Raw genomic sequence first — 70,000 nt, 5'->3', positions numbered from 1 at the left:
TGGGGCTGGGGGTGGAGCTGCTGGAGGTCGGGGACGAGGCCTGCGGGGGCGAGTGAGGCTGCAGGGCGAACACCGAGGTGAGGAAGGCGGCGGACACCAGGGTGGGAGAGGTCACGTAGGCCGGCGGGCTGGTCGGCGAGCGCAGCACCCTGGTGGCGAGGACCCGGGCCCGGGGAGAGAAGGGGGCGGAGCCAGGGGAGGGCGCCAGGGAGGCGTGGAGCTCGGCGGCCAGCTCGTTGAGCCGGGGGACGGGGGACTCGGTGGGGGACGGACTCCTGACGGGGGACAGGCTCTGGGCGGCGAAGAACTCCTTGGGCCGGACGTAGTTGAAGCTCTGGGACGAGGGCGCCAGGTTCATCAGGGAGGCGTGGCTTGCCCTCAGCATGGGGGAAGGGGAGGAGCTCTGAAGGGACTGGGCAGCCTTGCTCAGAGACGCGGGGATGGAGCTGAGGGAGGCCGCGGGGGCCGGGCTGAGGTGAGGGCCGGGGGGGGGGCTGAACGAGGCCGTGCTGAGGTGAGGGGCAGGGGGGGAGCTGAACAGGGGGGGCAGGCTGGCCCCGGGGCAGGGAGAAGGGGGCCAGGCTCAGGTGGGAGGCATGGATAGTGTTCAGGTGGGAGGCGTGGATGGTGTTCAGGTACCTCACTTGACCACAGCAAAGCAATAAAATGGCCTCTAAGTGCTGCAGCTCCCTAGCCCTCTGATGGCAGCCCTCCATCGGGGTTTACACACACACACACACACGCACACGCACACGCACACGCACACGCACACGCACACACACACACACACACACACACACACACACACACACACACACACACACCCTTCTCTACTAATAACTGTTACCTGTTAATCTGTTAAGCTTGTAACAGAAGCCCTCATTTAAGCATGGTTTAGATATTTGCAAGTAATGTGGGCTTCCGTAAATTGTGTCTCACAGTGTACAGTGACACATGAAATAATATCATATTCATATTTGAGAACTGCACTATTTTTATTTTGTTTTCCAATATCTGATATAATAAAATAATATGACTTATTATGTTATATTACCCACCTTGTTAACCCACATACACCCACTAGTGCTACTATAAGCATATTTATATATTTTAATTATTTTCATATCTTAAGACACAGCATAGGTCTGTGCTGTAGCCTATATTACAAAGATTATTAAAGATCAACAAAGGTATTATGTTTACCGTTGTAAATTATAATTTACTGTGGTGTACCAACCAGTGTGTGTGTGAACGTGTGTGTGTGTGTTTGTTTGTGTGTGTGTGTGTGTGTGTGTGTGTGTGTGTGTGTGTGTGTGTGTGTGTGCGCGTGTGTGTGTGTGCGCGCGTGTGCGTGCATGTGTATGTGTGCGCACGCGTGTACAGTAAATGTCAAGGCCAATGTCTGCCCCGTCTGTGAGTGTGTTCAGATGCTGGATGTGAGATCTGGAGCAGCCATTTTGGTGGCTTTTCAGAGAACTCCACTAATAGAACGGCCGAGGGAATGGTTCCATTTTAGCTTCACCTCACATATTATTTAGAGAGTCATGTCCGTACCATATTTGTTAAGCCTACATTTCCACATCATCTTTTGAAAAACACTATTCACTATGGAGTATTAGTTCCAGGAAACATTGGAGGTTTTTTTTGTTATTTGTCCAGCGCTGATGCTAGCGGCTGATGTGCTGATGGACAGTAATAACATAGTTATGTTATCATTAAGGACAGGTTATTATTCCACACAAAGTGTCGGTGAGATGTTTTTTTTTATGGGCACAGATGATTGTTTATGTCACGATGTCGTCCTTTTCAGACATTATAATTAGGGGGAAAAAAAGCAGAATTACCGGATATTTCTCTGTCTGTCCCTGTCTCGTCTCAGCAAATGAGCATCTAGATGTTCAGCTGGGGGTGTAAAAGGCCTTGGGGAAAGGCGTCTGATTGGCTAGGGTGGTGGGGGGGGTTTAATGGGCACTGTCCTACCCCCCTCCTGCCACCCCCCCCCTCTCCTGGGTGGAACCTGTTTCTGCCAGGTGTCCTACAGACTGAGCTGAGCGTTGCGCCGGCCTGCAATTAAATCAACACTTCCCCAAAGCCACATCATCATTACCCCTCCACACCGTCAGTTGAAGGGCGTCTGTCTGTCCTGTGCCCCCCCCCCCCTCGTCTCTCTCTCTCTGTCTGACTGTGCCTAAAACAAATGGTCTCTCTCTCATTTTGCCTGTGTTAAATGAACAAACAAGAGGACCTCGGAGCCTTTGATGTATTCAAACATCAACTGCCACAGATCCAACTCAATACGATTATCTCCCTTAACTGACACAAAAATACATTACATTAAGTATCATATTTCAGATATACTGTAATGAACACTTCTGTTTACCTGTAACCGTGAAGGTGCACCTCCCGGCCCCGGCCTCGTTGATGACGTCGCAGGTGTACACCCCCCAGCCCTCGCGGTTGAGGCTGCGGACGGTGTACTCCGTCTCGTCCCGCTGTTCCAGGAAGTGGCCGGCGTGGAGCAGCCGGTTGCCCAGACGCCACTCGAAGCGGAGCACGCGGGACGGGTGGGCCCGGAGCACCCGGCACGTCATGGCCACGGGGCGGCTCAGACCCTGGCGCAACTCCAGGGACACGGGCTCCACCGACGGGGGGTCTGGAGGGAGGGAGAGAGAGAGAGAGAGAGAGGGAGAGAGAGGGAGAGAAATAAAGAGAGGGAGAGAGAGAGAGAGAGAGAGAGAGAGGAAGAGAAATAAAGAGAGGGAGAGAGAGAGAGAGAGAGGGAGGGAGAGAGAGAAATAAAGAGAGAGAGGGAGGGAGAGAGAGAAATAAAGAGAGAGAGGGAGGGAGAGAGAGAAATAAAGATAAATAAAGAGAGAAAGGGATGGAGAGAGACAGAAAGAAAGAGAGTGAGAAATAAAGAGAGAGAGGGAGAGAGAGAGAGAGAGAGAGGGAGGGACAGATAAAGAGAGAGAGAGAGAGGGAGGGAGGGACAGATAAAGAGAGAGAGAGAGAGGGAGGGAGGGAGAGAGATTTAGACTGTGCAAGGTCTGAGCGGGTGTCAGTTTACCAGTTAGAAAAAGAACGTCCTCAGCGATGCAATGTTGCAACACACAGCAAAACACAATAGAGACTGACTGCTCTTCAGATGACAGACAGCGGTGATGAAGGGTTGTGGATAGCGGCAACAATGTTACAAACATCAAACGCATAATAGCGGTCGAGCCGAGGGAGAGTGCAGTCTGGTCTGTTTGAATAGGCCGTCTCATTGAGTTTAAGTGTACTGTACATGTATGTGATTGGTGTGTTGCTCAGTAGCAGCCAGCTGCTGTCAGTTGATGGCCCTCCCCTGCGAATGAGCTTCACAACATTTTCAAGGGTGAAAATCTGTATAGGTGTTTGGACATTTACCATGTCCATACAAGCCATTTTCAGTAAGGGATCCAGTCATGCGAAAAGCTTAATTGCTCTTGAGAAGTAGACAGGCATGCCTGTCTGATTGCCGGCCCTCTTGGACCCCTCCCCGGGGGCAGGTATGACTCATTCATTTTATCCCCTAACAATAAATCTGCTCTTAATGAATGGTTTCAAAAAGGCTCGATTGCTAATCTCAGATTCATTTTTAGTGGCCTCAGAAATGAGGGAACCTCTGTGGGGAACTGTGTGGGTAAATGTGGCTTCAGGGGACAGAGATCACAGAGCCCAATAAAAGCACAGAGCTGTTCCTAAAGGAGCATTACCCAATGTCAGAGCTCCGGCTCAATGTTGGGATCCTAAAATAAAAGTGTTGTGCCACCGGGTCACGACTGCAATTTCTCTCTCTCTCTCTCTTCTCTCTCTACGAGTCCTTTATGTCACGTCATCAGAACAATCATGTTGAAAGTGAAAGTGAAGTATGCCCTAACTAACAGAGTCCACTACAAAGTGATATTTCCTGTGGTGATGTGTGTGTAGTCTCCTTTCCTGAGGCTTGGTCAGTTCATCCTGTGGTGAGTTGAGCCTTTGAGGAATTAACTTCTGAAAGCCAAATAATTTTAATTACTGTGCCAGCTTGTTAAAAAAAAGTAAGGGGTGCATACAAACTGATAAATACCCAAAAACTGATAGATGATCCAAAGCTTTAGTGTTTTCAGTTTTTCTCAGTGACATTTTTGGACAAATGTACTACGAAAACAGGTTCATGTCTTAAAGGGATCATTTGGAATTTTGGACATCGAGACTCATTTATAACTTTTTTATAACATTTTTTATGTTTTTTTTTAGACTCATTTATAACATTTATTATGTTGTTTGTTGATTGATTGAGACCATTTTCAGCTGCGTCCATGCTGTCCTTCGTTAGGGCATACACATCTTGCTAATGCTAGCGCAACACAATGATACAGGCTAGTGTCCACTACCAAACTACAGTACCAAACACTTCACTGTCAGCTGTGGATGTCGTAGTATTTAGTACACACACACACGTACACACATCAGTCCACATCCGGCTTAGGCCTGGACCTGATGCTCTTAGCCTTTCTTGGTCTTAAAATTTAATTTAATGTAATTCATTGCTCTATAAATGTTCTTAGCCATTAGACAAATATATTCCATATTCAGATTGCCTGTTTTAAATATCTGTGTGGTTTTTATGGCTCTGTGTGCTACTAACCCTGTTCTGCCTTCCCTCTCCCTAGTGCCTCTCTCTCTCCCTCCTATCTTCTAACCAGGTCCAGTGGATGCCCCACTGTCACCAGCAAACCTCCCGGAGTCCGATAGATACCCCCATGTCTGCTGTGGATGTCGTAGCATTTAGTTAACACACACACACACGTACACACAGACATACACCAGCCCACTTCCGGCTTTAGGCCTGGGCCATAGCAAACACACACCAGTATCTGCCATGTCTCTCCTATGATGCTTTTTTAGCCTCTCTTACTCTGAAATGTAATTTAATGTAATGTATTGCTTTATAAATGTTCTTAGCCGGTAGACAAACATGTTCCAGGAGCTTGCTCGATCGCCTTGTTGAGAGGGGTCAGGGAAGAATTTTTACAGCTCACTTACAGTATCTGGCCCCCGGGGGATTACTGTTTTTTTCTTCCCTCTGGAATATGTAGAGAGTGGGTCGTATGCCCACCTCCCTTGTTCTCTGTAAAGCGCATTGTGTTGCCTCTGGGTACAGATGTGAGAACATAAGAATGTAACTTGACCCGCGGTATTCTAACAGGCGCTTTACATCATTCCGCACCACCGCTCACCTGCCCATAGGGGCGCAGTAATACCACTCATTGACCCATTGCTGTAGCTCATCTCGCACATTAGATGAGCCTACTGTTCTCAAACTCCTTGTTCTCTGTCTGGTTGTAATTTAATTATTACGAACAAAGCCTATCTATTTATAGTTTCTATCTCTGTAACTGTCGCCGGGTCTATATCTGTTAACTGTCGGGACAAGTAGAAGTTTAATACATTAGGCTGAGTGTTCTCATATGGAACATGGCATCAGGACGAGTAAGATGGCTAACGGAGATGACCAGAGATGTGTTTGAAATGGTTCACTCACTCCCTATTCCCTATTACCATGGATGTATTGAGTGCGACTCATAGTGAACTACATGGGGAATGATTTAACAGTTTTGGGACACATGGAATGTAACTGCGTAAGATATTCATGACTCAAACAAGCAGACGCGCCGATCACTGATGGCAGCAGGTTGAAATATCAGGTAGTATTCAGGTTCCATGTTTAGTTGAATGATAAATCCCATATAAATGGTTGGAATTCTAATGATTTGCAAGTGTGATTTTGTCAACTTTAGTGCTGTCTGCTAATAGCAGCCTGTGAAGCTGCACGATAAGACCGTGATGGCAAGTTAGCTCACGACAGCAGCTTCCATAACGGTAGCTGTCGGTGGCTAAAAAGCAGATAGCTAACTTTACAACGTTAAATGTTTACCATCGAGGACCGTACGAGTTAAATAACATTCAAAGCTCTCTCCATATTTAAGTAAACCTTGTTTTATTCCTTTAACATCGACAGCAGTTTCAGTGCACCCACCCACCCACCTCGAAAAAAAAATCATGTCGAAATGTACAAAAAAAAAGAAGATGACCGGTATGCAAACTAAAGGCAATGTAGACGATATGCAATTTCCCGGGGGAGGGGGGAATATTTGTAATATACATAACTGAGTCCATGACTATTGCATTGATTGTGCATTCTGCTCTCAAAACCCTGGACAGATGGACAGACCAGGGGCTGGAGCTGTGGTGACAGCAGTGAGGGAGGGGGTCAGACCCCAGAACAGGCCTGGGGGTGCGGGTAGTTAAGAGGGTTGAGAGAGGGGTAGGTTTGAGGATGGAGGGGGACGGGTTGGGGGGTGGGGGTAGTTGAGAGGGTTAGATTATTTATATTTGTAATATACATATATATTACAAATATTCCCCCCTCCCCCGGGAAATTGCATATCGTCTACATTGCCTTTAGTTTGCATACCGGTCATCTTTCTTCTTTTTTTTTGTACATTTCGACATGATTTTTTTTTCGAGGTGGGTGGGTGGGTGCACTGAAACTGCTGTCGATGTTAAAGGAATAAAACAAGGTTTACTTAAATATGGAGAGAGCTTTGAATGTTATTTAACTCGTACGGTCCTCGATGGTAAACATTTAACGTTGTAAAGTTAGCTATCTGCTTTTTAGCCACCGACAGCTACCGTTATGGAAGCTGCTGTCGTGAGCTAACTTGCCATCACGGTCTTATCGTGCAGCTTCACAGGCTGCTATTAGCAGACAGCACTAAAGTTGACAAAATCACACTTGCAAATCATTAGAATTCCAACCATTTATATGGGATTTATCATTCAACTAAACATGGAACCTGAATACTACCTGATATTTCAACCTGCTGCCATCAGTGATCGGCGCGTCTGCTTGTTTGAGTCATGAATATCTTACGCAGTTACATTCCATGTGTCCCAAAACTGTTAAATCATTCCCCATGTAGTTCACTATGAGTCGCACTCAATACATCCATGGTAATAGGGAATAGGGAGTGAGTGAACCATTTCAAACACATCTCTGGTCAGCTCCGTTAGCCATCTTACTCGTCCTGATGCCATGTTCCATATGAGAACACTCAGCCTAATGTATTAAACTTCTACTTGTCCCGACAGTTAACAGATATAGACCCGGCGACAGTTACAGAGATAGAAACTATAAATAGATAGGCTTTGTTCGTAATAATTAAATTACAGGTGGGTTTGAAGGTTCCCTAGACATTCAGAAAGAGAGGGCTTCTTATTTCCCAACACCTGTTGAGGCTGTAGTGAGTGAGCAGCGTTTTAGAAGGACGCAGTGAGTCGAGTGTTTCAAGAACGCCATTGTTAACCCCCCCCCCCCCCTGCCTCCTCCCCATCCCCATCAGACAGGCCTGCAACTGGTCGGTAGGTTACCCAACAATCACGGAGGGAGAACACATCCTCAACTTGCCCCCTCCCCAGTGTCAAACTGACCAATCAGTCGAGGGGGGCGACTCAATAACAGAACCGTGATGAAAGCCTCCTCTTGAAGCAGCTTTCCCAAACAAGGCACTCCAAATCAAAATTAAAACATTTAAATAAAACTTCTCCAAGCTCTATGAGAGCAGCTATAAACCAGTAGGAGTCTCGCCAGCTGCATAAACCAGGCTTGTAACAAACTTTTTTTTTTTTAATGAAAAAAAATAAAATAAATAATGCTGGTAAGACCGCCCAAACAGCAAATGTTCCCTGTTAGGAAACAATGAATTGAAAAGAAATAAAATAATTTATAAATTCCCTCCAAAGGAAAAAGGAAAGTTAGTTCTCTGCCAGCCCGTCTGAACCGTGGCGTGTGCATGGCAGGGTAGAGCAGCAGCGTGATTCAGCCCAGCCCGTCTGAACCGTGGCGTGTGCATGGCAGGGTAGAGCAGCAGCGTGATTCAGCCCAGCCTGGCCCTTCCTCCCAGTCCCTCTGCCTCTCTCTCCCTCAGAGGCTCTCCTTGCTGGAGCTTGTGCTTGACGAGGTGTCCGTGTCGATGGCCCTGAGGCGGAGGTCCACGCCGCTGGCCTCCGGGGGCTTGGGGACCTCGGCCAGGCGCATCCACGGGTGGTCGAAGATCTGGTCCAGGGTGGGCCGGTCCGGCGGCCGCAGGGACAGACACCCCTTGATCAGCTGCTGGCACTCTGAGGGACAGGACAGCAGAACGGTCAGTAAGGAACCGGTATTTTCTGGTACCGGTATGGACAAACGGTGCAGCTATTGTTATTTAACGCATTTGTTTCATAAATCCATGGAGACACATTTGTTTCAGAAATCAGCCAACAGCTGGCATCCGTCCCCTAATCATGACCAGGCTAAAGATGCAGGTAACACTTATTATTATAAATAAGTCTGTTAAGTGTTTCCCGCATTATTGCCTTGGAGGGGCCCCACCAAAGAGACGTCCTGAAGCATGACCCCCCCCTCCCAAAAAAAAAAAAAACCTACAACAAATAATGCCAACAATCGCAGACTTTTTAGATCAACTTTAGCCTATTTAAATTACTCAATCACACAGCACAATGCACTCTGATGACTTGCACTGAATGGATCAGCCAGGTTGCATAACCCTGACTTTTTGATTATCCGATTGATTTTGCTAGGCTACTATAAGCTATACATACAAGCCTAAACAATTATGAAATCAGCCCACACATTATTAAAATCATTATCAGACACACTCATACCTGCTTGGCATGCAGTTAAAAAGAGAAACAGCATTGGCCTGGCCAATGTGTAAAAGGTAGCCATAACCAGCAATGGCTGGACAAGTATCACACAGATCACTATATTAGTGACAGTCCACTATGTAAATGAATGAACTATGTAAATGAACTATCAATAACAATAACGGTATCGATAAAATCTAAACAATACTCATCACTAACGGTCAGTGTCTCTGGGGTAGGTAGGCAGGAGTATCTTACAGGGTGAGACAGCCCAAAAAAGACACTCTTGTTTAGGAGTCTGAATAGCTAGGAAGAGAGCAAAATCAGAGATCTACTACATGGACACATTGGTCACTAGAATCCATCATTTACAGCCATGTTCTGCTAGGCAGCACTGATGGAAAGCCTCTGTATTGTGACTTGGCTCTGCCTATAGAGGGCGCCATTTACCACTACGGCTCCTGTAGTAGGGGGCCAGGTGTGTGTGCGTGTTTGTGTGTGTGTGTGTGTGTGTGGGGGGGGGGGGGGGGTTACCCACCAGCAGACACCCTCCTCCTGAAGTAGAGCCTCCCTCTCAGGATCTCCTCGTCCTGCTCGAAGGGGATGTCTCCGCAGACCATGTCGTACAGGAGCACGCCTAGCGACCACACCGTTGCCGAGCGACCGTGGTATCTATGGAAGCGGATCCACTCGGGGGGGCTGTATACGCGGGTACCTACAGGAACAGGAAGGAGAGATGGGGGATGAGTGAGGGGGCTCCAGATCTGTCATAACATCTGCATTGGGCCCTGGTAGTAAGGTTATATCTGTACAGCATAACACTGTCCAACTCCTACAATAATATTGTGCATACTGTATATTTGGTCATATTTAACAATGTTGAGCAAAATGTTACAATTTGTAAGAAAACGTCAGTGAAATCACATGTTCACATCTTACATGATACGTTTTCCACACCACTAAAGCCGTCTTTCTCCTAATAAAGCCTTTTTTCTCCACCTTTTTCCAGCACAGAGATGTGACGCGGCCGCCCCTCCCCTGAGCTGAGCGACTTGGATACCAAACACAAAACTCGAATGCGCAATGTGAGCCATCACGTGAACCCAGGGCTCGGGTTTCACAACAAGCAGATGTTACGTGGCAGCTGACCTAACACTCATAAAACCCTTTTAAGCTACGTTTATGACCCACTGTTGTGCAAACTGCGGCAAACATAAAGAAAAACAAAACCCGACGTTTTACATCACGCTGCATTTGGAATCGAATAAGTTACCCAAGCGATAGGGTATGATTGCATAAATTAAGCCGAGTCGTCAACGTGGGGTCTCTGCAATAATTGCGTGATGACATTATATAAGCAAAACAGGAAACTTCCCTTTAGGAAAACATCCGTATTTGCGATCAGAACTACGCACTAGCGCCACGGCTCCGGGAAAACCCTCTACGATCATCTAAAACAAACTACTGCGTCACAGGCTTGTGACGCCCCCGCCAACACGGCTCCGAGCCAAGCCGAGCAGAAAGGACGAATCACACACAGTCCGCACTCCCAATCCGTCAACATTACATAAAACACTTAAGACTATGTCTAGGTCAAATCCAGTGGAATAATACACACGATACATCTACAATACCCCGAATACACAAACCATAGGTGACCGATGTAAAACGCATATATGGGGGAGCGCCCACGGTACGTACCGTCGAAATCAGTGTAGACCGTGTCCTTGAGAATCGCCCCCGAGCCAAAGTCAATAAGCTTGAGCTCCCCGGTGCGCAGGTGTACGAGCAGATTCTCGTCCTTGATGTCCCTGTGCAGCACCCCGCTGCTGTAGCAGTGTCGCACGGCCTCCAGGACCTGGCGGAAAAAGCCCCGGGCCGTGTCCTCGTCCAGGGAGCCCTTCCATGTGATGAAGTCGAACAGATCCTTGACGAGCTCTGGTCTCTCCATGACGATCAGCCAGCCGTCCGGTCTCTCGTACCAGTCTAGCAGCTTGATCACCCCTCGGAACGACGAGCTCACTTTCTTCAATAAGAGGATTTCCAAAGGCACAACGGAACCGTTCTGTGGGGAAAAAAACAGATCACGAATTAGTTTAATTAGCTCATTTAAACACGTTTCTAGTAAAGAAAAGAATCTCGTGGTAAAAAAAAAAAAAAAAAAAGAGTAGTCGTCATTAGGCTACTACTTACAATAGTACCCCACTCGGTCACTCTTTCCTTGGCCACATGTTTTACTGCGACCTGCAATTGGAAGGAAAAAAAAAAATACATAAGAAATCACACCATATAGTAGCAACATGGTAGATTAAAAGGCCGCGGTGATAGCGCCGTGTCGTGATGGCGCCATGTGCCAACTGGCCAGAATCAAAACATTACAGATCCCCATTCTCACCGGCGCTCCATCAGAGACCCTGCTCCCGGCGTACACGGTCCCGAACCCGCCGCTGCCCAGCACGGAGCGCACCTGGTACACCTTCTCAAACGGCTCCTTCTCCAGTTTTACTGTAGAAATGACGGAAGACATGAGTTCAGGTCTGCAGAGTTCAACACGGTAACGTTACACGATGCTGCTCACTAGTCAGAAGGGCAGCGGGTTCACTGTGCTAGAAACCTCCTTCAAAGTTTAAAATGTTCAGGACCTTTAGGTGAGTAAACTAACCATTCAGATTTTTGAAATTCCTTATAGTTTTTATGTAATTTAAGTTTGTTTGGGACCCTTTTTAACATTGAAGTGGATGTGTGGAATGGTATCGATAAAATCTAAACAATACTCATCACTAACGGTCAGTGTCTCTGGGGTAGGTAGGCAGGAGTATCTTACAGGGTGAGACAGCCCAAAAAAGACACTCTTGTTTAGGAGTCTGAATAGCTAGGAAGAGAGCAAAATCAGAGATCTACTACATGGACACATTGGTCACTAGAATCCATCATTTACAGCCATGTTCTGCTAGGCAGCACTGATGGAAAGCCTCTGTATTGTGACTTGGCTCTGCCTATAGAGGGCGCCATTTACCACTACGGCTCCTGTAGTAGGGGGCCAGGTGTGTGTGCGTGTTTGTGTGTGTGTGTGTGTGTGTGGGGGGGGGGGGGGTTACCCACCAGCAGACACCCTCCTCCTGAAGTAGAGCCTCCCTCTCAGGATCTCCTCGTCCTGCTCGAAGGGGATGTCTCCGCAGACCATGTCGTACAGGAGCACGCCTAGCGACCACACCGTTGCCGAGCGACCGTGGTATCTATGGAAGCGGATCCACTCGGGGGGGCTGTATACGCGGGTACCTACAGGAACAGGAAGGAGAGATGGGGGATGAGTGAGGGGGCTCCAGATCTGTCATAACATCTGCATTGGGCCCTGGTAGTAAGGTTATATCTGTACAGCATAACACTGTCCAACTCCTACAATAATATTGTGCATACTGTATATTTGGTCATATTTAACAATGTTGAGCAAAATGTTACAATTTGTAAGAAAACGTCAGTGAAATCACATGTTCACATCTTACATGATACGTTTTCCACACCACTAAAGCCGTCTTTCTCCTAATAAAGCCTTTTTTCTCCACCTTTTTCCAGCACAGAGATGTGACGCGGCCGCCCCTCCCCTGAGCTGAGCGACTTGGATACCAAACACAAAACTCGAATGCGCAATGTGAGCCATCACGTGAACCCAGGGCTCGGGTTTCACAACAAGCAGATGTTACGTGGCAGCTGACCTAACACTCATAAAACCCTTTTAAGCTACGTTTATGACCCACTGTTGTGCAAACTGCGGCAAACATAAAGAAAAACAAAACCCGACGTTTTACATCACGCTGCATTTGGAATCGAATAAGTTACCCAAGCGATAGGGTATGATTGCATAAATTAAGCCGAGTCGTCAACGTGGGGTCTCTGCAATAATTGCGTGATGACATTATATAAGCAAAACAGGAAACTTCCCTTTAGGAAAACATCCGTATTTGCGATCAGAACTACGCACTAGCGCCACGGCTCCGGGAAAACCCTCTACGATCATCTAAAACAAACTACTGCGTCACAGGCTTGTGACGCCCCCGCCAACACGGCTCCGAGCCAAGCCGAGCAGAAAGGACGAATCACACACAGTCCGCACTCCCAATCCGTCAACATTACATAAAACACTTAAGACTATGTCTAGGTCAAATCCAGTGGAATAATACACACGATACATCTACAATACCCCGAATACACAAACCATAGGTGACCGATGTAAAACGCATATATGGGGGAGCGCCCACGGTACGTACCGTCGAAATCAGTGTAGACCGTGTCCTTGAGAATCGCCCCCGAGCCAAAGTCAATAAGCTTGAGCTCCCCGGTGCGCAGGTCTACGAGCAGATTCTCGTCCTTGATGTCCCTGTGCAGCACCCCGCTGCTGTAGCAGTGTCGCACGGCCTCCAGGACCTGGCGGAAAAAGCCCCGGGCCGTGTCCTCGTCCAGGGAGCCCTTCCATGTGATGAAGTCGAACAGATCCTTGACGAGCTCTGGTCTCTCCATGACGATCAGCCAGCCGTCCGGTCTCTCGTACCAGTCTAGCAGCTTGATCACCCCTCGGAACGACGAGCTCACTTTCTTCAATAAGAGGATTTCCAAAGGCACAACGGAACCGTTCTGTGGGGAAAAAAACAGATCACGAATTAGTTTAATTAGCTCATTTAAACACGTTTCTAGTAAAGAAAAGAATCTCGTGGTAAAAAAAAAAAAAAAAAAGAGTAGTCGTCATTAGGCTACTACTTACAATAGTACCCCACTCGGTCACTCTTTCCTTGGCCACATGTTTTACTGCGACCTGCAATTGGAAGGAAAAAAAAAAATACATAAGAAATCACACCATATAGTAGCAACATGGTAGATTAAAAGGCCGCGGTGATAGCGCCGTGTCGTGATGGCGCCATGTGCCAACTGGCCAGAATCAAAACATTACAGATCCCCATTCTCACCGGCGCTCCATCAGAGACCCTGCTCCCGGCGTACACGGTCCCGAACCCGCCGCTGCCCAGCACGGAGCGCACCTGGTACACCTTCTCAAACGGCTCCTTCTCCAGTTTTACTGTAGAAATGACGGAAGACATGAGTTCAGGTCTGCAGAGTTCAACACGGTAACGTTACACGATGCTGCTCACTAGTCAGAAGGGCAGCGGGTTCACTGTGTATGGGGTGTGATTAGTGCCAGCACACCATACTGAAACGCTTGACTTGCGCCTACTTAAGAAGACGCGATGACATCAAACGTCTAAACGCACATGTATAATTTCCATTGACAAACAATGGAGAGACAGACGTCTCATAGCTGTAACGTACCTGTCACGCAGACGCTGTGCACATGTTGTTTACACGAATTGCGCATCGTGTGCGTGACGGCAACACTACAGGTTAGATGCGCCTCACATATGCGACACCAACACTACACATGACAGTTTGGTAAAATCATAGATGTACGTACGTACGTACGTCTTGTAATGTGTGCAGAAATTGCATAGCGACGTGTCAAACGTGCCAGTGCCTTGCTAGCGCAGCAGACGTGTTAGCGGCCGCACGTGTAAGGTCAGTCCCTTTAAATCATAGCTGGTTCTAATCTCGTCCTTGCCCATTGCGAATGCATTCTCAATAAATGGAATTCGCACATGTTAAGCAACTTGTTTTTAATAAAGCCTAATATCTGAATGACTCTTTCTTCGCAATTTAAAACAAATGTTCAGATACACGTGTTTCTTGTCAATAGAGGGCGCTGCAGCACCGTCAGCACCAGTTCGAACAGCCACAACCTATTTGAAAATGTAGCGATAGTGGAGATAAAACGACACATATCTAGGAAAAGTTATGCAAGGAGGGTCCTGGAATTTGATTGAGTGCAAATAAATATTAATTTTTATTCAATATGGACAAATGAGCCCCGCTCGCAGCTTCTAGTGCCCGCTGACTTAACACGAGCGTGCAAACGTTACATGCATGTGCGCAAAAGTGGCACGGCAGTATTTACACGTGACCCTCTGAGAATGCGAGCGACTCGTAACGCGTGCGTATATGCACGCCTATTAATCAGCTCGCCAAAGTACCTTTATACACGCAATGCAGGCGACGAAAGCACTGAGTGTTTGTTACGCTGGCACGAATCACACCCCATACACTGTGTGGGCTCGGCGGCGCTGCGGTCATGCTAAGCTAGCAGTAGCTAGCCCAGCTGAAAATGCACCGCCAGCTCAGCATAAATGCCTTTCTGGTCTAACGTTAGAAAGCTGCAAGCTATTTATACCAAGTAACCAATAAGAAACAGTGTATATCGGATACGATCAACTGTAGCATTAGCCAGCTTGCAGCGCAATCTACCATGCTCCGTTTACCTGGTTGGAGCTGTATTTTCACCGGTAAATGGTCCATGCTTGAGGGATTGCAAATGTGTGAAAATGAGCCGAATTTTGACAGCAACATATTCACACAGAGAACGCTTTCATTCCCTTGTCTTGTCGAAAACAGCAGATTCAAATCTCGGATCTCTGTTGACATCCCAAAGAGCGTTCTCCGTCTGAGCTTTGGCGCTGTCTCCCCCGACTTCTAGAACGCCAATATTTTGACGCGTGGTGGGATGGTGATATATCCCTCCGCCGCCGACAGCACCCGAAGCTTTCACCGAATTAGCGAGTACAAACCGCAAGCATATCCTATCAGTTCGATGCCTATGAAATTATTTAGATGCTCCGCTCAGCCAAACCAATCCGTTTCAGACTAGAATTCTTAGTAATACGCCTATGTATACACGCGCTATTTTCTCATAGTACTAGACGCGCAGGAATCCCTTGTCTGGAGTCTTTGCAGTGTGTTCACTATCGACCTGGAGCACCCCAGCCAATCAGATGGCGTATATAAATACAGTGCATTCTATTTGGGCCAATCGAGGGACGCTGATTATCATAGAGGGGGGCGATTTGAGCGCACGTGGCGGGAATGGCTAGAGACATTATTACATTACATTACAGTCATTTAGCAGACGCTTTTATCCAAAGCGACTAACAATAATTGCATTTAACGTAGGAAGAGCCAATGTACTACTACTTGCCAGAACTCACAAGTGCATCTTCTTTCTAAAACAAGTGACTAAGAGCATAATCTAGTGCTGAACGCAAAGTGCAAGAATCACAATCTAAAGTACAGTGCAATAAAATACAATAAGTGCTTAGGTGGGAGGATTGTTGTAGTACTTCTTGAAGAGATGAGTTTTGAGCCTGCGACGAAAGATGGGCAGCGACTCTGCTGTCCTGACATCAGTGGGCAGCTCATTCCACCACTGCGGGGCCAGGACAGAGAAGAGCCGTGACCGTGTCGATCGACCGCAGGAGCCTCGGAGTGATGGGGCAACCAGTCGCCCTGAGGTAGCAGAGCGTAGCGGTCGGGAGGGGGTGTAGGGTTTGACCATGGCCTGGAGGTAGGAGGGGGCTGTTCCTTTCATTGCCCTGTAGGTTAGCGCCAGAGTTTTAAACTGGATGCGAGCCATTACAGGGAGCCAGTGTAGGGAACGGAGGAGGGAAGTTATATGGGAGAATTTGGGGTGGTCTAACACCAGGCGAGCAGCAGCTTTCTGGACAAGTTCCAGAGGTTTAATGGCTGACGCCGGTGCCCCCGCGAGGAGGGAGAGACAAACGGTCTTCACTGGTGAAGGCAGGTGGGTAGCCCGGTGCGGACTACACTGTCCACAACTGGCTGTGATCCGAGGGGGCGGAGTCTCGCCACCACGCCACGGACACCACAACTCAGCCCTTGAGTGGGCTAGAAACGCATGATCTTCACGGGTGGGTGCATGGACACTGCCCGGAGGTCATTGCATTGCCCCCAGCCAGCTCTGACCCAAGGGGGTGGAGTCTTTCCACCACGCCACTATCCACGCCATGGACTACAGAACTCTGCCCATGTGGGCTAGAAACACATGGTCTTCACAGGTGGGTGCATGGAGATTGCCCAGAGGTCAATGCACTGCTCCGGACCAGCTCTGACCCAAGGGTGCGGAGTCTCGCCACCATACCACTACCACGCCACGGACCTCACAACACAGACTCTGAGGCAGCTAGAGACACACAGTCTTCACTGGTGAAGGCAGGTGGGTAGCCCGGCGCGGCTCATTTTTTAAAGCTCATCCTTCAAGCTAAAGGCTCAGTTCAAGGCTTAAACTACTCAGGTTGAAAAGTTTAAAAGTATTTAAGTTCTTAGCTTCTTTAGGTAATGCAGTTCCAATTCTGCCAGTTTCACATTTCAGCTAAGCTTCCAGGTTTTCCAGCCTACAAGCTTTTTAGAGTACTCAAATACTGAGTAGATCACACATCACCACTCTGTTTGTAACTTCACATCCACCGTCAGGTTCTCAGGATTCCTACGGTGTCAATAGCTAAGCTGTAGCCTTTATACTTTTTGAGAGAGAGCTGTCTGAAGCCGGCATGCCTTTACATTGAAGTGAATGATATGTGTTAAGGCCGTTTCAGACGAGGAGCGATATCCGCGCATTGTAATTCCTTTTCAATGAGAGAGGCGAGCGGACAATTTTGGAGCCGCGGACAATCTGGGGCGGAGCGGCAAGCGGGCGCGACCCCGTGAAATTGTTGCGCGCGTGCTCGTTTCGTGCACACGCCTGCCCGCGACAAGAGCTGAATTGACTGGGCCGTAGAGCTGAATTGACTGGGCCGTAGAGCTGAATTGACTGGGCCGTAGAGCTGAATTGACTGGGCCGTAGAGCTGAATTGACTGGGCCGTAGAGCTGAATTGACTGGGCCGTAGAGCTGAATTGACTGGGCCGTAGAGCTGAATTGACTGGGCCGTAGTCATCTTTCCCCGCTGCGCGCAGGACGCGTGCGTGCCCCGCTGATCCGAGCGAGAACGCAGGCGGAATATCGCTCCCCGTCTGAAACGGCCTTTAGTGGGCAGTTGGGATTTGTGTCACACCTGCAGCAAGGGACGTAGCCGGGGGAGTCGCCCTGCTTGCTGTCACAGCGAGGACACACAATCTGCTTTGCGATGGGGTAAACTGAATTTATGTTATCTATCCCCTGTTGAGGGATTGTGTGGGGAACACATCTAGCTAACGTTATATAGTGAGCTAGCTAGATCTATGCAGACAGCCGGCTAGCTGAGCCAGGGTCAAATGTCCTCAGAAGCTAGTGTAACCGGCTCGTGGCAAGGAATTTACTTCGTTTAATAATTGTGACAACGCCACCTTGAGATGATTTATTTACCAATCTGGTTTAAAAAAAGGTTACAATATTCACCATGTTCATAAAATCTCTCAATACAATATTCATAAAATGACAGTTCATCAAATGACAGTAATCGGAGCAATATATTGGGTCAAACCCAGAGCCCAGAGATAAGGTTGGCCAGTGGGCGTCCACCGTTAACTGGAGAGGAAACTAATTATAAGGGTAGGCTACTCACCACCAGGGCCCCACCAGATCAAACACAGCACACCACACAGCAATCAAGGAAAAGGGCACCACCGTGAAAAGAGGTGCGCGCATCCACACCAAACAAACTTTAGGGTCGTGGAGTAGCCTAATAGTGAAAGCTATAAGTGACCCTCTCCGGTCGCGGGCTGACTGCTCCACTTGGCTCCCTCCCAGACTCTGGAGAAGGGTCCCACCGTATCCACGGAGCTCAATGAGTGGGGCAGAGACAGAGGACAACAAAATTAGTAAAACCAGGAAATAGCTCAAATCAATAGCTCAAATCAATTTGAAAACAAAATAACAGAAATTAAACTAAACAAAGCAGCAGTGGCGAGATCTAGGGAAGAGGGAATAAATCTATTTAAACACAGTACATGTAAGCTACCAGCTACCATTGTTAGTGTGCGTAGTGCGTACCTGTAATTCAACTCTGTGCGCTCACAATTGAACTCTGTGCGCTCGCACCATTCCCTCTCGCCACAAGTCAGATCTGGATGAGCAGAAAACATATGACAGTCATGACACAAATCAAAACATTAAGAACCTGAATAAACCTGCTACTCATTGCTCACCCTGGTACCAGAATAAACCTTCTCAATATTAGCAAATGAGCAGGTCACGCCGTCAGCAGCACAACCCAGCCTAGCGTTTGGTAGACGGCTGGCCGCTCATATAGCCTACTGATTGGCAAGAGACGGCTGCGCCGTATCAGCACTGATTGGTAGCGCGGAAATGAACTGCACGCTTTCCCTAAGGAAACTCCTTACACTGAACTCCAGCCGGCTACACTAGCAAGTTAGCAAAGGCAGCATTTTATATACGAACTGAATAACCTCCATAACTTTATGAATGTTGATGTATTATTAGGTATATACTGTTGTCGTGATCCAAACAGCAACAGCGAACTAGCTGGCTAGCGTGCCAGTATCCACAGGTCAGTACGTTAGCTAGCGCACGTAGTTTGCAGCGAAGTTGAGTATCAGAATATTGCCGTATTTCACTGAAACTCATGCCTTGTTTTGCTACTATTCCGTACATAAGCTGGCCGAAGACGCAAAGTTAGTCTACCTCTTGTGCAAAGTTCCTTGCGAACTTAGTTGCTGCTAGCTGGCTAAGTTAGCCAACGTTAGCTAGCTGGCTAGCTATAATAACGTACCATTCAAGCTAACGAAGTTGTCTAGTGTTGGAGGGACAATACTGGATGTATGATGTCACCATCTTGATCAGATGACTGCTAATGGAGGAGGATAAATAAATGTTCCAACTCCTACATTGTAGAGCATCTGTGTTTAACTTAATCTGCAACTGCTGTGCTTTGCAGACTAAGAGGAGATGGACATGCCCCTTAAGCTACAATAAGACCGGAATGGTCAGGAGGAATCTGGAGAGGATGATGATGATGACGATGAGGTGGGTTAGTTGTTCAGAAAATGACCCAAAATCTTTAATACCAAATGTATAGCTGCACATTTTATGTCCCACTCCTCAGCTCGCCAGGAGAAGGGGAGAGCCTGCATGCGCGCACACACACACACACACATACACACACACACACACACACACACACACAGGAGTTTCAGAAGCCTCACAAGCAAGCTGTGGACACCATCACCATAATTGTTGTGTCTGTGGAAGGAGACGGACAGTTTTCGTTCTTCTCGAAGGGTGTTGTATATGTGAAGGAGCTGTGGACCCATCACACTGACACACCTCCCACTCTGCTGTTTTACTCTGATTATAGGTTGAATGCCTAGATTAACCTCTCTTTCTTTCTCTCTCTGCATTCTCATCTGTTTGTTTTGCAGCTTGTGTTTTGCAGCTTGTCTATAGGGTGTCAGTGAGATCTGTTCTACAGGGTTCGATGAAAAAGAGACTGCTGATTTCTGATCACTGTATCACAGAGTGAGTCACGCTGACACATACACATATACACATACACACACACACACACACACACACACACACACACACACAAACACTGTAAGAGCCGAGGTGGGCTAGGGTTGATATGCAATACAGTAGGACCCCACTCAATCGAACTTCAGAGATCCGAACCTCCCGGTCTACCGGACAGGCTTAAAAAACTTTTATTTGAGCCTGCTATCTGGTTACTGGTGGGATTTTCATTACAGTACTGTATCCTACTGTGAATAAAAACAGACTGTATGTAGACCTACATGTTGCCTGTAGGCTGTAGACTACTGTCACGTTTCATTTCTTTGCTCTAATGTCGAGCGCAAAACGCAAACGAGTCTGCTTCGTGAGCTGCATTTCTTGGTAGCCAGAAAGCGCGTCAGCAACCTGAAGCAGAGGAGTATCGAGTCATTTTTCGTTCCCAGTTAATGGACTTCAGGAACACAGACGTGTTGTGAGAATGTAGATTAGCCTACTAGGCCTACTGTATTTGTTAAATAATAGCCTACAGCCTATAGCCTACATCGGTTGTTTTAGAGACTTTCTTTTAGGCTACAATAGCCTAAGACACGACAACTTGTCTGTCATTTCATTTATTTATTTATTGATTATCATTTGCTATAATTGTTCTAATGTTGGGTTGTTTATAGGCTATACCATTTTGTTCTGCGAATACAGTAGCCTATCGATGCAGCGTAGGCCTCATTTGAGAATAAAGTAGGCTACTGAATTTGATCAAAGCACGCACTCAAGTGGAAATTCGTTTATCTTATTATAGGCTACTGTAGGCCTATTATAGGCTAGGCTGTATCAGTTTAGTTGGCTATTTGATTGCAATTTTGATGCATTTTCACAAGTAATTAAGGATATTTATCTGTCTATTATGAGTATATGAAACAAGTATACCACTTATTGAATTTGGTGCATTTTAACATACGTTTCAGTCATCCGGACATTTCAGAGATACGAACGGCCTGTGGTCCCGTTGGGTTCGGATAAGTAGAGTCCTACTGTATGTGTACAAGTGTGGGTCTTCATTGTTGATCTTCTCTCTCCCTTTCTCTCTCTCCCACTCTCTCTGTCTGTCAAAAGAAACTTCAGCAGTGGAACTCTCCCAGGACTGAATGGTGGGGATTGAGTGGAAGAGACATCCATCAAAGTGTACCTGAGATGTCCAAATCACATTCAGACGCATCCAGCTGCAAGGACACGACTGCAGACACATACAGGTGAGAATAGTGACATGTACAAATACACACATACAGGCGCACAACACGCTTTCAGTCATACACAGAACAAATCACACTTCTTCCTTTAACCCCCACTCTCTTTCTCTCTCCCTTTTCACCTGCAGTGTTTTGATCTGGAGTCTTACTGTACCTGCAGCTGAACTGTGAGAGAGGGACCTGGAGGTGTCCTGAGTGCAAGTAGGCAAACTAAAGCATTTCAGAGCGTCTGTTGTCCTGGCTGGCAGAGGCCTCATTCAGTACATGATGGTCTGATCTGCATGTCTGACTCTTTCTCTATCACAGTAAGATAGCGTTATTAGAGGTTCTAGAAGTGGATCTATACATCCAGAAGTGATTGTCTTTGTGTTAGTGGTGTGTTTTGTCTGTGTCTGTGCATTTGTTCATATTTGATGTATTTTGAGGAAAATCTCTTTCTCGCTTTCACACCTCCTTCCCTCCAGTCCAGACTATGAGGAGATCTCCATAGACCCAGTGTGTGGCTGGAGGCCGGTCCCAGTCAAACCAGACCAGAACATAGAGGAGGAAGCTGACAAGCCGACGCCACACTGTCAGCTCCAGTGACATGGTCCTGCCGTCATGGAGATGATTGTGACCGTGTGTGTGGGTGTGGGTGTGGGTGTGCGGCGTGCGCATTAAAGTTACAAACTTACTGAGACTACCCAGTGGTAGTATCAACAAAATCTTTAGTGAGAAATGTATACCTGCATATTTTATGTTGCACTCCTCAGCTCGCCAGCTGAGTGGGAGGACCCGCATGCACACATACACACACACGGGAGACTAGACAGGTGGCAACCATACACCTCGCAAGGACCAAGTGAGGGTTAGTACACTCTCACACTCAATAACAGACTGTATTTATCACACCACATTATGCATGCTTGCATTTACCAGTGAACAAGTGAAAGCACCCATTGAGTCTTTGGCCAGCTGAAACCCATGAGTTTCAGTGTGTGTGATCCATCCAACAGAATGACCTGAGGGGCTACAGGAGCCTGGTAATAAGTGGACCACTTTCCTGAAGGCTTGTCTGGTCTGCTCCATGCCTGAGGTCAACGGCATCGACACACACTTTCAAAAGCTATGTGAGTGTGGTGCTATTCTGAGAACAATGTGCCATTCAAGGCAGATCGTTTTTGGGAATGACGTCTTGCGTTTGTCTTTAGAGGACTCATCCAGGTAGCTACCTAATATCATGGTCTATACCTTTTTATCCCCATCCAGTATACGTCTATCTAACCCTACTCATTTTTTTTCTCCCTCTATCTTTAGACTGTGAGATTCACTCATGTCATGGGTAGTGTGCCCAGAGCAGGGAGGGGAAGAGTTCTCAGGGTTGTACCATCGCCTAGTGGGTGAGAACTGACCACACCAGATAATGTCCCAGATCTAACACTGCACATGTACAGTACTGTACCAGACCCACAGCTTAGGCTGCCAAAGCCATTTACAATAATGCAAACGCCTTCAACCTCTCTATCTATTTCTTCCTCCCTCTGTTTTCTTCTTCCCTCTCTCCCTCTTGCTATCTTCTTCTCTTTCCCTCCCTATTTGTCCACCTCACCATGGTAGGCGGTCTGTTCCCAAGTAAATGAATTGTGTATTGCAACTGCAATTCCTGTTACTGGCACTAGTACACCCAGTAGATGTTTTCATGGTGGTTCTCTCAACCCACAGCTACAGTGCTGGAAAGAGCCCACCTGTAGCACTGCCTTTTGAATATCTGAAATAAAATGTTTTCTTTGCAATACGTCAGTGGTTTTATTTCATGTAAAACTGTCTAGTCATTTGATAGTACCATTCCAAGAGTTTCATGGAAATTGACTGCAGGTTACTGCTCTACAACATCAGGAGGATTCAACCCGTCCTCACTGACGACAGGTGCTCATCCAGGCTCCTGTCATCTCCCGCCTGGACTGCTGCAACTCCCTCCCTGCTGGGGCCCTGGCGTCAGCCATCAGACCTCTGGAGCTTGTCCAGAAAGCTGCAGCTTGCCTTGTGTTCAACTGTCCCAAGTTCTCCCACACAACTGCCCTTCTCTATTCCATACACTGGCTCCCTGTAGCAGCAAGTGACAATGTGAATAGGTTTGTGGAGCTTCAGAGCTCATACTATAGGCTACTTATACACTGTTACTGGGAATTATTGAAAAGTCATTTTTGCATATGTGTGATCAGAATTATTGATGTATAAAAACAAATGCCAATGTATGCGTACGTTTCTAATCACACTTGTGTAGAACGGAGTTTTTGCCCTCGCGCATGCTCATTGTAGCCTATGTAATGTATCGCTCGAGACACGGCTTCATTCACATCCCGGTGTCAAGGGGAGTGGATGTTGGCTAATGTTACACTCGACATTTTCAACTACGACGTCATAGGCGTATTTTCCATTGAAATGAATTAGAAACGTCAAGTATGTAGCTATATGATATAATTATTGACATAAGTAACAACTTGCTAGCTAGTATAGCTGTTTTAAACAAGGGACGTTGGCTGTTAACTAGCTAACGCTAGTGCTACTTGACGTCAGTTGGTTGAGTGAGTAGATAAGCTAGGCTAACGTTAGCTAGCGAGTTAAGCTCGACATTTTAAACTAACGGACGTCATATTGGCGTATTTTTCATTAGAATGAATTAGAAACTTCCAATATTCATAATATCTGATTATTGACATCTGTAACAAATTGGCTTGCTAACTAGTATAGCTAACGCTAGTGCTCCTAAAGTCGGTTGGTTTTCAAAACGAGACAGGCGCAGATTTTTATAAGATAAGATGGCAATTATGCAGAGTTTGATAATCACCTGTAAACATGTACCTAGTTATGTTAACGCATTAACTCGCCATATAGGCCATGATGGGCTATTTGCAGTCTGTATCACATAAACATGAAGCATATGAGACCGTCACCGATTGCTATTGAGATAACGTTAGTGACAGCTGTTTGTAGGCGCTCGCAGGGATATAAACAAAGGATAGTTCCGGCTAGTTAGTTCTAACTAATAAGACGTTCTCATGAGAGCTTGTTTATGGAATAGCCTACTGCAAATAGCCGCTATCCTAAATGGCGAATTTACCATGTAATTCCAAATGTTTAATGTAATAATAATAAAGGATGGTCTGTCAGAATGCTCACTGGCGTGACGTTATTGGGAATGCAATTGGTCCTATTTAAAGGTGATGTGTTTCTCAATGCTTTTGTTTTATATTTTCATAGATTGGACTTCCTGAAAGGTGTTTCGAAGCAAAGAGGTGAGATTAACCCTTTGTGCCATAATCCTAACTCTAGTTGATGTTGACTGTAAAGGGATTATTATATTTCACTCTGATAGAGTTTGTCCTCAAAACAAATGCAAGTGAGTTAGAACCTGAGACATGGGAGAGAGTTCTGGCAGGACACTCCATCATGCATGGAGCTGTGAGAGGGTATATTGGGGCACTATTTAATATTTGTGTTGTTTACATTTTCTGCTATAGAAATTAGACCTTATAGCCTTTTATAAATTAAGCGGTACTCACTGTCTCGTGCATCACAGGTTTTTCACTTGTTCATTCAGCCTAACTCTGTGCTTAAGCTGCCTATAGAAGCAATGACTTTTTAATGCCCAAAGGCACACCTCTTAATCAGTGATAAGATAATGGTCTGGGGTTGTTTTTCTGAGGTTGCCCTAGGTCCCTTAGTTCCAGTGAAGGGAAATGTTAATGCTTCAGTTTACCAATACATTTTTGACAATTCAACTTCCAACATTGTGGGAACAGTTTGGGGAAGGCTCTTTTCTGTTCCAGCATGGCTGTGCCCCAGTGCACAAAGCAAGGTCCATAAAGGATTGATTTTTATTTATTTTTAAGACAGGGACAAGGTACAGTAGACATTTACCCTATAGAATAGGGAGAGATGCACTGTACAAGGTTATAGCTAAAACAGCTCATTTCCACCCGCAGTCCCTGGGCAAATAAATATACAGTCTTAAAAGAGTGGGGCAAATAGTATACAGTAGGAGAGTTACATACATAGAAGGAATACAAAAAAGTTATATAGCAGAGATTTCCCTCATCCCTATACCCACATCCCAACCTCCCCAGACCCTTAAAAAACAAACCCTAAGTACAGCTCCCATACATATGTGCTACACACACACACACACACACACACACACACACACACACACACACACACACACACACACACACACTTGACTACAGGAGGCATGGTTGGGTGAGGTTGGTGTGGAAGAACTTGACTGGCCCACACAGAGCCCTGACCTCAACCCCATCGAGCACCTTTGGGATGAACTAGAACGGATATTGCGAGCCAGGCCATCTCGTCCAACATCAGTGTCTGACCTCACAAATGCTCTTTTGGATGAATGGGCAAAAATTCCCACAGACACACTCCGAAATCTTATAAAAAGCATGGAAATGAGTGGAAGCTGTAGCTGCAAAGTGTGTGTGTGTGTGTGTGTGGGGGGGGGGGGGCTCCATATTAATGCCTATGTATTTAGAATGGGATGTCATAAAAGCTCTTCTAGGTGCAATGTGTAGGTGTCCCAATACCTTTGTCCATATAGTGTATAGTGCAGGCCTAAAGTGTTATTTCACTTTGGTAGAACATGTAAAAATTCAGCAGTCTTAACTTGAAGCCTCTTTATTCAGTTTCATCTTGGGGAACTAATCTAAATGTGATACTTCTGAATTAGGACATTTTAACACCCCTTTTTGTTTTTTGTTCTTGTCTTACAGGTGTCTGCCGCTGTCACTGCACTGTTGCTACTGCAACCACAAAAACAGCTTTTGTCAAAGCTTTTTCTTAACAAGCAAACCCAATTTTACGATTCCATTTTGAGAACCCAATTTTATGAACCCAATTTTATGAACCCAATTTTACGAATCCAATTTTGAGAACCCACTTTTGAGAACTCTCTTACCAGCCCTTGTTTTAAAAGCATTTCTAATTACAAGCATTTCCCTTTACAAGCCTCTCTGTCTTGTTGTTAGTCTCTGGTGTGTGTGTGATTATCTCCCTCTGTTGGTCTCTGGTGTGTGTGTGTGTGTATGTGTGATGGTCTCCCTCTGTTGGTCTACAGTATGTGTGTGTCTGTGTGACTGTTAACCACATCTTCATGCTGTCACACACACACATACAGTACACACCTACAGGCTGTTAACCACATGTTCATACTGACACACACACACACTCTCTCTCTCCTGTAGGAGGACAAATATGGAGGTTTACTCATCGAAAGTGCTCTGTTTATTGCCTGTCACTTGAAAAACACACACAGACACACACACAACATGGGAGTGTAAAACTGATGGATTAATAATCTCATAAATCAAATCCCATATTCAGTTCTAAACAGATTCATCAACTTTTATTATGCAGACTCATGGTCATTTCATGTTCTTGTTAATGTGGTTAACTGGAAAATCCTGGGTTTGTTAAATGTGGGCATTCATTGAAAATGTTTTTGGTTTCACTTCTATTTACAGATCAGATGGTGTGATGGTGATCAGATGGTGTGATGGTGATCAGATGGTGTGATGGTGATCAGATGGTGTGATGGTGATCAGATGGTGTGATGGTGATCAGATGGTGTGATGGTGATCAGATGGTGTGATGGTGATCAGATGGTGTGATGGTGATCAGATGGTGTGATGGTGATCAGATGGTGTGATGGTGATCAGATGGTGTGATGGTGATCAGATGTCAGATGGTGTGATGGTGATCAGATGGTGTGGATGGATTACATGAACATGGATGTTTCATCAGTTATAGTTAACAGTATATTTACTATGCAACATTGTGTGTGCATGTGAGTGTGTGTTTGAATGTTGACGATCAGTTCCAACATTTACTATAACGTGTGTGTGTGTTTGGATGTTCATGATCAGTTCCAACAATATATTATTTCTATACAACAGTATGTGTGTGTGTGTGTGTGTGTGTGTGTGTTTGGATGTTCATGATCAGTTCCAACAATATATTTCTATACAACAGTATGTGTGTGTGTGTGTGTGTTTGGATGTTAATGATCAGTTCATTTTATAATAATAGATTAAAAAAGTATTGCAATTGCAAATAAAAACTGTAGCAAGAAACTTTATACTATAGTGAGAGTGATATCAATATTCAGTACATTACATTTTGGAAAAACAATGTAATTTATATTGTACTTATTCACAGTCAATTCAAAAAGCTTTTCAAGGGACAGTAACTTGTATTGAAATTAATTGGTACAATAATTAAATCACTTTCCTAAACTATCCATTGCAGATATGTGACTGAGCTCCTTGGGGGTGAGACTTATGTCTCATGCTCTGTCGTGTTACCTGCTCTCCGCCACCTGACCCACACCATGGAGGTCTCAGATGACGACCCAGCCTACGTGGTGAGGTTCAAGGCTGCCTTCACAAAGGACCTGTCTCAGCGCCAAGATACACTGAACCATGGATGGCTCAGCGTGGCTACAGCACTCGACCCCCGCTTTAAGGACCTAAAGTGTCTACCAAGAGGAGAGCGAGAAGGGGTGTGGTCCAGCGTTGAGGCACTGCTGCGAAAAGAACCCGACAGAGCCACTCGAGAACCCACAGAGGAGCCAGCAAGGAAGAAGAGCCTTCTGCTGTTTAATTCATCCTCTGACTCAGAGGATGAAGGGCCCAACACGGCTCTGAGCCGCTACAGAGCAGAGCCCACCATCAGTGAGACAGACTGCCCACTGCAGTGGTGGTTCAGTCATGCAGGGGCCCATCCACAGCTTTCCGCCCTGGCCCGCAAGTATCTGGGCAGCCCTGCTACTTCTTTCCCTTGTGAGAGACTTTTCTCACTGGCAGGTAACATTGTTCAAAAGAAGAGGGCAGCCCTGAGCTCTGAAAATGTGAACAGGCTAGTGTGTCTCAGCAACTGGCTGAAAGAGAAGAAGCAGGAGGTTTAGAGGCCAATGGGCTTGTTGTTACTAAAATGTTGATCAAATGGTTATGGCCTATGTTCTGCAACAGAAATATATTTCCTCAGGATATTGGAAAAATAGGAGGGATTGAGGTCATTCACTGGCACCTTTATTACATTTGATTTTTTATTTTACCATTTTAGTTGGTATAAATGGCACTTTATGTAGAACTATTATTTTTGGCCAAGGTTATTCAGGGAGAGTTGGACTGAAAGGGGTCTATTTTATTTTTATTTTTAGAAATATTGGTAAAGCAACAGTCTGTTACAGATGTGTTTTCTAATGGTAAAAATTTCCATATTATGGAATGTACTTGAGTTACTTGAAAGTATTTGTAAAAAAATACAAAGTTGAAGTGTTGAGTTTACAGAAGGTATAGGCTACCTGAACCTCAAATGCATGTTATGTTCCTAAATGTGCAGCACTTTATGGTCTTGGTTAAGTACCACCTTTATAAAAGAAATAAACAATGTATTGTTGCTTAAGCCTATGTATTCACTATTCATTGATTCACTCATATACCAAAATCCATTTGAAAAAAATGTTTCTCGCTGTTCTCAGGTAAAATATTGATGTGCGATTAAAATGCGATTAATTGCGATTAATTAATTACAAAGCCTGTAATTAATTAGATTAATTTTTTTAATCGCGTCCCAGCCCTAATTTCTATACAACAGTATGTGTGTGTGTGTTTGGATGTTAATGATCAGTTCCAACAATATATTATTTCTATACAACAATGTGTGTGTGTTTGGTTCATTTCTTGAGTGAATGATATGTAGGGCAGTTAAAGCAGACCTGTTGAATATACTTCATTATTAGAGACTGATGTGTGTTAAACTGACAACTGAAAACCTCCACAGGATTAATTATCTTACTGCTTTATTACAAACCTGAATGTTCACATTGTTCAGTTATTGGTTACATACTATGACTACATATAAAACATATTATCATAAATATTGTTTATGTAATTGTGCAGTTTACATATGTGGTCCCTATTTACCATAATAGATGACTCCTGTAGTACCATCAATTTACAATGGAAAAATAAATAAGAATATTGTGCAAACATACTAATTGGAACAGTTTTTTACATAGTTGAATCAGAGATATTCCTGAGTTGGGGAACCGTGAGCATTGGCGATTTTATAGGGGGGGCAGGGGGGGCAAGTGCCCCCCCTGATTGGACAGCCCAACTCTGCTCAGATTCTTAAAAAAAAAAAAAAAAAAAAACTTTTTTTTTTTTACTAATTAACACAATTATTAAATACATAATTGTGGTTTGTACCAGTTTGTGTTAGATCATCATTAATTTTAAAAGTGTATTTATTACTTAAACTAGGCTACCTTTAAAAATATATATATATTCATAATCCACTAATGGCACAACTCGCATTAACAAACATGTCAAGCATAATAGGGCATTATTTTTATTAGATCCTTGAAGTCATATTCCGACTCCGAATCCATGCTGTCCTGTTGCAAAATGTTCATGGTGCGCTTCTTGTAGATATAGGGATAAGAAAATGAACTTTCCCCTTATGTCCGCTAGGAATGCTGTTTTGCAACATGATATTTACAAAAAGGCCTATAGCCACAGCCAAATGTAACCCGGGAGTGTCTTACGCGTTTCGCAGTTTAGCGATAACACCATTGAGTTTAGGGTTAAGGAAGACCCTAACCCCTAACCCTAACCATACACCTGACCCTAACCCTAACCTCTATGGCAGGGGTGGGCAAACTTTTTGACTCGCGGGCCACAATGGGTTCTCAAATTTGACAGAGGGGCCGGGCCAGGAGCATTTGGATGGAGTGTTTGGGCCGGATATACTAAAGCGTTGTGTGTAGCGTGTGCAAACCTCATAGCACAGTAAGTTTACTTACATTGCTCTTAATTAACGCACTTCCAAATTTTCCATATGCATTTTTTTCATAACACAGTAGAAAAACTCAAATTTCAGTGGGAACAGTGTTGTTGGTCTCCTTTTTTTGCCAGTGCATCAAAGTCTGGAGTTAGTTTTGTTGTGGCAATTCTCAGGATAGATCTGAGATGTTGGTCAGTTAACTTTGATCTGTGACGGGCTTTGTTGATGTTCATGACGCTGAACGTCTGCTCATACACGTAGGTCGAGCCAAACAACGCCAGCATCTTCTGTGCCGTCCGCCGGAGGTTTGGAAACGTGGCTTCGTTAAGTGAAGCGTAAAAGTCATTCAGTTTAAGAGACTTGAACTTCTCTTTTGAGACGGAGTCGGACTGAAGATCGATCAGTTCCAATTGCAGCTCCTGCGGTGCTGTTTCGGGGTCTTGTGACAGGGGACAGGACACCAGCTGAAGTGACTTGTCAATTTTTTCAAAATCAGAGAACCGACGGCAGAATTCTCTGTGCAGGTCGTCCAGTGATTTGCAGTATTTCTTGGCGTTTCGGGCGGCCTCTTTCTGCATGGCTAGTGTGGGGAAATGAGCGAAAGATTTGTTTGACATTTGTCTGGAGAATAAAATCAGCTTGGATTTGAAGGCTCTCACATGTCGTGCACAAACTGATCTTTCCCCTGCAGCTTCACGTTCAGCTCATTCATGTGTGAAAATATGTCCACAGCAAACGCAAAGTCACAAAGCCAGTTCGTGTCGCTCAGCTCAGGGAATTCGTCGGATTTCCCCATTAACTCCAAATACGCGCGAATCTCCTCTTTGAGCTCCCACACTCGTTGAAACACTTTCCCCAAACTCAACCAGCGGACACGAGAGTGGTAAAGTAAGTCCTGGTGATCCGCATCGGTTTCCTCCAGGAACGTAATGAACTGACGATGATTAAGTCCCCTTGCTCGTATGAAGTTAACAAGTTTTACAACTGGATCCACGACATGATTAAGCTGCAATACAGACTTACACAGAGATTCCTGATGAATGATGCAGTGAAGAAAAATAACATCCTGGTCAGGGTTTTCTTCTTTCACTTTATCCTGGATTCTTTTCAGCAGCCCAACGTTTTTTCCTGTTAAATTTGGCGATCCATCCGTGGTGACATTGGCAAGTTTACTCCAAGGTAGCTTCATTCTCTCGATGACAGCAGACACCTGTTCATATAAGTCCTCTCCTCGCGTTTTCCCCTTAAGCGATTCCATGCTCAAAAGCTCCTCCGTTATCTCAAAACTGTCGTTAATCCCTCGGATAAAAATCAGGAGCTGAGCAGTGTCTTTTATGTCGTTACTTTCATCCAGTGCTAGTGAATATAACTTAAAGCACTCCGCCTTTTTGTTTAACTCGCTGACTATATCTTCGTCCATCAGTTCCACACGGCGAGTCACTGTCCTGCGTGATAAACTGATTTTTTCAAACTTGCCTTTGCTCGCCGGACACAAGAGACCTGCTGTCTCTACCATGCATTCTTTCAAAAACTCGCCGTCGGAGAAAGGCTTGCTAGCCTTTGCTAATTTGAATGCCAGCAAAAAACTAGCCTTGGTACTTGACTCTTGAATCGCAGTTTGTCGGTGAAAAAAATTCTGCTGAGTTTGTAAATTAGCTGTCAACCTCTGAGCAGTAGCCGCCCGTTCTTGTGTTGACTGCTTGCTAGCGTAGTTTGCATGCTTCGTGGCAAAGTGACGGCTGATATTGTACTCTTTGAAAACCGCAACAGCTTCTTGGCATATCAGACATACAGCCGTTGATTGGACTTCAGTGAAAAAATATTTTGTCGTCCACTCCTTATTAAACACTCGGCACTCACTGTCCACTTTCCTTTTCTTTGGTCCGCTCATTTTTACAGAAAGGCTCAAATGGCAACGGGAAAGTGAAAATTAAATAAAGAGTAATACGCTACACTCCAACAAAGGTCAATGTGTCTTGAGTGCGCCATCTATTGGGGAAACGCGGGTATTGCAGGGAAAAGGGAAAATGAATGAGGTTTTTACTATAATTTGGACAAGTTCGGCGGGCCGGATTAAAAAGCCTAACGGGCCGTATATGGCCCGCGGGCCGTAGTTCGCCCATGTCTGCCTTAACCCCTTTGCCTGTTACCCTGAATCCTGCTAGAACACTTTAGCCTCACTTATCTAGGGATCCTTATCTACTTTTCATTAGCATTCCCCTTTGTGACCTGGGGTCTTCCTCTGTCCTGCAGCATTGATGTGGACGGGACCATGACTGTGGACTGGAATGAATGGAAAGAACATTTCCTCTTCAACCCAGCCACCAACCTACAGGACATCATCCGCTATTGGAAGCACTCTACGGTGAGTGAGAGAGAGAGAGGGAGGGAGAGCACATTGGTATTTTGTAGATTGTGCTGTTTTATTTTGAATAATGAACCTTTGTATACAGTAGATTGAATTATTGTGATTACACAGTGACAGTAAATGTTGAACTATTGCCTGTTTGTCAGATTAGATTAGGGAGTGACTTTGTAAATGAATGTTGCGTGCTGGTTCTGGAGCTGTCCCAGGACTTATGTAAGGTGTTACGGCTGGTAGCAGATAGTAGGGGTGAAAACCCAGATATTCTTTATTCTTTATTATATATATATCTATATATATATATATGAGTATGTTGTTGGTTGTCTGTCTCCCCCTACTGGTCATTGTCTCATACTGTCCTTTTGTCTCCCTCATATTTCATGTGATCCCTCTGAGTGAGATTCTGGAGTGACTCCTGGATGTCTGCTGACAACATGCAGTATGATCAGCAGCACCAGCTGTCACCAATCAACCAATCAAACCTGTATTCCCCTGTGTATATAGGTTCAGTTGTTTGTTAGTTCAGGAGGTCTGGCAAGCCTCCTACTACCTGGTTTTGTATACGTTTTCCCACACACATTTCTGTCACTGGTTATACTTTGTTGTCACTCACTGTTTGTAACATGCACTTTGTCCAACGTGGGGCAAATGTAGCATTGTTTAATTATATGTTTGTTTGATTAGTATGACAGTGGGGTGGGAGAGTTATAGTAGGAAATAGTTACAATAACCCTGGGTTTTACATATATCATTTACACACGTAGAACTGTAAGACATAATTAGGGAGGTGAATGCACCCTTGTACTTATTGGGGCTCCGAAGCCTGTTAGGTGGTGGTTTCTGTTATGTTTGTTGTTTTGCATTCACCATTTAGCTAACTCTCTCACCCAACATGTCTTGTTATATGTAAAGGCCTACGTTGCCTATGTGCTTGGCCCACGGGCCCTTTTTGTTGGCTAAATAAAAGCCCTGTAAATCTAAGAAGCTGCTGTCTCCGACTCCATTGGTTTGTCCTTTTTCATAATTCACTGAGGTCATGTGCGGTCCCACCCCGAGCCACTAGAGGGCCGTAACATAAGGGTGTACCTCTTCGTCAATGGAATCATTCATTTAAGAGGGTAGTAATGGGTGGAGGGAGAGGAAGAGAAGTAGGTAAGAGGCTTTGGCTTCTGTTTATACTTATCAGCCCAGTGATCTGACAGACAATTGGAGAGGACTGGCTCCTCAGTCAATGATGGGGACAGGGCCTGCTGGTCACAACTTTTAGTAAGAATATTGCAACGCCATGATGCAAAGCATCAATGTTTGAAGTTTGATGTCTCTATATATATCTCAGTACGGTACGTAGATTAGTATTCAGTATATCAGTTGCCAATGACGGTATGTTGTTATTTTTTCATTTTTTCAATTTTATTTGGAAGGGACCATGTGCAATTAAAACATAAATGTAAAAACATTTGATGCATCGCACCAGAGTCAGCCTTAGGCTAATTTGCATCTGCAGTCCCTGTACTGCACATTCCCCTAATGAAAGACTGTTAAATGCAAGATGCATGGTCAATGCCAGTCCCTGTGTGACTGTTGACATTGCAGCTTCTGACCATCGGCCCGGGAGAGGTCAAGTAAACCTGCTGTGGTTAAGTAAGGCCAAGATCAGCTAATTTAAGTCTAGCCCCTACGAGGGGATTAGCACGTAAAAGACTTGGGACTGGGTGGGGAGGAGTGAGGAGTCTGGGCACGACAGGAAGAGAGTACTAGGTTGGTGAGCAGCTAGCCCAGTACTGGCATGGCTGCAACCTGGACCAGGAACCTGGGCTGCCATGGCATCCCTGCAGAGGCCAAAGGGGGATTGGTTCTTCATTGATTTGGAGGACGATGGGGCAGTATATGAGGTGGTGGTGGAAGTGGTAGGTCCACTAAAGGGGTAATGTATGTTGTTGATTGTTGTTGATTGGTTTCAGCCAAGACTAATTGTATGTTTCCACCATATTCTATACAAATAGAAGTCATGTTGTCTAGTTGGTGAGGAAATGAATGTTTGCAATGGTACCATATACTTGTACACTCAGTTGCCATTTTATTAGGTACCATGTACAGTACTGTTTTTGTCTATCGCACCATTCTCTGTAAATTATTGAGTTGCAGCCACACAATTCTGTGTTTGGAGGAGCAGGCTATTTGCATCAATGAGCAGGTGTACCTAATAAAGTGGCAACTGAGTGTATAAACTAATGTATATATATACACTATTGGTGCAATTGTAACGGTAGTACTCTCATCTGTGTTGTGTTTCTCATCTGTGTTGTGTTTCGTTTGACCCATGTTAATGGATTGTCCAGGGTGTGACGCAAACCGGCAACCTTGTTGTCATGTTCATTAGCACATCCTTAATACTAGGGGAGTGAGTTTCACCAGCTACTCGCTACCACGCCCTCGGAGGACTACACTCACTCCACAAGGGTGTGCAAGGACTCACGATTCACTCGGTTACACAATAATTGAGCTGCTAATTGTGTGTGACATGACTCACATCCACATCATTACATAAGGTGAGGGATTATGTGAAGTAGGGTGATGGGTTAGGTTTAGTTTGGGTTTATGTGATGTCAAGATGAGTTCAACTCTTTGGGTCAGTGAGAGGGTCTCTGACACAGCTCATATGGACCGTAAAGGGTCCCCTCTTACATGGTCCACAGCAGCCTTACTTTTGAAGATAGTCTTGTTAATAATTTCCTCCGTTGTTTGCCTGTCAATATTCGTTTGAATACGGCCTGGTCGTTTTTTTGTGGTATGATATTATGTACTGTAGGTGTAACCAAGTTGAATTGGTTAAACTCATCTCCCACCCGCTCCATTGAATCGCTAGCTTTTCGGTGGCGTAGCTAAAGCGTTTTTTATGAGAGGTGGACACACGTGTTGGTAAGTCAGAGGACCTGAGATCAACCCCAGCATGGGCAAGTGAGGGTGGAAGCAGTACTGAGATCAACCCCAGCATGGGCAAGTGAGGGTGGAAGTAGTACTGAGATCAACCCCAGCATGGGCAAGTGAGGGTGGAAGCAGTACTGACAAGCGTGACGCAGTGACACCATTGACAGTGGTGCCGTTCGACCGTTCGTTGGTGGAGGGTGAATGGAATTGAATTGAATTGTACAACTGAATGGTATTAAACTATGAATGAGATATTCAAACATGGCGAGCCATTAATTCCAATGAAAGTTAATCAACTAGTGCATGCATATACCAAAAGTGTTTTTAGGACTCCTACTTCCGTAGCTCACTACAGCACCTGCTCAGCCCTACCTATCCCTCTTCCCCATAGAAATATATGTGGAAAGAAACAGCTGAAAACGATGGTTATTATAACATTTATTTTGGAATTCACAAAAACACTACATTCAATTGCTCTTCAATTCAGTTGTTTCCTGTAGCCTATGTATGAGAACCAACTATGTAATAACTAAACTAGAGATTTTAAACAGTAGCATATCTTTACATGAGCTATCGTAGCTAATGTAACATTTATATTTAAATTCATGAAACCAACGTCTGTATAGGGGCCTAGGCTATAGAAACCAACAGTAAATGGCGTCGCGAATAGGCTACTGTGTCATGTCACGTGATACCTGGTTCTTTCCCCTCCCGGCCCCCCCAAGCCCCCAGGATCAGCTTGGCGCATTGAAGCCACCATGGGCTTTCAGGCCAAGCCCGGTATTGCAAGTCATGTCACGGCATGCGGCCCAAGAACCCTTATTTCCCATGTTAGTGGATGATGATAGATAGGGCTAGAAAAGGAAAACAAAATTTTTCTGGGTATCATTCAGCATCAGAGACAAATCTTATCAATATAAACTTTTAATTCAATGGGGTTTTGGGGTTTTTGAAGCCACCAATAACTGTATCGAGCCATTTAAACATGTGCTGTGCACGAGCCTCGGGGACGCGCTGGTCGCGCGTTCGTGAGTCCTGCGAACTCGGGAAAGCACGTGACCATAGGAAGACCCGCCCTACTCTGCCTCTGATTGGATAGGAAGTCATGTAATGACGTCGCTAACATTTGCTATGCTTTAGCAATGAAGCTTATGATCATGCTAATCAGAATGTATGTCTATGATGCAAATGATCATGACATGTGGTTACTTTAGGACATCGTTGGAAAAGATCTAGAGGGTAAGTGGGTCAATGTTGAATAACTTAGCTAACATTATCTAATGTTACATTTCTTTATATTAACATCAACTATATTGATAGGCTAGGGAGCTATGCTAACGGTAGCTAATGCTAACGGCTTAGGGTTAACGTTAGTTAATGCTAATGTTACGTTCGGAGGTCTCAGATGTATTTCAATTTTAACAATGTTGAGCATGATCAATGTGACATTGTTCATACATTGATTACAGTCTGTAATCTTGTCTGGCATTATTTAGCTATAGTGGGCTGATGCTTGCTGCTGCTACTATAGCATTTGCCACATTATACATCAAATTAATCAAGCATAGTTAGTGTTATTACCTGAAGGCATTATTACCATTGCAAGTAAGCATGCCATGTATATGCCATGCCTGGAAATCAAATTAATAGTGTAATTATTCCCCATCATAGCTCATTGTACACTGATATAATCATTCTCCTTGCCTTTGCTAATACTCATCTCTTTTATCAAACTTTGTGCTAGGAAAGAAATCTGGCTGTCATTCATCGCTAGTGCTCATCCAGGCTGTTGTCATCTCCCGCCTGGACTCCTGCAACTCCCTACTTGCTGCCATCCTGCAGCGTTGGCCATCAGACTCCTGGAGAAAGCTGCTGCTAATCCCGTGTTCAACGGCCCCATGCTCTTCCACACAACTTCCCTACTCCTATATGTATAGTCTATATGTTTTTACGTGTTTCTTTACATGTCTTTACATGTGTATTTGTCAGGGTTTGTCTGTTAGTGATTGTCGTGTCCCCACTCTTGGCCTGCACCTTGACGTGGTGAGTGGGCTTTAAACCAAGCCAGGCCTTTTATAGTTGTGTTTTGTGTTTTTCTGTTTGCTTAAGTGTCTAATATTGAAGGTACAAAACCTTTAAAAAAAGAAAGAAAAAAGAAGCCCCTTCCTTCCCATAAAATTCCTGCGATTGTAACAGGTGTATTGATTCCACCACACTTGCCCACACTGGGTTCAAACCCGGGTCCTCTGACTTAGGAACGCACATGACCACCTTTCTAGAACACTGCCACCAGCTATCCCAATGAAAAGCTAGCGAATCAATTGTGCACATGGGCAGTACTAATACTGAGGACAGAGTTTAAACCAGTTCAACCAGATATTCACTGAGCCTGACGGGCACCTGCCAGCTAAAAAACCTAGTACTGTCACCCTCGACTTCTGCTGCGCCTGTATCCAGCCATAGGGGCTGATTATTTATAATGATGTTGATGAAGTTTAAAACCTTATTTACACATAGTGTTTGCTGTTTTAAAAGATAAATGCAGTGATATGAGGCGCCACCTATTGGTGAGGACAAAATCATTTTTTGACTGACTAGATGAGATAATGAATTCCTGATGTGCATAATGATGTCACTAAATCCCACTGTGATTGCTTTTTCAGTCAGTGAACAGGAAGCAGAGCAACCCCTCTGTTCGATCACCTGATAGAAGAACCTCCTAGGTGAGACCACACTACAGTACGTTGCTCCAGTAAACATATGAAGACCCAGCCGTATTTAAGCTGTCTTGTCTAATTTGAGCTGTCTTGTGAAGTCCCTGTTTTTCACATACTCCCCCCAACCCCCCCCCCACCTACAGATGTGTAGTGCTCTGATCTACAGTCCCCCAAGTACAGGCAAGACCCCAGTGGCGCGGGTGCAGACTAACGAGTGTAGGCAGGGAAACACAAAGGTGTCTATAAGGAAAGGAGCTGACTGCCTTAGCAAGTGGGTTGGTGAATCAGAACACATAATCAGCTCTGCCTTCTCTTTGACCAGGTTAGCCAATGGGGCAACTGTGGCGGTGGGGGGAGGGGGGTATAATTATTGGACAGGACACCTGACCATCATCCTCAGTGTTGACTGAGAGCTTGTGATGGCTGTTTGTTGGTCTCTCCCAAGGTCAACCTAATGAGACCCTCCTTCATCTTCTTCCACAAGATAGACCGGCTGGCCCCAGTATGCTCCAGCAGACAGGACCAGATACACAGGTGAGGCCTGTCTGTCATGGAGCCACCGCCTCGCTCCGCCTCTGATGTAACTCGGTTCTTCAGCTTGGCTGCGTACTTGATTGATGTTGCACATGGGCGATTGGAACTAAACTAACCTTGCGTTGCATTTGTCTCTCTCTCTCTGGCTCTATCGTGTCCACTCTGCTGGCGCTGATGGATGGGTTGGACAGTCAAGGGGAGCCAGTGGTCCAGTTCCTGTTCATGCTTGGTTGTTGCCTACTCACCTTCCCATCTCCTGCATCACCTGCCACCTGTCTCCACTCTGCCCAGCTGCACCTCATCCCTCATTACTCTTAGCATTAATACCAGTCAATTTCCCTTGGTTCTCTGTAAGATCATCCAGTCATCTACCAAGTCTGCTCAGCTCTTCTGTCTGCCATATTTTGGAGTTGTTTATTGAAATTGAGTTAAAGTAGTTTGTATGGGTCAAGCATCCTCCAGTTTGTATGACTCAAGATCTGTTTACTGCCATGTATATGGTTCACACATACTAGAAATTTGACTAGGGTTAAGGCATACACTGGTGACATGTTTTTAATTGTTTTGTGATCACTGTCTTTGTGATATTTTCTGATGACCAAGCCTTTGATCTAAGCAGAGCCTTAGCACATTATGGAGGAACCATGTCCCTTTCTTTTACCGATCCCTGAGAGCAAGACCTGTGAATGTCCTGAACAGTGTGGTGGCCACATTTGTTGCGAATTTGGGTGGAAACAGTGTGGAACATCATTGCATAGTTTGACTGCCATTTCATACCAACATTAAGAGAAAGTGGAGAAGTAGGCTATACCTAGAAAATACTATAGTTGTGCAATTCGTTTGTACAGTCTAGTAGTTAAATGGTTAAAAATGGGCAAGCAATAACATTGGAGGGAAATGTATACTGACACTGATGATTGTTTCAGAAATGGTCTGAGACAAAATAATGAAATGTTATACATCAGTATTGTGAAACACTGAACATATTTTAATGACTGACAAGGAGAGAGGAAACAGTCCAAGTTAATCAATAATAACTAGGCTCACTATGAACAGTGTGTATTATTGGCTCTGTTCTGACATCAGTGCACAGTTCATTCCACCACTGTGAGGCCAGGACAGAAAAAAGCCATGGCCGTTACAATCTGCCGTAGGGGGGCTTGGAGCAACTGGGGAACCAATCACCTCAAGGCAGCAGAGCTTGACCACAGCCTGGAGGTCGGAGGGAGCTGTTCATTTGCCCTGTAGGCTTGAACCACAGTCCTAAACTGGATGGGACAGCGCAGGGAGCCAGTGCAGAGAACAGAGTAGGGAAGTTTTGTGGAAGAGCATGGGGCTGTTGAACACCAGGTCAGCAGCAGCTTTCTCCAGGAGTCTGATGGCCAACGCTGCAGGATGGCAGCAAGTAGGGAGTTGCAGGAGTCCAGGCGGGAGATGACAACAGCCTGGATGAGCACTAGCGATGAATGACAGCCAGATTTCTTTCCTAGCACAAAGTTTGATAAAAGAGATGAGTATTAGCAAAGGCAAGGAGAATGATTATATCAGTGTACAATGAGCTATGATGGGGAATAATTACACTATTAATTTGATTTCCAGGCATGGCATATACATGGCATGCTTACTTGCAATGGTAATAATGCCTTCAGGTAATAACACTATGCTTGATTAATTTGATGTATAATGTGGCAAATGCTATAGTAGCATCAGCCCACTATAGCTAAATAATGCCAGACAAGATTACAGACTGTAATCAATGTATGAACAATGTCACATTGATCATGCTCAACATTATGTTAAAATTGAAATACATCTGAGACCTCCGAACGTAACGTTAGCATTAACTAACGTTAACCCTAAGCCGTTAGCATTAGCTACCGTTAGCATAGCTCCCTAGCCTATCAATATAGTTGATGTTAATATAAAGAAATGTAACATTAGATAATGTTAGCTAAGTTATTCAACATTGACCCACTTACCCTCTAGATCTTTTCCAACGATGTCCTAAAGTAACCACATGTCATGATCATTTGCATCATAGACATACGTTCTGATTAGCATGATCATAAGCTTCATTGCTAAAGCATAGCAAATGTTAGCGACGTCATTACATGACTTCCTATCCAATCAGAGGCAGAGTAGGGCGGGTCTTCCTATGGTCACGTGCTTTCCCGAGTTCGCAGGACTCACGAACGCGCGACCAGCGCGTCCCCGAGGCTCGTGCACAGCACATGTTTAAATGGCTCGATACAGGTATTGGTGGCTTCAAAAACCCCAAAACCCCATTGAATTAAAAGTTTATATTGATAAGATTGGTCTCTGATGCTGAATGATACCCAGAAAAAAATTGTTTTCCTTTTCTAGCCCTATCTATCATCATCCACTAACATGGGAAATAAGGTTCTTGGGCCGCATGCCGTGACATGACTTGCAATACCGGGCTTTGGCCACTACGTCAAATGGCTTCATGCGCCGGTGAGCAACTTTCATTGAAATGAATAGGCAGCCATTTTCAATGCCGTCTCCAGTTATATTATACCTCCATGCTCCCGGCGCGGTGCTCCGCAGCCTCCCGCTTCTCCACGCCGAGGATGAACACGCTCAATTTGGCTCAGGGCTGAATTAGCCTATATGACTTATTACGTCGAGGTGGGGCAATAGGCTACGTTTTATTTAGAAGCCAAAATACCCCTCTCTAGTACAAATACATATTTAGGCTACCGAATTTTGTGTGTCGTATAGGTTCTAAATCATGTCATAAAGTGTTTGCCAGTGTCACGCGTGCATTCGATTTTATTACAGTTTGCTATGCTCCTTAAAGTCCCAGTTAACCAAAATCAGAGATTTGCTTGAAAACACATTCTATGTGTTAGTTATGCATTGCTGATAACATGTAAAAATGGGATGAACCATGTGTAGTACTGAATTGTGAAGTTAGACCAGTTTTGTGTTTTTAACCAGTTTTGATTTCCGGATTTTCTGGGCGGGCTTAAAACGGGTACCGGATGACGTAGAGCGGTGTTCTTAGCATATCCCCGCCCTAACACTATATAAAGCTAGAACGGATTTGAATCTCCGGTTTTCCTGCTCAATCTTGAGTCTAGAATTAGCTAGTTTTAACCAACAGTCTAGAATTAGCTAGTTTTTCTTAGTTAGCAATGCCTATGCATAAAACTAAACGAAAATGCATCCTTCCTGGATGCCAGCAGGAATGGGATGATAAGGTCTGCTTCTTTCACTCCCGAGTATGGGAGTGAGAAGCAAATGGTTAGCATTTTTGAAGAGCCATGGTGTTACAGAGTCTGTCACCGCTAGCGCCCGCCTCTGCAGCAAACATTTCACTCCCGAAAGCTTCTGCATTTATAATATGAGGCTTTTGGGTTTCACGGACTCACGACTGGTCCTGGTGAATTCGGCGGAGCCAACCATCTCCCTCCCCGGCCTCCATTCTCCTCCTGTCAACCATCTCCCTCCCCGGCCTCCATTCTCCTCCTGTCAACCATCTCCCTCCCCGGCCTCCATTCTCCTGTCGCATCAACCTTTGGTGCCGACACCGCTGCCTTGTGTGCTTATAGCTTATTAACGTTATAACGTTAGCTAGGTAACGTAAGCAATAGGAAAATACACTGCTATTAATATACAAAATATGTCTTGACATGTATGTGGTAATGTCAGCTATGATGAATTATGTAATCTTAGGAGGAATTATAGCTAACATTAGCTATGTAGCTTGTTTCAGATGGGAGTGTGTATATAACCTTAGTCTAGCTAACAGCTAGCAGCACCGACCAGGCGACCACCCACCAAATAACGTTACGGATGATATATTATGACTATAAGCGTTAACTATACAGAAACTGCCTGCCATATTTGTGGCACCTGATGTGCGTATGGGTTCATCGGTAATGGTTACAGTATATTTCTCCAGCGGGAGACCGGGAGGCGGGAGCGAGGGGGATGGTTAGGTAGACCAGCTGCAGCTGGAGAAAGACGCACCCTCTCCCAGTGAAGCGGTGCTCGGCGGCTACTGGCTGAACATTCCAGTTCTGTTGGATATGAGAGGGAAAGTTGAAGCCGAGTGCTCGTTATTCTCACACATAACATTGCCAACGAGAGTGAATGAGTCTGTCCCGATTATCAACTCCGGTAGTGTACGCTTCTTCGCGCTATCAGCGCTGTTCAAGCCAGTGACTAAAAGGTACATTTTAAACAACTTTTTCCATTGATCCCAAGGGACGACAGGATCGCCTGGGAGGGATAGGAATGGGTCCGGAGGTGGCAGGGAGAAAATAGGGACAGACTCATACATTCCTCGTTGCCTGTTTTTGTATTTTGCATCTAAGGGCAGTAACACTGGCGCGTTGGTATAGAGTAGCTACAGTTTTACCCGTGTTGTTTGTCAGGAGGGAGGTTAGGAGGAAGCATCTGTGCGTTTGATTCATTAGACAAGTGTAATTTCAACTCCTCTCCTGTTTTCACAAAGCTGTGCCTTCCTACCACAAAAGAGACGGCGTGCCAGTGTGACTATGCAGACCAGAGAACGGTACTATTTGACAGGTTCTTCCCTCCACACCCCCTCCACACGCAATTGGGTGTGGCTTCGGTGCCTTCAGCAGACACGCCCCCACAGTCTCAGACCAGAGAATGCTGCTGATTTTTAACCGATTTTGAAGCCTTATTTTATATACTTAGCGACATTTTTAATCACTCAGATTTGGCTGGGTGGTTAATGACATGTTTTCCTGTGGTGTGTGAAGCTCATAACAAAAAATTGAACTGGGTTAACCTGGACTTTAAGCAAGTTGTGAATTTCGGCATCATTCAGTGCCTGTAAGCTGTGGATGTAGCCTACTACATAGAATGATTATCAAATTGCCACATGCCGTTAGAAAGTCTCCAAAATTTATACTGGTTTTGTCTGGAACCTATTTCCAATGGTAGAGTTCTTGGAGCAGGAGCAGTCTAGCCAGTATACACATTTACACATGATGTAGTAGACCTGAGGTTTATTATGCTGTTGAGATGGTGTATGTATGTTTTGTATGTATGTTCACTTACAGTAACCTCCTCTGCAGGTGCTTGATATTGGGGACAGCCTCACCATCCCTGATGAGTTCACTGAGGAGGAGAAGACCACAGGTGTGTGGTGGAAACAGCTGGCTGCTGGCGCCATGGCGGGGGCGGTGTCTCGGACAGGGACCGCACCTCTGGACAGGATGAAGGTGTTCATGCAGGTATGCACTGCATGGCGGATTGAGAATAGTGAATTTTGCATGGTCTCCTTCTCACAACGTGACGATATCTGAGCTGCTACGGAATGTGTATTTACAGGTGCACGCCTCCAAGTCCAACCAGATCAGCCTGGTGGGAGGCTTCAAACAGATGATCAAGGAAGGGGGTGTTTCCTCCTTGTGGAGGGGTAATGGCGTCAATGTGCTGAAGATTGCCCCCGAGACCGCTATCAAGTTCACGGCCTATGAGCAGGTGAAGAAACACATCTACCCTTGTGACTAATAAGTAGTATATTTTAATATATTATTTATTATCCATGAGAGGAGTTTTCATTCTGCTTTCTCTGTACATTTGACAGTACAAGAAGTTGCTCACCTCGGACGGTGAGAAGGTCCAGACCCATGTGAGGTTCATGGCAGGATCACTGGCGGGGGCGACTGCCCAGACAGCCATCTACCCCATGGAGGTGAAGGCGGGAAACTGGAGAGAAGGGAGAGATATTGGGGATACATTGTGCATGTAGGGGAGATGGATGTGGTTGGGTATGTAAAAAGTCATGAGTGGCTAGGGGAAGTGCTGTCCCTTATAGTGTGATAGGGTCTTTCTTGTATATTTCTTAATAGGTGATGAAGACCAGGCTTACACTAAGAAAGACGGGACAGTATTCTGGAATGTTTGACTGTGCCAAGAAAATCCTGAAGAAGGAAGGAGTGAAGGCATTCTATAAGGGCTACATTCCCAACATCCTGGGTATCATTCCATATGCTGGGATAGACCTGGCTGTATATGAGGTGTGTCCAACTATCTCTAACTAGATGAGTACCTCATTCTTTAAACCATGGATTTCACATATACGTAAAGCACATATACGTAAAGCACATATACGTAAAGCACATATACGTAAAGCACATATACGTAAAGCACATATACGTAAAGCACATATACGTAAAGCACATGTGACTGGAACCTTAGACTCAACTCTCAGATCTCCTGCCTTTTCAGAGTTTGAAAAATGCCTGGCTTTCCCGTTATGCCAAAGACACAGCCAACCCTGGAATTCTGGTACTGTTGGGCTGTGGCACCCTCTCCAGCACCTGTGGCCAGCTAGCCAGTTACCCCCTGGCTCTGATCCGAACCAGGATGCAGGCACAAGGTAAAACATCCCAAATATCACCCCCATGTAGTCTGTTATGTAATAGCAGTCCGTATGACAACCAGACAATTGTGGGTTAATTCTGTCTTTCTCTGTTCTATCAGCCTCCATCGAGGGGGCGGAGCAGATGTCAATGAACCGGATGGTGAAAACGATTCTGGAGAAAGACGGATTCTTTGGACTCTACCGGGGAATTCTGCCCAACTTCATGAAAGTCATCCCAGCAGTTAGCATTAGTTATGTGGTGTATGAATATATGAAGTCTGGCCTGGGCATCTCAAAGTGAGGGGCAGAAGTGTATCTGTGTGTGTATGAGTACACATGAAGATGCAAGGCAGATTCTTTACAAACATTACCCTATTCATTACCCGATTCATTTCAGTGTTGTGGGGGAAAAGCATGTTTACCTAGGAAACCAAAATCTGGACTACATCTAGGTGCTATGGTGGTTTTCTATGACACGCTACGGCACTGACAAAATGTAGTTCTCAATACAGCCATATGTACAGTCCGTTCTTTATATGACTGCATGGTACAGTATGGGAATGGTCATCAGAACGCTATGGTTAACTCCAGATGTACCCTAGCTTTAGTTGACTAAATTAGCTCGTATAGATGTGAAATTATTCACATAGAAATCTGCAATTTGGCGATAATGCACTATTCTATTCACATACTGAAAATGTACAAGACAAATCACATCTTAAGAAACAAAATGTAATCTGAAGAACTCAGGACTGGGTTTGATGTGAGAATGTCAAGGCAATTAATGAAAAGACTCCTGTATTACTGGAGTAATTGTGAAAGATGGTTTTGAACACTTTAGAGCGAGAGGATCCTGTGCCTTGTATTGTGTTTTGTTCAGATATCTATGGACTTCTCTACCCATCCCATTTGTCTTGCCTTTTTTCAGATTTTGTTCAATTAGATATTCCTGTTTACATTCAAAACATGTATTTTGATACAAAATGAAAATGGTGTCAAGCTTGTTCTTCGCTCTTCATAGGTTGTATGATTATTTTAATGTACTGTATATGTCATTATTTGAGTAACATGTCATGGCTCTGCCTCTTGTACTTATTGGACCTTATGCAATACCTGTTCCTCAGTGTCTTAATTCCTTGAGTTATTGGATCATGTTCATCAGATGGGATATTTTTACATCACAACCACACAGTATGTATAAAGGATGTATCACTTGTGCATTTCTTGAAGCCCTTGAGTTATACAAAAAGATGACGAGTACAGTAGGGATCCTCAATCTTATGTCAACCTCAACCTTTTTAAATTTCTGTTATAATGTATTGCCTACAATACATGCTAGAGTAAAAATCAGTTACATGAGAACATTAATGAAACAAAATCTAATGCTGCCCATTTTCACCGTTAATGACTAAGCGCCGTCATCAACCAGTCATATTTCTATAGTTGCTCGGGTGGTAAAAGAGTATCACATACTGTATTAGCTCAGTGCTAACATTTTGCACCTCTGTCTTTACGATTTCATTCTCTGTGTTTTCTAGACAAACAAAACACATTAATCTATAACTGTAGCTTAAATCCATTTATTTATCTGAAAACATCCTCTTTTCTGGGTAGCTTCCATTGAGAATAAGGGTCGCCATTAGGGAGAGAAAGGCCACCACTGTAAGTATTGCCCGCAGGGATTTGAACCAGCTTGGATAGGTGGGCAGCAGAGAAAGGTCATAGTGCAGAGAGATGCCTAGGCCCATGATGACCATGATGGCTGCTGGGGTGATGGTGTCACTGAACATCATGGCCAACCAGGCTAACAGGGATGGCACCACGCTATTAGACAAGTTGATCCAGTCCGGCTTGGCTGGGCTACTCTCAGGCATGGCAAAACCCCAGCGTGCTCCACCCAGGAAAGAGAGGATTGAGGCTCCATATGCTACCTGCGCAAAGGCCACCTCTGGCAGGTATGTCTCCGTCACTGCCATGACAAGAGGCGCAGCAACAAAGGGGATCACGCCAGTAATTGGACGCCGTTTCACCCTGGTTCCCTTGATTATAAGCAGCCGTTACCCAGGCTGCACTGTGTCTAACGCTAGCCACCTCGGCGCTTAAGCAGGTATCCCGGGGAGAGGGTTATCTGTACCGTGGACTCAATAGTGGTCATAGACACATTGGACTGTAGCCTATGTGAATGTATAGGCCTGTCTGTTGTGTGTGTGAAGTGTGAAGTGTGTGTGTGTGTGAAGAAAACAGAACTCTGACCAGAAAGTGTTGAATATTCTAATGTGTCCGTAGATAGAAGAGACGATGCGATGATGAATGAACTTGTTGGGACCTAATCCTGGTTGTCTTTGCAGGTCGGACAGGGACAGCTGGAAAGATCAAGACCCTTGGGGACACATACCAGTTCACAGTGGATGTCCGAGACTTCTCCCCAGAAGATGTTATCGTCACCACCTCCAACAACCAGATTGAAGTCCGCGCAGAGAAGGTGGACTAGTTGAATTCACAAAGACTTATCCTTTCATTAATCCCTTGACTTTAAACTGCGTTTTCTATGATTCGTTCACCTTTCCTCTGAGACCAATATCTTGATTTCCTTGTTTTGATCCTCTCCTTTACAGTTGGCGGTGGACGGTACGGTGATGAACACCTTCACCAACAAGTGTCAACTGCCTGAGGACGTGGACCCCACCTCTGTGACATCATCACTAGGCGCCGAGGGAACACTGACAGTCAGGGCTCGAAGAAACTCCTCCAAACACGAGCTCGCTCAGACCTTCCGCACCGAGATCAAGATCTAGCCTGACCCTCTTGCTCTAATGCACTCTTCCTCGCCCTCCATTTTGTATGCTACTTCCTTCATTTCCCGTCTTGATGAATAATGTCAACCAATGTTGTAATCATTGTAGCCTCGGCCTAAGTCTTTCCACCAGCCCAACAAACTAACCAATATAGTCGACCATCTCTTTCCTTATAACCCAGCTGACTCTGATTAGTTGACTCACAGAAATATTCACTCTAGGTATTTCCAGTCATAACATTTTTTCCTCAATAGCTCCACACATGCACATACTTCTCATTGGAATTAGCAGTTTGATATGAACACAATAGGTTACTTACAGTGGTTGACTCCATCTCCCTGTGATGAGTAGGCTAATTGAGGCTAACCCAATTAGGGTTATGGTTCATTAATGTAGGCTACATTTTAATAATGTGTGAATAAATGTTTCCCATTTTGACAATAAACACTGTAGTGTCCATCAATTTCTGATGTTTTATTCATGGCATATAATAAAATTGGAATAAGATTCCATGGGTGAGTAGGTGGGACAATGTGGTAATTTATTATTTCCTCAAAATGTAAGCAATTTTGCCCTTATTTGAATTAACTTATTGTGGTTGGTCAGCAGAACAATCCCCTCCATTCTGAAACTTCACCAAACCTTATTAGGAATATCTACCATAGATTGTTAAGTCAACAAACTAACTTCATTCATATAGCTCAGCTGCTGGTCTATTAAGCTACTGGAATGCACTGGTTTTTATCACAGATGATCACTGATCCAGTACAATCAGATACGATGTGGAAAAATGGTGTTTGGCGCCATCGCGTGGTCATTTATAACAAACCCAGAGCAGGTAAGTAACTGCGCATGTGCCCTGTGTAGTATACGATCCACCCGGCCACTATCAATCGATCAGAGAGTGGAAGATGGCGGGACTTGATCGATCACCGAAAAACTCGATTGAATGTATTCAGGCGACTTAGGGAAAATACATTTTTGGCGCCATTACAAGCGACTGAAGCGGAACAAGAAACTATTCTGAAAAGGTAATTCCAACGTTCTTCTAGCCGCTTATGGCGCACACAGTTAATGCAGGGAACTAGGCTCAAACGGGACGAGGAAAGAGAAAGGCCTTCTGTAGCAAAACGCCATCTTGTTTCTCCAAAACATGCATGTCTAGGCCAAGGCTCTGAACCGGTTCAAGGAACGGAAACGAAAACCGAAAACGAACGGTATTTTACGAGGAACAGAAACAGGAACGAAAACGAAATGGTCTTTAATTGTTCCAGAACAGAAACGTTAATTTGAAATCTTTAATACCGGTTAATAACGTTATTTTTTCGGTCTTTGTGGTAGGCCTATATAACTTACAAATATATTTTTTTTAAAGAAGAAAGCTGAGCCTTTTATGGCCGAATAGGCTAAATTAAATTTATAAAATGTATAGCCTACATATTGTCCTGTTTTTGTAATGTAGCCTAGGCCCCTAAATCTGTTATTTCACAGTCAGGATCTTAAATGCTTGCTTAGCGAAATGAAGAGATTTAGATATTAGGCTACAACAACACACCATAGCCTAGTTCAGACTAGGGATGTGCGCAGCGACTATTTTCACTGACGACTAGACGGTGGTTTTTGTAACCGATTACATGACTAGTCTAAAAACAGGATTCCCAGGTTTCTACAACAAGTGCTATTTAGAAAAATTGAGGATGTTTCTCAAACTCTGCAAGTTAAGATGCCTGACTATTCTTGATGTTTCCAACCACTCAGCAGCAGCCAATTTGCACGCGTTGCGCAGGGCTGTCACACACTCCTTTGTTTGCCTGTGCAAAACAGTAGTTCAGCCTGTCCTTACAGCTTATTACTTAGCAAATATATCAATGTGAATTATTTAATTGAAGAAGAGTAGGCTAGCCTATAGCCTGTAATGTTTCAGTAGGCTAAAACTAGATTTCACATAAAGACCGCGGATGTCAGAGAGGGCAATAACGTTCGAAGGCAAATTTATTCCAACATTGGTCCACAAAGAATGATGCAAATAATAAAGTGAAATAAATAATAGCCTACTGTGCAAATATAATGTTTTATATGGACCTGCGTGTCTGCAATAAAGTTCCTCTATCTTTATAACCAACATTCAGCGGAAGCCAATTTTCAATCGTTGCGCATCTCGCTCCAAGTATGGTTTCGCAATTTAAAACACGGAGTTCTTTGTGACAGTTGCTTGGATGTATACTAGTATGCATAAACCTATGTATTGCTAATTTAATGGTCTGCCTCCTTCAGAGTTCAACTCGGCAATTAGGCTGTGAAAGCGAGCGCGCCTCTTGGAATCTAGTCATAGCCTGTTGTTGCACAGATTTCCGTCACGTCTTGACTTTCACAAATCAAATGATTAGGCTACATTAATTAATATGAGCACACTTTAGTGACAATGTGCCGTGCAACTCTGATCATTGAATAGCATAAGTTAAATTACTATAATATTAAGGACCGCGGATGGCAGACGATAGGCTACGTATTAGGCGTATAGGCGCCAAATCCGGAGCTCCCATACAAAAGGAACGCAGCATAAACAATAGGGATTGCGCAGATGAATGAATGAGGTGACTAATTATTTATAAATAACATAAAACATTATAAAACGAAATAAAAACAAACAATAGTCCTACAGGCGCAGAATAAAATAGCTTGCAGCAACAGTAGGCTACAAGAAAATATTTTAAAAAGGATGATGACCTATGATGATGACTTATGATAGACCTGCGCATAGTTTACGGTGTGGATTGAGGGCATACGGGAATAGGACTAATGTTGCGTATTTCTTGTAAAATAATCAACAAGGCTACACTACAGCACACATCACCAAGGCTAATATTGTTGGCAATAAGGCCACCACAACCCTAGACTTGTTGATTAGGTTATAGCCTACCTTACAAGAAATACTGTAGGCCTATAGAGTCTTAATAGGCTTACACCCCCGGAACGGTGAACGGAACGTTATTTTTCGTTCTTAACCGGTTCAGGAACGCTGTGTTGGTGGCGGAACACGAGAACGGAAACGAAGGTTACGTATTGTAACCCCAGTTCTACGAGTGGAGCGGAGCCCCATAGGGGGGCGCTAGCGCTCCTATTGGTAACCCATGTTGGCATGCCAACAACCAATCTGAAGATAAAAACATGTACTCTTATCGTCCTAACCAATCACAGACCCCCCACCTACTATAAAGGTGGCTAAACCCCAGCAATCTGCTCTCCCACACTAAGTCAGACGAGCTAGAAAGCTAGAGGCAGGGCCCGGAAAAAACCCTATGGGGCTCCGCTCCACTCGTAGAACTGGGGTTACAATACGTAACCTTCGTTCTACATCGTGGAGCTACGCCCCATAGGGGGGCGCTAGCGCTCCTATTGGTAACAGGCGGAGCTCCAGCGATGCCCACAATGTACGCGGGCCAGGCCGACATAAAAACATCAACCCACTGGAGGCAAGGGAGTACACAAGCACCACACAGTAGTAAAGTGCAACTCCCTCCACCCGAACCCCAACGGAGGGCCGGTCAGGCAATAAGACGGGCGGACGAGGCAAAGGACCACAAACGGAACGCAAGGGTCCCCTGGTGTCCACCAGGAGCTCAAAACCAAAGGCCGCGCACCCCGGACAGGGGGCGGAACAATGGTCAAGCCGCATAAACATGCAAGTAAAACTGGCCGGGAGTACCGACCAACACAGCCACGCCATCTCAGGGCGTGGCCCTAGCAGCGAAACTCAGGACAGAGTCCGCCAGGGAGCTAGATGGCACATCCAGTAGATAGAAGCGGATAAAAGGCGACGGCGACGCCCAGGACGCCGCCGCACAGATATCCTCCACACACACCCCTTGAAAGAGCGCAACCGAAGCGGCAACACCTCTAGTGGAGTGCGCGCGCACCCGGCCAGGCAAAGGGCGACCTGCCGCGGTATACGCAGCAGAGATGCCCTCACAAAGCCAGCGAGAGAGGCGCTGCTTGGAAAGGGGGGAGCCCAGCTTGCCCGCACCGTAGCATACGAGCAGCTGAGGCGTGGTCCTGAACGAGGCCGTGCGCCTGATGTAAACAGAGAGCGCACGGACCGGGCACAAGAGATGCAACCGGGCGCCCTCCACCGAGCAGTGCGGAGGAGGAGAAAAGGCGCGCAGCTCCAGAGGCCTAGCACTATAAGAGTGCCTAACCACCTTGGGCAGGAAAACCGGGTTGGGCCTCAGAACGGCCTTACTGCCGTCCCCAGTGATGGTGAGGCAGCCCGGCTGCGTCGACAGCGCACACAGATCACTCACTCGCTTACCCGAGGATAATGCGAGGAGCAATGCCGTTTTGAAAGACATCCATCTGAGATCAACCTGCTCCAAAGGCTCGAACGGCACCTTGCACAGTGCGTCCAAAACCAGAGACAGATCCCACTGGGGGGCCAAGGCTCTGACAGGTGGCCTAAGCCGGACCACACCCGTCAAAAAACGCCTGACCAGAGGGTGAGCAAAGACCGTAGTCCTAGCAAACCCCTCATGGCATGCCGAAATAGCAGCCGCATACACCCTAATGGTGGAGGCAGCAAGCCCCAGGTCCAACAGATGTTGCAGGTAGGAGAGCACTGCCTCAACTGAGCAGGTCTCCGGATCTACATCATCCCCATCACACCAACGCACGAAAGACTCCCACTTCCCAGCGTACAGCTTAGAAGTAGAGCCAGCACGCGCGCTCTGAATAGTGCTGATCACAGCCGCGGAGAGACCCCTCCGAGCTAATCTGCGCCGTTCAGTAACCAGGCCACCAAGCGCTGACCCAGAACCGGGGGGGCCTGTATCGTGCCGCCCGCCTGGGACAGGGCATCCCGCCCGTACGGAATGAGCCAAGGGCGAACCTGAACCAGAGCCATCAGTTCCGCGAACCATCGCGCACTGGGACGGTCTGGCGCAACCAGGATCACTGTCCGACGCTCGGACCGTATTCTGGTCAACAGCATAGGAATGATCGCCACTGGGGGGAAGGCATAGAGCAGGCCCTCCGGCCAAGGGGTGTGCGCAAAGGCGTCCACTCCCAGCGGGGGGCTGTCCGTCCGACTCAGAGAGAACCAAAGAGGACAGTGAGCATTCTCCCTTGTGGCGAACAGGTCCACCTTCGCACGACCGAAGCGCGCCCAAAGATGTGACACAATCTGAGGATGCAGCCTCCACTCGTCGTGGCGCGGCCCGCCCCTCGACATGAGGTCGGCGCCGACATTCAAGTGGCCCGGAATGTGCTGAGCCTGGAGGGAGCTCAAATTGGAGCTCGCCCACAGCCACAACCTCACCGCCGCGCGATGAAGAGCCACTGAGCGGACACCACCCTGACGGTTGATGTAGGCTACCGTGGCACGGTTGTCCGAGCGCACTAGCACAGGGAGCCCCCTCAGCGCAGGTGCAAAGTGCCGAAGAACCAGCAACACAGTCTCCAGTTCCAGGAGATTGATGTGCCTGTTCTCGCCAGGAGGCCAACGGCCCCCCACGGCTTGGGACAGGCACGTCCCTCCCCAGCCGGAGAGGGAAGCGTCCGTGAAAATCGGTACGCGGAACGACACCCTGCCTAGAGGGACACCACGCGCGATGATGCGCGGGTTCCTCCAGGAAACCAGGTCCGTAGCCAGGGACCCGGGCAACGTCACCATCTTGAATTTGTCCCTGCTGACATTCAGATGAAGACGTGCGAACCAACGTTGTAAGCCACGCATGTGCAGGAGGCCCAGCGGAACCACCGCGTGGGCCGATGACATTAAGCCCAGCAAACGCATCACCGTCAGGGCCGTGACCACCCTCCCTGGCAGGCAGATAGAGAGTGCCCGGGCCAGAGCATCGCGCCTCGGCGCCGCCAGGGACGCGCGCATCGAGACAGAGTCCAAGCTGAGACCCAGATAAATCACAGACTGAGACGGGCGCGGCGTGCTCTTTTCCCAATTGATGGCGAAACCCAAGCCTGTGAGATGAGTCACAAGCCGGGAGGTGTGCGACCTGGCCTGAGCGGCCGACGAGGCGAGGATCAGAAGGTCGTCCAGGTAGGCGAGCACTCTGATGCCCTCGCGCCTCAGCGGTAGAATCGCCGTTTCCAGGCACTTGGAAAACACTAGAGGAGCCAGCGCATAACCGAACGGGAGCCTGGTGTACTCGTAAGCCACACCCTGGACGGCAAAACGCAGAAACTTTCTGTGACCCTCTCTGATGGGAACATGAAAGTATGCGTCCTTCAGATCTATGCTTGTGAAGAAGTCTCCCTGGAGAACGGAGTCCAACAGGTGCCTCACTGTGAGCATACGAAAATGCCGTTTGGCTACGCATTTGTTCAGAAGGCGCAGGTCGAGGATGGGACGCATCCCCCCTGTCCGCTTCGGAACGAGGAAGTAACGAGAGTAAAATCCCGCCCCCGAGCGGCTCGGTGGAACCACCGCTATCGCCTCCTTGGATAGGAGCTCCGCTATCTCCGACTGGAGAGCGCTCTCCTGCCGCGGACCCGAGACCACAGTCTCCACCACCCCGGTGAAGGACGGAGGGTGGGCGATAAACTGAATCGCATACCCCGATGACAGGATGCGAAACAGCCAGCGAGGGAGGCATGGCAACCGCATCCACGCCACTCCGCATAGCGAGAGAGGGCCCGCCGCCGTGCGCGGGACGTTCGCCAGAAAGCGATCGTATTCTAGAACGGCCCCGACCGCCACCGCTGGCACCTCCCCACCCGTGGGGGCTGCCGCAGTCCAAGGGGGGCCGCATATGAAAGGGAGGCGAACCGCAGACACTGACATCACACACCGACTTACTCGAAGTGGGGGCAACATCAATGTCAGTACAGTGTAAACGTCCTCCAGAGCCCGGAGACGTAAGCCCGAAAGTAGCCCGAGAGCTGCTGTGAAAACCAACTAGCATCTCTGCAGACAGTGGGGCCGCGTTAGTGTATGCACACGAAGAGGCCACCGACTTAACCTGTGCAGCGGTAGCCCTTGTATCGCTCACAACGCAAGGAAAGGTTTCCTTCAGCTGCTTGAAAGCTCGTCTGAAAATGGGAGAGGAGATTGCTGGGGTTTAGCCACCTTTATAGTAGGTGGGGGGTCTGTGATTGGTTAGGACGATAAGAGTACATGTTTTTATCTTCAGATTGGTTGTTGGCATGCCAACATGGGTTACCAATAGGAGCGCTAGCGCCCCCCTATGGGGCGTAGCTCCACGATGTAGAACGTTAAATATGCTGGTTCTGCTCGGAGCGAACCGATTGAAAAATAATTTCGTTTTTAAGCCCTGGTCTAGGCACGCTGAATTAATCCCGGATAGCGAAGGTACAAGGATGGAGGACTGATAATCAATCTGCTGCATAGTCAAACGAAAGTTTCTCAGTGTCGTTGTTTATGAAAATAAAGCTGTAGGCTACACGAACGGTTCACCCCACAAAATAAGACTATTTCTAAGCAGCCAATGTCAGTGTTTCTCTGGTTAATGAGAATCTGCCCATGCACATATCATACATATCATCATTTATGTCATTATTTCAGTCTTCACTTTAAGTTCTGTTTTTTTATTGCTCTGATCCATTATTTGTGTTAACCAAAAGCCAGTTGTCAAGGATATGTAGGCTAATGCAGGCATAATGCTTAGGAATCAAATTGAGTGCCTACAGGCCTAGTTGATTTACATATCAAGCCCATAATCTGTTTTTCCATCTTCCACATTTTGAGTTGTTTTTTGTTTTCTTCATGTCAGCTGTTTGTTTATCTTGTCAGCAGTTTACAGTTTGCCTCCAAGATGGACTTCCCCTGGCACAGTGCCAAGGTCCTTGAACAACTGAACCACCAGCGTCAGTTGGGCCTGCTGTGTGACTGTACCTTTGTGGTAGATGGAGTGGACTTTAAGGCCCACAAGGCTGTGCTTGCTGCCTGCAGCGCCTACTTCCGCACCCTATTCCTGGACCAAAAAGATGTGGTGCATTTGGATATCAGCAATGCTGCAGGTACGGACTTTGTCCATGGTGTTGGTTTTGAAACTCTTAGTGTTACAAGAATGTTTAGAATCCTAGCTGCATAGTGCATCTTTGTCAACGGCACGCGTTATGGCTAAATGTGTTTCTGTTTCAGGTCTGGGCCAAGTCCTGGAGTTCATGTACACGGCCAAGTTGAGTTTAAGCGCCCAGAATGTGGAAGATGTGTTTGCAGTGGCCAGTTTCCTCCAGATGCAGGAGATCGTCCATGCTTGCTCTGCCTACCAGTCGGTCACAGTCTCCACATCAACCACAACACTAGACTTCCCTGCCAGTAAGTTGGCCACTATCACTGATTCACCTCAAATCAATGCTTAAATGAAGCTAACAGGTTCAGGTGAGTCCTTGCACATACCCAAAAATGGGGAGTGTGAGAGTGGAGTGCAGGATAAGAAACTTGAAAAATCCAAGGCAACTCTGTTGTATATTGAAAGTTAAAAAGCCTTTATTATGGCATGGCTACACAGATAGAAAACTGGACCTACACGTTTCAGCTTAGAGCCTTCATCAGGGTAAAAAACAGCTTTCACACTCCCCATTTTTGGGTATGTGCAAGGACTCACTTGAACCTGTTAGCTTCTATGAATGCACCCTAACCAAAGAGCACCTGTTTTTACCAATTTTACTTAAAGGACCCAAGCATCGCTCCTTCTTCTTTCTTTCATTCAATGCTTAAATGATTCTAAATACATTATAACAGTTAAATATGAATGGTATGATGATGCTGATGATTATGATGAACAAAACTCTTTCAAAACACAGACAGACCAGAGGCAGCAGAGGAGAAAGCAGACAAAAAACAACAAGAGATAGGATCCCGTGATGACGAGACGCCAGGCACCTCTGCGGAGCACGAGGGGTCAAAGGTCACTGAGAAGGAGTCTAGCGAGGCCACGCCAGATGTTCAAGAAGCGGCAAGTAAGACCCCAGACCAACCAACCCCTACAACCTCAGGTAGAGGAAGACCTCCCAAGAACGCCACCCACGCCACCGGGAGAAACCGCCTTCTGAGAAAGAGGAGGGGGAGGAGGAGAGCGCCGCGAAAGACGTGACCTTTCAGGACGACCCCTCGGATGCCAACTACACACCTAGTCAGTACTTTTTTCAGTCTATACACTATGTTTCAGTCATGACTGTGCTCCGATGGGTTTCCCCCCCCCCCCCTCATTTATAATGTGACCTAACCAATAAAAACTCACAGGGCCTGTATTGTACTGGGTTTATGAAAAGGTGTTCTGTTTTTTCCAGAGTCTCTGTTCAAATCTGGAGCAGGCTTCATCATCGACCGGACCGAGTCGCGATCTTACGGCTCTGTGACCCACAAGTGTGAGGTGAGGAGGATTGCGCAACTAGACCTACAGCAGTCCCCGTCACACAGTGGACAAATAGTCTTTTTAAATGCATTGCGCTCACACATCGGGCTTTAACATGTCTAACTAGTCGTCGCTTTACTTCAGGACTGTGGCAAGAAGTTCACGCACACCGGGAACTTCAACAGACACATCCGTATTCACACAGGAGAGAAGCCCTTCAGCTGCCGCGACTGCCACAAGGCTTTCTCTGACCCAGCTTCCTGCAAGGCACACGAGAAAACCCACAGGTCAGTATGAGCCTCTCCGCCTGTCAGAAGCCCAGTACCAGACAACTCCTTCTCTCCCTCGTTCCTGCGGCATCAGGCTTTATAACTCTCTCTAATATCACATGATATTTATGTTTTTATATGTTTTGTGTTTTATGCATCTCTGTATTTTGTATATTCTGCACAATTCAATTTATAAAGATTGTGAGGCAGAATTCTTCAACTCAAGTTCATGTCCGCCCCTTCTCTCCTGCTCGTAGCCCCCTGAAACCGTTCTGCTGCTCCACCTGTGGGAAGAGCTACCGCCAGATCAGCCTGCTGAACCTCCACAGGAAGCGGCACACGGGCGAGGCGCGCTACAGCTGCGAGGACTGCGGCAAGCTCTTCAACACGTCCGGCAACCTCAAACGCCACCAGCTGGTGCACAGTGGCGAGAAGCCGTACCACTGTGACTACTGCGACAGGGCCTTCTCCGACCCCACCGCCAAGATGCGCCATCTGGACACGCACGACGCCGACAAGGGACACAAGTGCCCTCATTGTGACAAGCGGTTCAACCAGGTTAGGAGCAACTGGCCACACAATCAATTAAAGGAGTAGTAAAAGGAAAATGCATGTTTAGCCCTGTTTTAAGGTTACTTATGATCTTATACAATGGTTCAGATCAAAACGTTGACAAAACTAGCACTTTTGAGAAAGTTGATAATTGCTCTACCACCGTTTTGGTCATACAATGGATGTGGATAGGCACCGTGAAAAATCATTCAAAAAACATCGTAAACACTCAATTTCAAAGACAAGAAACAAAGACATTTTCCCTTTACTACTCCTTTAATCAATCAAGCAAGCTCAACCATTAACCAATATTGAATAACTGTAAAAAAATTCCACCCTGACCTCTCTTAACGAGACGATCGATGAGCCTGTGTGGTGTCATCTGTTTTTGCTTTGAATTTATCTCAATTTTGGATTTTGTGGACAGCAAGGTTATTGTTGAATTCTACATTCTGTGTTTTACTGATTGATGAGTAAATATGTGACCTCACCTGCCTGTTTCAGATAGGGAACCTAAAGGCTCACTTGAAAATCCATATCGCAGACGGACCACTGAAATGTAAAGAGTGTGGAAAACAGTTCACCACATCAGGTATGGAAAGACTATTTATATGTATGTATAAAGCTTCATTTATACTCAGTGACAAGTGTCGTACGACAAATGTCTGTCGACAGAAAAAAATGTCAACCGACATTTAGCATTTATACTTCAGCGAAGTGTTTGATCACCTCCATGGTAACTTGCAGACGCGTGGCTGATTTATCCATGGCGACGAACGTGCCTTCTATCTAGCTATCCAATCACAGCTGTGCGACGAAAGTGACGGCGTCTGCGATGTTAGAAAGTTTGGTGGGTGCAAGACACCTCTGTCTGACAAAAAGTGTCGACAGTGACGTCATTTCTGTCAGTCGCAACTTTCAAAAGTGTCGTACGACAAAGTATAAATTGGCCTTAACTGTAACAGAGTATAACAAATTGTTGAATACTACATGCTGTGAACTTTAAACTTTGACCCCACTTGGGTTCAACCCATCCCACCTGTATATATACCCCACCCCTTTCACATGTTTGGTGTTGCACCTGAAGAAGGCCACGCTGACCGAAACGTCGTGCTTTAAATAAATCACTCAGGAGCTTTAGAAACAGTGTGCAGACCTCTCCTCTTTCTTCAGTTTATACTTTTAGGTTGAGCACCCAACACTATTCTCTCTTGGATGTGTGTGTATTTTCCGTCAGTATGGAAAGACTAGATCCACATCAGGTTTAACTAAACACTGACTTTTGTTTGTTGCTTGGACTTCTAACTGTCAACTGACGTTTAAGTCTCTTTTTCACAGGCAACCTGAACAGACACCTACGTGTGCACAGTGAGAAGCCCTGCCTGTGCCTTATCTGTGGGAAGGGGTTCACCCAGGCCAGTTCCCTCATCGCCCATGTCCGCCAGCACACTGGAGAGAAGCCCTATGTCTGTGATCGCTGTGGCAAAAGGTCAGTTACCCTCTGACCCCAAACAAATGCATGTAACTGGAGAAGGAACCTCAATCTAATACAGCTGTTAGAAATACTAAGAATGTCAATTATTAACATACAGGATGCTATATCAAAGTAATATATTGGAGAATGTTTGTGATATAAGAAGCTTCTTTTGTTTTGATATTCTCTAAACCTACAGGTTTGTCCAGTCAAGTCAACTGGCCAATCACATCCGTCACCACGATAACATCCGGCCACACAAGTGTCACATGTGCAACAAGGCCTTCTTCAACGTCGGGGATCTCTCCAAGCACATCATCATTCACACGGGTACTGCTGCCGGAAGACACGACCTGTAAAACCTCAACCGCCTCCATTCTCTAAAAAAATAAAATAATTCATTCTCTGCGTTTGCATTCTCTTCTTCTTCCTGCTGTCCCCAAGGAGAGAAACCCTTCCTGTGTGACAAGTGTGGCCGCGGGTTCAACCGCGTTGACAACCTGCGCTCCCACGTGAAGACCGTCCACCAGGGCAAGGCTGGGATGAGACGCCTGGAGACCGCGGGGGGCGACAGCGACGAGGCGGGGGACGGTTTCCCGGGCGCCTCCACCTCTGACAGCGAGATCAACATCGTCACCGTCACAACCGAGGACATTGTCACCTTGGCGACGGAGGCTCTGGCGGCCAGTGCCGTGACCCAGCTGACAGGTCAGAGAGCATGCTGGGTAGCGTACCAAAGACGGGAGGGAAAGTTAAAAGGGAGGCGCCGAAATAGGACTGAGGGAAGTCAATGACAGGAGCAACTTTTTTATTTTTTTATTTTTTTTATAACCTTTATTTAACCGGATTAAACTTGTTAAGATTAACAGGGCTAGGCTATGTGTCAATAACTGAATAGAAACTGATCTGTATATCTACTAGTCCCCCTTCTATGTATGTTAACGTGGCTTTAAATCTCTGTGTTTTCAGTGGTGCCTATGGCTGCCGACGTGTCTGCGGATGAGACGGAGGCTCTGAAAGCAGAGATCACCAAGGCTGTTGAGAAGGTGCAGGAAGCAGGTGAGAACATGAAGAGTGGTGCGCTACTCTCTGTCCTACCTTCCTTTTCAAAGCTTAACTGGTCGCATTATAACAGTTGTACAGTTGTTATTCAGCCTCATTCACTTCACTACGTTCCCTCCCAGACCCCAACACCCAGATCCTGTACGCCTGCGACTCGTGTGGTGACAAGTTCCTGGACGCTAGCTCGCTGGCTCAACACGTACGCATCCACACGGCGCAGGCCCTGGTCATGTTCCAGGCTGACTCTGACTTCTACCAGTACACCACTACCACCACTGCAGAGGGGGATACAGCCACAACCTGGCAACCGGCTACAGAGCAGGTCATCCAGGGAGGGGAGCTCATCTTCCGCACCCCGGAGGCAGAGGAAGAGGGAGAAGAAGACGGGGGGATGGTAGAGACCCAGGAGGAGGGGAGAGAGGGAGGTGCAGATGGAGAGGAGGTGGCCCAAGCTGACACCCAGACAGAGGTGAAGGTTGAGGCAATTGACAATGGAGAGGAAGAAGAGATGGAGTGTGAGAGTCAGGCTTAGGGAAGCAAATAAGTGAAACTGTGTTGACAGGTGGAGATTAAGAGGAGTAGTCTAGAATAGCTACTAAATGAAGTACTAGGGCTAAGCTTCTAAGACCATACCCATGCTATTTGGTACACAACAGCACTTTGAGTTATTCATAGTTATAATTATCTCCAGATGTGGGCAAATGACTGAGATTGACATCAACTAAGTTTATGTATTCAGTACAAATGCCAGTTGTAGAAAAAATATAGTCCTGACAGTTCTACCCCTTAAGTCTAGAATCTAGAGAAGTCTCTCTTGATGAAATCTCTAACCTTGCAATGGTCGATTTTGCACAATAGCCTACAGTATGTTTGATTTGTATATTGAATTGAGCTATTCATCATGGAGACAATCTTCATGCTTTATATTTTTTAGGCAGGCTGTAGTTATCACACCTGTTGTCTTACTTTCCTTTAATTTGACATTGCAGGGTAAGAACACAGATAGGGGTTTAGCTCAATAGATTTACCAATGTATTTTACCCATTTCAACGAGATACAGTGTACATGTTCCTTCTACTCAAAAGTATTTTGGTATACTAAGTTGAAATATTTTCATGAAAAGCACAGTGTACAGATGGTATGGCAAAGTGGTCCTCCTGTGATTTAACCCATATGCTCTGATTGTGTGTGTGTGTGTGTGTGTGTGTGTGTGTGTGTGTGTTAAAGAAGCCTCTTCATCTTTTTTTTTTAAAGATATATTTTTAGGGCTTTTAAGCTTTAATGTTATAGGACAGTGTAGAGAGACAGGAAATGTGGGAGAGAGAGAGAGGGGAGGACCCGAGCATCGAACCCGGGACCGCCGCGCGAAGGACTAGCCTTCATATGGTGTGCGCCTTACCCGATGAGCTACCGGGGCGCCCCAGAAGCCTCTTCATCTTTGTCTCCCTACACAAGTGACCCAGTTAGGAAATTTAAATAGGGATTCGATTTGAAGGGCCATATTAATTGGAACAGATGCCTTCTCAATTATTAACCGTCTCCCAGTGTGTGTGCGTGTGTGAGAGAGAGAGTGTGTGTATGTGTGTCCGTGGCTGCCCCCCCCAACCAGCTCTGCACCCCTTTCATCAGTGGCCAATAGGAAGGCACACGAACGCAGACATGCCAATTAGGAGAGGGAACTGGCTCTAAGAAGACAGCCAGTCGTCAATGGTCTGAGCTAGACAGATCCACTTAGATACACTCTCTCTCTCTCTCTCTCTCTCTCTCTCTCTCTCACACACACTCACACTCACACAGACACACACACACATCTCTCCGACAGAGAGAGAGAGAGAGAGAGAAAGAGGGGGGGGGGGGTGAAAATTAAATGGAGGCGTGTGTCAGACATTTCCCTGGGTCACAGAAACCGGTTCTGACTTGATTTACAGCATAAAGGTCCGCTATGACATGAATGTACTGTACTTGTCGCATACCGTATGTTATAGTAGCACCCGCTGTGTACGGTACTCTCTGCCCACGCATGCACTCTGGGTTCAAGTCACCTGTTACGTTCCCTAAGCCCATGTCCCGGTGGTCCGTGGTCTTAAGGAGATTAGACTGGTCAGGACATTATCACCGCAGCCCACCTTGGCCCTGCTGGCGTTAGAACAGGGCGGGGCTCTGACAGGGTGCTGGTGTTAGAACAGGGCGGGGCTCTGACAAGGTGCTGGCGTTAGAACAGGGCGGGGCTCTGACAGGGTGCTGGGTTCAAGTCCCACCGTGTGACGGCAGTCAGAAACACTGAGGGGTCTTATCTCTTGCTCTCTGTTCAGCACACACACACATACACACACACACACACAAGCATACAAACGCGCAAGCACACACACACACACAGACACACTTACGCACACACAATCTCTCTCTCCCTCCCTCCCTCCCTCCCTCTCTCTCTCTCTCTCTCTCACACACACACACACACACACACACACATTTACGCACACAATCTATCTCTCTCTTACTCACACACACAAACACATTTACGCACACACAATCTATCTCTCTCTCACTCACACACACAGACACACATTTACGCACACACAATCTCTCTCTCTCTCCCTCTTCTCTCTCTCTCACACACACACACACATTTACACACACACTATCCCTCTCTCTCTCACTCACACACACACACAAACCCATTCATGCGCACACACACACACTCTCTCTCTCACACACACACACACATACCTGATACTCTCATTAATGTCAAACGAGTAGAAGTGTTGGACATAAAAGACACTGAAGACGAATCCCACCACACAGCGGGTGTCCCCCTCACGGTCGGGCCGGGGACCGCGGCGTTCCCAAACCTCGGCGGGAGCGCCAGTAATTGGACGCCGTTTCACCCTGGTTCCCTTGATTATAAGCAGCCGTTACCCAGGCTGCACTGTGTCTAACGCTAGCCACCTCGGCGCTTAAGCAGGTATCCCGGGGAGAGGGTTATCTGTACCGTGGACCAGGCGCTCCCGGGGAAGTCTGTCAACACGCAGATATGCTCACCATGGAAACAGCTTGTTAGAAGGGATACAGAATATTGGAGGGGATTTGAATATGTTATGTGTGTGTCTGTGTGTGTGTTGAGAGGAGGTAATTGTATCCAGACAGGTATTCAATCAATCAATCAATCAATCAAAGGTTTATTTGTATAGCGCATTTCATACCCAGAGGCAACACAATGCGCTTCACAGAGAACAAGGGAGGTGGGCATACGACCCACTCTCTACATATTCCAGAGGGAAGCAAAAAAACAGTATCACCCAGGAGACAGAAAAGTGAGCTGTAAAAATTCTTCCCTGACCCCTCTCAACAAGGCGATGGAGCAAGCTCCTGGAGTATGTTTGTCTACCGCTAAGAACATTTATAAAGCAATAAATTACATTAAATTACATTTTCAGAGTAAGAGAGGCTAAAAACATCATAAGAGAGACATGGCAAATACTGGTCTGTGTGTGCGTGAATGTGCCTGGGTATTGTAACCGTGTTGAGGGAGGTGGGTCTCTTTGGGCAGTGGGTCAGGCGTGAGAGGGCAGCTCTGTCCGAACAGACCAGGGGTCCAGGCCAGGGGTCCACCGACAGGACACAGCCTGTTTGTGTATTTACTTTATTCAGCCTTTATTTAACCTGGGAGGTCCTGTTGGGATTGCTATTTCGTTGCAATGTCTGGCTGTCTACCTGCCACGCCCCGCCCCCCCGGTGACCTCTCTCTCTCTCTCTCTCTCCATCTCTCGCTCTCTCTCTCTCCACTTGAGCTATGTGGGATCACTCCTCCTGACCTCATTTCTTGTCATCTGTCGCTTTCAACAAGGACTTAATAAGTAGGCAAGTCCCCAAAATGACTTAGTGGAGGAATCTGAGAGGGGCATCAACAGGGAACTCAGAGTATGAAGTCAAGCATGTCTCCACAGAACACTGAAGGGATGGATGCCTTCATGAGTCGTGCTCATAGAACCTGCCCGCTGCAGGGCAAGACGATTGTAGTGCATTTGTAGTGTTTAACAAGGCTTTGACTATGTTCGGAGGGGCAGGTCATCCCAACCAATTTTGTTTTTCTTTTTTGAGAGAGTATACTTGTTGGGTTTCATCCAAACAATACACCAACTGAACATCATCAATCCAAAGGGCCTCACCGTGAGCGAGAGGGCCAGGCAGCAGAAAGTGAACTTTTTGATGTGTGACTTGCTGACCGGGGTGCCAGCGATGAGCTTGTTGCTGGGACTATTCTGTTTGCGAGAGAGAACAGAGTTAGGGGGTAAAGGAGGTCACCTTTACACTTCCTGTCCTGACGAGCACACTGCGGCGCTGTGCAGCACCAACGAGAGGATCGGGTGACACCGGGCTTACCTTGTCAAAGGCCGGGTAGACCGCCCTTAACTCAGTTAGCCAGCCGTAAGGCATGTGACCCATGGGATAGGTGGCTGTAAGCACAGCCACAGCCTGCAACAGAGAAACAGGACAGTTATTACTCATACTCACATACCGGTGGGATTTTTTTTTGAGGGGGGGGAAAAAAAAAGAGCTGAGCTCACTTCCTCAATTGTGTGCAAGCATGTGCGAGCGTATTTTTCGCGTGTTTATACCGAGGCTAGCACCTCGGGCACTTGTCAAAGTCGTCATTGTGTGACAGACAACAACAGGCGGTGACGGCCCGGAGCAGAGGGACAGTAGAGAGGCGCGCAGGAATGTTTTCAGTCTCTCTGTCAGTGCCATCATCCCCTCTCAGAGGTTTCCCGTCTATCTGGTGATTCATGCAAACCGCTGGGCTCTGGGTGACTTCCAGCTGGTACTAGTAAACAGCTCTGTATTGTCTCTAGTTTGGTCTTTGAGCGTAATGAAAGCTCCAGCATTTTGGCATTTCAACTGTGGTACAATGAAAACAGAACTAGCCTATTGACAGTTGGACCAGCCTATAATACGTTGTGGTACAAGTTAGTTTGTGTACTAATAAGTACAGTACGCAAGCTAATGATTAAGAAAAATCCTGAAAAGCACCAAAATGTTTTGCGAGTTCTCCAAGCCTACAGAGTGGCCAGTGGTTTGGTAGCTGGGGTACTGGGCTGGGGGGCAGACTGGAGTCTCACCTCTGTAGCGGCCCCATCTCTACCCTTGAGGTCTCGGGACACAAAGAGGTTGACGATGGGTCTGCTGATGCGTTGGGTGGCCAGGATGAGGGCCAGAGGCCACCAGAAACTCAGCATCTTCTTGATGGTAGCGTCGCCCTGCGAGAGTCAAAAGGAGGTTAAGGGCAACGCCTGATGTGCAGATATGGAGGTCTTACAGAAGATACCTCTTCTTAATATAAGTGCTTAGTGATTTTTGCAGGGCCCATCGTCCGTTTAAATAGAGACCGCACAGGGAGCATACCCCCACGTCCATTCCGCTGGAGTCGGGGATGTTGTCGTGGACGTTGCAGTAGTAGCCCAGGCCAACGATGGTGAACCGCACCAGGGTGCCCATATACAGGGACAGAATGGGAATGAGCAGAGGCTCCACACACTCCAGGTTACTGTGGAGCAGGATGGCCACAAACACAATCTGCCAGGACAGACAGAGAGACAGACACACTGTCAATACTGACTCATAACCAAGTCATCATCATAGTCTACCAAATAAGGGTCTACTGCAAGGTCTACACTTGAGAGAAATTACAAATTACATTATGGTTATTTCTTGTTTTTGTGTCATTAAATAATATTACTTAAAGGTCCTACGAGGAGTTTCGGGAAGCGGAAATGTTTTCCGCCCAAAAAGACCACATTTCCCATGAGCCTCCCCCACGCACTGTCGTAAACCTCAGCTACCTGAGCCGGGTGTTTTGAAGACCGAACGATGGCCACCGACGAGGTAATTACATAGGTCTTACTAGTAACGTTACTTTTGACAATATATAACGGTCATATTTAAATGTTTTAATGATTTAATGTTACTCACATTGCGCTCATCGGGTACCACAGCTTTTGACCGTTCAATTTGCACTTGACGTTTTACTCGCCTTCGTTATTGCACTGCAAAACGGCTTGTTAAATGCACAAGTGCGATTATCCGCACATTGCAATTTTGCGTTTTGCCAGCTAGCGAATTATCACGAGCACCTCACAAACTGTCAGTTGCAAAGCTCTGCTGTTTCGATGCACGATCTTGCATTTTCGGCTTGGCAGCCAAACGTTAGCGAGCATGCTCTGCCAAACATGTTATCAGCTGTCAATGTTGGCATATTCAAAGTGGTGTACTCTTATGAAATTACTAACATTTACCTAATTTTCTTTCATTTAGCTACGGATAAAAGGACATCTACCATCATGCCGCTGAATTCAAATTTGGCGAGTAAAAACTACGACTACGATTACGATTCTCTCCAACCTTATTTTTATTGTGACAACGAAGAGGAGGATTTCTATCACCAGCAACTTCAGCCTCCAGCTCCAAGCGAGGACATCTGGAAGAAATTTGAATTGCTACCCACCCCTCCCCTCCCCTCTCCCCGAGCCGTCGACCGTCGCTATCCAGTCTTTTCCCCTCCACTGCGGATCAACTTGAAATGGTGACCGAGTTTCTCGGGGACGATGTCGTTAATCAGAGCTTCATTTGCGATGCCGACTATTCCCAGACCTTTCTCGAGTCTATCATCATTCAGGACTGTATGTGGAGCGGCTTCTCGGCCGCGGCCAAGCTGGAGAAAGTAGTGTCTGAGAGACTCGCGTCTCTTCACGTGTAAGGGAACCAGCTGTTGGACAGAGTGCGGATTGTACGGCTCGTTTGAACGCCAGCTACTTGCAAGACCTCAACACGTCGGCGTCAGAATGCATTGATCCCTCCGTGGTCTTCCCCTACCCCATAACCGAGATCCCTAAACCCAGCAAGACCACGCCACCCACGGAACTGGCTCTGGATACCCCGCCGAACAGCGGTAGCAGCAGCCGCAGTGGAAGTGACACGGGTATGTTGAGTACGCAATGTTTCGTGTTCACGGTGTGCTTTTTAACGGCTACGTAGGAAGCGTTGGGCAGAATACAGGGAACTCGGAATACAGACCCCAAACTAATTTCCAGGCTATGCCGCCCTTGAATGTTGTCCATGTTTACATGCATGGGAAATTAGTTTAACTAGTCCCCAGGCCTGTCTTTGTCAAGGGAAGTAATCTGAAATATTGTCATGCAGAGTCCCGTCTGTTGCATAACCCCCCCCCCCCCCTCATCTATGCTGCGCTGTAGACTGACTGCTATGCTAGTAGTTTTGAGGGAAGGGAAGCTGCATGTTACAATCAGCTGATGGGGAAGGAGGGGGCGGAGAATGGAATGCAGAGATTTTTTTTCCCCCAACGTGTGCACACTGTGTTTAGTACCCAGCTGAGGAGAAACAGTAACGTGATTCACAATATTAAAGCCTTTTTCCCCCCCCTTTTCTCAATTCAGAAGAGGAGGAGGAGGAAGAAGGGGATGATGATGATGATGATGAAGTTGATGAAGAGGAAGAGGAGGAGGAGATTGACGTGGTGACGGTGGAGAAGAGGCAGGCGGTGAGACGGTGTGACTCCTCGGCCAGCCCGCCGTCGGAGAGCAGACACCACAGTCCCCTGGTGCTGAAGAGGTGCCACGTCTTCACCCGGCAGGAGCAGCCGGCCGTCAAGAGGCTGAGGCTGGAGAGCAGCGCCGCCGCCACCGCCGGCAGCAGGGTCCTCAAACAGATCAGCAGCAACCGCAAGTGCTCCAGTCCCAGAACATCAGACACGGAGGACTACGACAAGAGAAGGACTCACAACGTGCTGGAGCGCCAGCGGAGGAACGAGCTCAAGCTGAGCTTCTTCGCCCTCCGCGACGAGATCCCAGAGCTGGCGAACAACGAGAAGGCGGCCAAGGTGGTGATCCTGAAGAAGGCTACAGAGTGCATCTACAGCATGCAGACGGAAGAGCACAAACTGCTGTCCCTGAAGGAGCAGTCGAGGAGGAAATGTGAACATTTGAAACAGAAGCTTGCACAGTTGCAAGGCTCACAGAGTGCGGATTGTACGGCTCGTTTGAACGCCAGCTACTTGCAAGACCTCAACACGTCGGCGTCAGAATGCATTGATCCCTCCGTGGTCTTCCCCTACCCCATAACCGAGATCCCTAAACCCAGCAAGACCACGCCACCCACGGAACTGGCTCTGGATACCCCGCCGAACAGCAGTAGCAGCAGCAGCACGGGTATGTTGAGTACGCAATGTTTCGTGTTCACGGTGTGCTTTTTAACGGCTACGTAGGAAGCGTTGGGCAGAATACAGGGAACTCGGAATACAGACCCCAAACAAATTTCCAGGCTATGCCGCCCTTGAATGTTGTCCATGTTTACATGCATGGGAAATTAGTTTAACTAGTCCCCAGGCCTGTCTTTGTCAAGGGAAGTAATCTGAAATATTGTCATGCAGAGTCCCGTCTGTTGCATAACCCCCCCCCCCCCCTCATCTATGCTGCGCTGTAGACTGACTGCTATGCTAGTAGTTTTGAGGGAAGGGAAGCTGCATGTTACAATCAGCTGATGGGGAAGGAGGGGGCGGAGAATGGAATGCAGAGATTTTTTTTCCCCCAACGTGTGCACACTGTGTTTAGTACCCAGCTGAGGAGAAACAGTAACGTGATTCACAATATTAAAGCCTTTTTCCCCCCCCTTTTCTCAATTCAGAAGAGGAGGAGGAGGAGGAAGAAGGGGATGATGATGATGATGATGAAGAGGAGGAGGAGATTGACGTGGTGACGGTGGAGAAGAGGCAGGCGGTGAGACGGTGTGACTCCTCGGCCAGCCCGCCGTCGGAGAGCAGACACCACAGTCCCCTGGTGCTGAAGAGGTGCCACGTCTTCACCCACCAGCACAACTACGCCGCCCACCCCTCCACCCGGCAGGAGCAGCCGGCCGTCAAGAGGCTGAGGCTGGAGAGCAACGCCGCCGCGGAGCGCCAGCGGAGGAACGAGCTCAAGCTGAGCTTCTTCGCCCTCCGCGACGAGATCCCAGAGCTGGCGAACAACGAGAAGGCGGCCAAGGTGGTGATCCTGAAGAAGGCTACAGAGTGCATCTACAGCATGCAGACGGAAGAGCACAAACTGCTGTCCCTGAAGGAGCAGTCGAGGAGGAAATGTGAACATTTGAAACAGAAGCTTGCACAGTTGCAAGGCTCTCATGTTTGAGCCCACATCCATGTCAAAGACTTTTTTTGGCCTTCACGTTTTTTTATGCAAGTTCAAACTTGGTTTGTATAGTTCATATTGCATGCAAAATGCAAAAGGATTAAGTTGTTTGGAATCTTGTCTGATTTCAATGTTTAAACTGCCTCATAGAAGTTATGGGTGGATAAATATTTAAAGTTTATTTTTATTAATAAAATATGAAAAAATGGGGTCACACCTAGTGCCCAACCTAAAATAAATTTTTGTGTTTTGTATATAATTACTATTTCCTAAGA

At 46.3% G+C, this 70,000-nt stretch overlaps 4 protein-coding genes and 1 pseudogene across 5 annotated transcripts; 4 read left to right on the top strand and 1 right to left on the bottom strand.

Annotated features, from left to right (window-relative positions):
• Nucleotides 1-7,990: 7,990 nt before the first annotated feature.
• Nucleotides 7,991-15,159, bottom strand: LOC311328791 (serine/threonine-protein kinase pim-3-like; the record flags this gene model as incomplete). The annotated part of the gene is made up of 6 exons (XM_084462703.1): nucleotides 7,991-8,187; nucleotides 11,815-11,991; nucleotides 12,978-13,341; nucleotides 13,469-13,519; nucleotides 13,671-13,780; nucleotides 15,072-15,159. 6 exons carry the CDS (start codon nucleotides 15,157-15,159, stop codon nucleotides 7,991-7,993), a joined length of 987 nt encoding a protein of 328 aa, XP_084318829.1.
• A 17,231-nt stretch (nucleotides 15,160-32,390) lies between these two features.
• Nucleotides 32,391-45,348, top strand: LOC311328789 (mitochondrial adenyl nucleotide antiporter SLC25A24; the record flags this gene model as incomplete). Its single annotated transcript, XM_084462701.1, has 7 exons — nucleotides 32,391-32,498; nucleotides 43,753-43,911; nucleotides 44,009-44,161; nucleotides 44,268-44,375; nucleotides 44,533-44,700; nucleotides 44,912-45,062; nucleotides 45,167-45,348. The coding sequence occupies exons 1-7, from the start codon at nucleotides 32,406-32,408 to the stop codon at nucleotides 45,346-45,348; spliced, it is 1,014 nt and encodes a 337-aa protein (XP_084318827.1). The 5' UTR covers nucleotides 32,391-32,405.
• Nucleotides 45,349-46,805: 1,457 nt separating this feature from the next.
• LOC311328814 (heat shock protein beta-7-like) lies at nucleotides 46,806-47,842 on the top strand (the record flags this gene model as incomplete). Its single annotated transcript, XM_084462722.1, has 3 exons — nucleotides 46,806-46,917; nucleotides 47,396-47,529; nucleotides 47,663-47,842. 3 exons carry the CDS (start codon nucleotides 46,806-46,808, stop codon nucleotides 47,840-47,842), a joined length of 426 nt encoding a protein of 141 aa, XP_084318848.1.
• A 7,784-nt stretch (nucleotides 47,843-55,626) lies between these two features.
• LOC311328813 (zinc finger and BTB domain-containing protein 17-like) lies at nucleotides 55,627-61,060 on the top strand (the record flags this gene model as incomplete). Its single annotated transcript, XM_084462721.1, has 12 exons — nucleotides 55,627-55,831; nucleotides 55,956-56,132; nucleotides 56,621-56,776; nucleotides 57,107-57,189; nucleotides 57,316-57,458; nucleotides 57,698-57,998; nucleotides 58,497-58,584; nucleotides 59,331-59,481; nucleotides 59,666-59,796; nucleotides 59,911-60,174; nucleotides 60,436-60,525; nucleotides 60,651-61,060. The coding sequence occupies 12 exons, from the start codon at nucleotides 55,627-55,629 to the stop codon at nucleotides 61,058-61,060; spliced, it is 2,199 nt and encodes a 732-aa protein (XP_084318847.1).
• A 5,806-nt stretch (nucleotides 61,061-66,866) lies between these two features.
• LOC311328812 (transcriptional regulator Myc-like) lies at nucleotides 66,867-69,725 on the top strand (annotated as a pseudogene). The gene is made up of 3 exons: nucleotides 66,867-67,504; nucleotides 67,980-68,750; nucleotides 69,226-69,725. The product of its transcript is annotated as a transcriptional regulator Myc-like (transcript).
• The last annotated feature ends 275 nt before the right edge of the window (nucleotides 69,726-70,000 follow it).

Source organism: Borostomias antarcticus (assembly GCF_949987555.1).
Source record: "Borostomias antarcticus genome assembly, contig: scaffold_62, whole genome shotgun sequence".
Taxonomy (NCBI): domain Eukaryota; kingdom Metazoa; phylum Chordata; class Actinopteri; order Stomiiformes; family Stomiidae; genus Borostomias; species Borostomias antarcticus.
The sequence above is the reverse complement of the archived record's forward strand: the minus strand, read 5'-3'. Positions and strand labels throughout refer to the sequence as shown.